The sequence below is a fragment of the Odontesthes bonariensis genome, chromosome 3 (assembly GCF_027942865.1).
Source record: "Odontesthes bonariensis isolate fOdoBon6 chromosome 3, fOdoBon6.hap1, whole genome shotgun sequence".
Taxonomy (NCBI): Eukaryota; Metazoa; Chordata; class Actinopteri; order Atheriniformes; family Atherinopsidae; genus Odontesthes; species Odontesthes bonariensis.
In genome coordinates this window covers 33,388,181-33,460,269 of record NC_134508.1, presented here as the reverse complement: position 1 = coordinate 33,460,269, position 72,089 = coordinate 33,388,181, and the positions used below count along the sequence as shown (strand labels likewise).

The 72,089-nt window shown below is 41.6% G+C and overlaps 1 pseudogene; it reads left to right on the top strand.

Annotated features, from left to right (window-relative positions):
* Positions 1-15,164: 15,164 nt before the first annotated feature.
* LOC142376953 (dynein axonemal heavy chain 8-like) lies at positions 15,165-68,847 on the top strand (annotated as a pseudogene).
* The last annotated feature ends 3,242 nt before the right edge of the window (positions 68,848-72,089 follow it).

Sequence of the window (72,089 nt, the reverse complement as noted above, 5' to 3'; positions counted from 1 at the left end):
GACACCCAGATCAAACACCTGGAAGAGGTGCAGTCGTCCATCTGTGCAGAAACATTTCCGTTGTGCAGTATATCCATGGATTTTTACATCTCTGTGGGCCTTTTTTTTTTTTCAGGTTTGGCTTGTTCTTGAGAAGTTTAAAGAGAAGGTTAAGGAGATTACACTTGGTGCCGGCCGTGACTACATGTTGGAGTATCAGTCCAGAAGCAGCGAGATCCAAGTGTTGCTGTTTCACTCACCTCCAAAAGATGACGAGGAACCTCGTCAGGGGCTAAACTGCTTCTCCTGCCGGTTCATCCAGTGAGGACATTTCTTACTTCTTGTTGATTTTATGTGCTTTCTGTCTCAAGCTGTGGAAAAGGTCAATAAGAATGCTGTCATTTACACATTTTCTAAAACCCTGTGTATGGAGAACAGTACAAAGACAAAATATAAAAGTGAGAAACAGTTGAAAAAAAAAATGGGATGCAAGTGATATCTGAAACATTCCCAACTTATCTGTCCGGTGGCTCCAGGTCTTCTCCAGCTTTTGAAAGCAATAAAAATGTGATTAATTCAGATTAAAAATATTACTTAGAATAATCAAAGTGATCTGCCTTCAGGATAGAAGAATTCAATGAACCAGGATTTGAAGTTGTTCTGCCTCAAAGGCTCCACAGAATGACCAGCAAGTCTTTGTCTTCTATTATCCATCCATCGTCTTCCTCAACCTTATCAGAGGTCACAGAGCCAACAGGTCCAGCAGGGAAACCCAGAAATCCCTCTCCCCAGCAACCCTCTCCAGCTCCTCCTTTGGATCCCGAGGTGTTCCCAGGTCCGATGGAATATATAATCCCTCCAGTGAGTTCTGGTTCTGACCCGGGGCCTCCTCCCAGGAGGCATCCTAACCAGATGAACCACCTCAGCTGACTCCTTTCTATGTGGAGGAGCAGCGACTCGACTCCGAGCTCCCTCCGGATGGTGGAGCTCCTCCCCCTGGAGGGTGGGCGATTCTGAAACTTCTCCAGCTGTGGCAGAGACTCATCCCCGACCCAGAACCAGGAGCTCAGATCTGGAGGAGCCGACTTTCATCCCGACATTGTCATGGCTTGAAGAAGCCATGACCATGTCACTGATCCCACAAACAGGATCGGTGACGAAGGGCAGGCCTGGTGGAGAAAACCAGCTCCGCTTTGTACCAAGAACATGGACACAGATCTTACTTTGGTTATAAATGGACCGAATAGCTCGCAGAAAGGACTCCGGTACCCTGCAGCACCCCCCACTATTCCAAAGTTATTTTCAGTTTTATGCTTGTCGGTGGCAAAAGTCCATTAAAAACATTTCAGTGTACATTTCGGTGCACATGGTTTAAACCTGCATCCATAAATTAAGTTCAGATTCTATCATACAAAGAAAATAGATCTCTAGTTTTATCATCTGAAATGTTATATTATACTATTTTTAACTGGCTAAATAATTTGCAAATGATTGAACTTGTTTTTAATTGACCTTTTACTCAGTGTGGTACTGTACCCCCCCGGTCAGTTATCACTCCGCCCACTCTTTGTCTCTTACCTGCCCAGCTTCATTCATTTGGTCGACTATTTGCTGGTCTACACTTGGCATTACCTGGTGGTGAACGCAGCCGAAAAGCTTCTGACTGTAATCCAGGAGCAGGTGGCTCGGACGCCCGGCCATGCCGTCAGTCAGAGCTGGAGCCGCAACGCTAAGGCTGCTGGAGCTCAAACCGACACCAAGGTAGGACACTCACAGCAGATCAGCCTGTGGAGCAGAAGCAGAGCCGCGTTGACTTTGGTTTTTGCTGGTGTGTCTCTTCAGTGTGCGGCGTCGCAGGACCCAAACGTCCGTCCTCTGTTGGTGTGTGAGCCGATGCTGGACTCAAACGGTCTGACTTTCAAACCCTCCGAGGAAGACTGGCAGGTTTGTTTAGATTTCAGTTGTTAGTTTGGAGTTTCCTTTTCCTCTTCAGAACCTTACACCTGAATGATTTCTGCAGGAGGCTGTCGCAGAGGTCATCGAGCAGTTTGAGAAGACGGTGATGTCAGTTAAACCGCTCGGAGCAGATCCTGATTTCGATCTGCTGACCATGACCGACGAGTGTAAGGTAAAAACCCAACAGCCTGATGGGTGTAGTCAGGATAACTGTCCTAAATGTTCATGTTGATATGTCATTAATATCACAGTATGCCTACATTTAATGCAGTTTTATGTTGAATTATAGGGGCTGAAGAACAAATACGAAGAAGGTCCCTGTTTGCAGATGATCCTCCAGACAGATACTCACTTTCAAAGTGTCAAGCAAAGCATCAGGGTGGGTTTTAACTTCCTGTTCACTTGTTTAGCTTGTACTCTGTCTGGACTGACCTTTGTTCCCTCCCCTTCAGGATTTAGTCCAGCAGGCCTTTAAGGCGGCAAAGGTGTACTGTCACACGTTTGAGTCTTTTCTAATGTCCTCCAAAGAGAAGAAGAGTCTGAATGTGGGTGTGATGGGGCAGCAGGATCGAGGTAATCTGCAGCACATAAGCACCACTTCTGTTTTCTATCACATAAACATGACATTTAACAGCACAAAGAATCTGGGGCGTTTCAAACCAACACAAATAAGTCAGAAAGAAAACCAAAAATTCAGTTTGTTTGACTAAATTTATACAGTTTAAATGACACCACATCTACATTTAGTCACTTAGCTTTTATCCAAAGTGACGTACAAATGGGGAATAACAAGCTTCAGTGTGTATTCTTCAGTATAAGGAAGTGTTGGTCAGGCGTGTTCGGCTGTTAGAGGTGAGAGGAGAGGAGGTGTTCTCTGAAGAGATGTTCTTAAAGGTAGAGAAGGAGAAAAGAAGAGCTCATCCATCATGGCACCTGGGTTTCTTGTGGCCTTCGCTTAGAAGGAAGTTGAAGAGGCAGTTTTTCTGTTGGATTGAACGATTGGCTTGGATCTCAAACAGCTCAGTCTTTGAGAGGTTGAGTTGAAGGTGAATTTCCTTCCTCCATGTGGGTAAATCAGATAAATGAGCACAGAAACAGTGGGATCACAGTGGGATAGGAACAGTTTGGTATCATCTGCAGAGCAGTGATGCAAGAAGGAGGGTGGATCCAGGTGTTTGTCCCTGAGGTATGACCGGTGCCATGCCTGGTTTCCCCATCTCAGAGAGTACAGGTGGCAGGATCTACTGTGTCAAAGCAGTGGCAATTCTACTGATTTATACATGGGGTGGCAGGCATATATTGTAGGGTGTCAAATTTTTTAGGAAGCCCATCTTACTTTGTACTTTATATGAACCCATATACAACAGTTTTTTCAACATCCAAGTGTGATAAATTCAATATTTGATATATCCCCCCCCGGTGGAAAATGTTGAGGTTCTCTCCGGGTACTCCGGCTTCCTCCCACTGTCCAAAAAATCATGCATGTTAGGTTGATTGGCATCTCTAAATTGTCCTTAGGAGTGAGTGTGAGCGTGTATGGTTGTTTGTCTCGTTTGTCTCTATGTGGCCCTGCGATGGACTGGCGGCCTGTCCAGGGTGTACCCCGCCTCTCGCCCATTGACTGCTGGGATAGGCTCCAGCCCCCCCGCGACCCGATCGATGGATTCAGCGGTATAGATAGTGGATGGAAAATGTTGAACGTTGTTAATTCAATCGAATCAATCTGAGGCACTTTGAAAGCAAAATCAAGCCATAGGAATGATTTAGAAATTTGAGGACTTCCCAGCACTTTACAAAATTCCAGCATTATCCTAGAAGTAAAGCCCTCCCTCAAAGGCCTGCCTGCCAAAGTATTTTGTGAGTGTATGTGTACAGAATAGGTTAGACAGGTTTGTGAGAACAATTTCTTTATTTTTCCCCCATTAACAATAACAATAATAAAACATGTATATCAACTGATTGCTATACAGTATCAAATTTACAGAAGCTGTATGCGACGATTGCTGTGCTGTGCAGCAAATCTCTTAACAAACTTCAAGTTCAAGATGTCAAAGGCTAGCCAGCAGCTAGCTAGTTATCAACGTTTTTCAGTTAGGTAGCGCCAGCTATCTAGTTACCGAACTGGCTTGAAAAGCTATCTTGTGGCTAACCGTGACATGAGGTAAAACGTAGCTAGCGGTTATCCAGAGATTTTTTTTGGTGCAAATCCGTTCGTAACTTTACGAACGTTTCATGAATGAGACTCAAACTGGCTTGAAAATAATAATAATAATACTTTTATTTTGTACAGCGCCTTCCATCTATGAGGAATTATAAACGTTTGGAAACCATATTAAACTTGTTGCATGTTATCCACCTGTGAACAGGCTCCATCTGACAGCTTGAGTCCTGACTCCACGTCAAGGCAAAGAGATTCTGCGATATGGATGCAACCATTCGTGATGGGGGGGAGGGGGGTGGACCAACGTGTTTCTTTTTCAAATTTAACATTCTGCAGTTTGACACCGATTTCGGATTGTTTTGCATTTGATTTGATCTTAAAACGATATTAATAGTAATTATCCAATAAATCATCAGTTGGTATTTTTTGACTGGGGTGGCAGGTGGGGTGGCAGACCCCTTTTCAGTGGTGGCAGCTGCCACCCCGTGCCACCCTGGTAGTTTCGCGCGTGTGTCAAAGGCAGCTCTACCTGCTTAAAGAAAGCTTGAGTGAAGGTTTACAGAAAGACTTCACAGAAGCAGAGTTACCTTTTGATCGGTTTACGTATCAGTGTATGCAAGCTGTACATTAGGAGTTATGTTTAAGGGGATCATTCTGTTTATTCTGACTTGGCCTCACAGGTTTGGTCTCCTTTGAGAAAATGCTGGAATCTTATAACAGTCAACACAAGCAGGCGTTAGACATCAAAGAGAAGAGACATTTCGGTTTGCTGCTGCTGAACAACACACAGCTCAAAGACCAGATTGTGACTTCTTCCATCTGTTCTCTGCAGGTCAGGACGAGCTTTTCAATTCTTAGATCATAGAAATAGTCTGCTCCCTATCAGACCTCACGATTCGGTAATACAACCTGCGATGAAACCAAATGGCCAATCTGTGCAGAAATCAGCGTTATCCTCTTCCACTTCAGGCCATCAACGAGGAGGCCAGAAAGAAACGAGATGTCATTCTCGCCGAGATTCGAGAAGCCAATTCGAAGCTGGAGTTACGGCCCTCTACCACTGCTGAGATGGCCGGCTCTCTCATATACCTGGATGAGATAGAAGACAGGGTGAGGCGTGCGCTTATTGTTAACAGGAGTAAATAACCAATTACAGTCAAAGGTGACAGCAAATGTTGTATTTGATGTCATCCTCTGTCCCTCCCAGACTTTGGACATCGGAAAGGAGGTGGAGTCAGTTTGTAAAATGTACAATCTGATCAGAATGTACTCACTTCCCATGCCCCTCGACGACCACGTGGAGTTTGCCTCAGTGGAGCCCTACATGGACGACTTCCTTGGCAACATCGCCTGTGCAGCAGTAGAGAGAAACTCCAGCATGAGCAAGTTCTGCAGATCCCTGAGCACAGACATGAAGGAACTACAGCACAAGGTCAACGAAATCAGAGTCCGGTCACAGGTATCTGGAGATTATCTCTGTTTCAGTGATGGATATCTTACAAGCTATCCTTATACTCCACATACTCCTCTTTTTTCGTGCTCCTGATGTGTTCGTGTGCATGTACGCTGCTTCTACTTTATTTTTTTTTACGTGTAGGTTTCAGATATCCTCAACATCAACGCAGATTCCTCCCAAGTGCGTCTCCGACTGCAGGAAGTCCAGATTTCCATCGAAGATCTTCAGGCTCAGGCGTCTTCCTACAATTCCTTCCAGCAGAAACTGAAGGTGCCGCAGTTGTTTTCCGGTGCAGAGCAGAAACGGCAGTGATATTCAGCAGTTAGGGTTCACAAACTTCAGCCTGGCCACTCCCACATTTTACAACCTCCAGCATCTTTCTGAGTCGCTGCTAACTCAGAAATCACAAACCCTTTTTCCAGAAAAGTTTATTTAACAGAAACAAGAAAAAAAAAAGATTCTCAGAGTCTTCACTGACCAGCTTCTTTGTATTTAGGAAACAGAACCAAATGTAGAATCTGAAGCAGCAACACTCAGTTAAAGCTGTTCCAGAGTCATGTTTCCTATCTTGCTCCATCAGCTTCCTTTAATGACACTTTTTAATGCTTTGGGAACTGAGGATACTGATTGTTGCAGTTTTTCAGAGGAATCTGGGTCCATTCCTGCTGAATCCCAGATTTCAGCTGCTCAACGGAGTTCATCTGGTTCAGATGCCTCCTAGTCGCCTCCCTTTGGAGGTTTTTTCAGGCCCCGGGGCAGACCCAGAACTCACTGGAGGGATTATATATCCCATCTGGGCTGGGAACACCTCGGGATCCTCCAGATTGGTGAGGGATGTTAGAGTATTAGTTCTCTTTCTCCACTTAACTCACACCCCTAAACCTTGTGCCTCCAACATGGGTGAAAGGTAATTGTGTTTCAGTGTCATTTAGGACAAGTTTTAAAACTAACTGCCTCCAGTTACGAGCAACACAAAGGACCAAAGCCTAACTGAGTACTGAGCCCAAAGTAACCACTGCTAACAGGAAACTCTAAAACCAGAGGCCATGAAGGCATTTACACGGTGAACCACTGCCGCCCCGGATCAGAGTTTCTGAGCAGTTACTCTGATAAACATTCGAACTCCAATCAGTCAGGATGGCAGCTGGGAGGGAGGAGCAGGCGGGGTGATGGTCTAAACCTGGTTCATCACAGCTCTGTTCTTCCTCTGTTCTGGCGAATAAAGATGGAGGCCACTGAGTTTCGCTCACTGAAGGACTTGGCTGCAGAGTTCAGGTTGACGCAGCTCCTGTGGGACTCCCTGGAGGAATGGGACTCTTTACGGGCCAGATGGCAGCAGGTGAGGCGCACACCTGATGTCAGACTGATCACTCATACAAGGAAGTGTGGGTTCTAAGCTCCACGGTGTCCTTTAATGTTCCCCCGCCTCCAGACCACACTCAGACAGCTGGAGCCAGACCAGCTCAGCTCACAGGTCAGCAAATACAGCGACCGCATCTGTCAGCTGGAGACGGGCCTGCCGCCCAACAGTTTGGTGCCAGCTCTGAAGGACAAAGTGGAAGTCATGAAGCAGAAGGTGAGCGGGACAAAGTTCTGTGTTCTGCTGTGCAAAAATATGACCTAAATGATAGGGGTGGGACAATATGCTTTGGTCACGATTCGATTTTATCACGATTCTTGATAATTGCCATTCTACAAGTATTGCGATTCGATATAATCAGTAGGGGTGGGAATCGCCAGAGACACCACGATACCAAATATCACGATATATAGACAAATTTTCAGCTGCAAAGGATACCAACATAATTAATCTTGATCAACATGCTTATCTGTTAAAAAAAAGTTTTCAGTCAATTCACCTTACTTCAAATATTTACTCCAATAAAATGGACTGCTCATGAGTCACTCGGGAGCCGCGGGTTGGCCACCCCTGCACTATTCCATCACGTGGTTACGTCAGTTTTGAGTTTGTGGCTCGGAAGCTGCAACATTTTCTGCTTTCATTCCAAAGCGGCAGCGATGCGCAGCACTCTCGCCATAAGCCTGGCTACTGTTGGCAGCTTTAATTCCTGCTGTGATGCGAGATTAAGTTGACATGGACGTATCCCGACACAGCGACACAGATATTAGAAGCGCTGTCTGTTACAACAACCAAGTGTTTGTCTGCAATCCCCCGTTCTTCTGCTGCATTTCGCAGGAGGTCTGCGATGTTGGCCCCGGTGTGGCTTTCATGTACCGCTCGCGTTTGGAGTAGGCTACATAAGACTGCAGTTCCCAGTCCTCTGTGATGTGGTGCAATGTTACAGTCATGTACGAGTCCACTGACCTCGACGTCAAAGCGTCACTAGTTAATGCAACCCTTCCTGCTGTTCTCAAGGATTCTTCGACTTCAAGCTTAGTTCCTCGGTAGAGTTTAGGCACAGCCGTCTCGGCAAAGAAATGGCGAGACGTAATCACATACCTGGGCTCAAGCGTCTTTAACATGTTGCAAAACCCGGCATTTTCCACCACGCTGAATGGACGGATGTCTTTCAGCATGAAGTAAACAATGGACTGAGTTAACTTCCTTGCACGCTCACAATGTGAAGGTAGCTTTGCCAATCTCAGTGTCCAGTGTCGGTTGATTTATTTTTTTTTTTAATTATTGTGTTTTTGCAAGCGCTGGTTTCGTTTGGCCCCCCTCACCTGCCAGTGCTGCTGGGTGGTAACAGAGAGGTGAACTCTTATGTTAGTTGTGTTCCCGGAGTATTTCACTTTCGCACTAGAGTCCCTGCAGATTGCATGTGTCATGTCAATGTCTTTCTTTCCCTCTTTGTTCAAAAGTCCAAAATAAGTCCAGACATTTGACTTAAATTTTGATGGCGCATTTATCAGTTCTCCTCCCGACATGTTGCTGTGCTGTGATCACCTATGACCTAGTTCACGTGCCAGCCAGATTTTACGAGAGCCGCGCTTCGCTGTGTTGAGCGCACCAGACAGTGAACGGTTAGCACCATTTAGTGGACTAAAGAAGCAATTGATTTTATTTTGGTGCATAATACAAAGTTTATTTTTTAGGTGTATGTGACCAAAATATCGATATTTGGTGTTTCTGAATCGATACAATATCGCCACGCCAAATGTCGCGATGTGTCACTGTATCGATATTTTCCCCCACCCCTACTAAATGATGTTTTATCCTTCAGCTGCCTGTGATCAGAGACCTGTGTTACCTGTGTGTGAATCTGGAAGACTGGGAGACCCTGGAGGGATTTTTGGGCTTCTCACTGAGTGTTGAGGAACTCACTGTGGCTGCTTTGGAAGAGCTCAACATCTTCTCCCACGAAAAGGACATACAAGAGGTAACACACATGTTTACACTACAAGATTGTGCTCCAATTCTGCTCCGATTCTGCTCTGATTCTGGTCCTGAAGAGCAAAACACAAAGACGACAGAGAAAATGGAACGTTTCACTTCTTTCTTTTGACTGGATCATTCAGTCAGGATCATTTCCTGTTTCTGGTGTGTCCTGATCTCACAATCACTAAGTTGGACATGCAACCATTTCACTGTTTTTGGGGGGATTTAGACCACCTTGAACCGGGTCCAGATGAAAAACGACACTCTTTAGACTGGACTGGATCAGTTCTGGAATAGGTGTTAGATATCTAGGACCCAAAAACAAAGGTGAAAAATAATTTTAGAGCTGCCTGGTACAGGTTGAAAGCACCTCGGTCCGGCCCCAGAGCGCATGTGACACCATTAGCTCTAAATATTTAAGATGTTGGCTGAGAGTTAAATCAAGAAGGGGGATGTAGAGAAGAGAAATGAGTGAATAAAAGCCTGCGCGATGCAGAAAACAGGCCTTTACTCCTCGTGGAAAACCTTTTTCCTGAATAAACTGCATCGATATTTGCTAAAGGTTTGGTTTGCATTACAAAATAAAGCATTTTGTGGGGGGGGGGTTCAGTTCTGCTGGTGGTCTGCCAACATTATGCTGCACGTGTACACACATAAATAAATGTGATGTAATGTTTTCAGGCCAAAGCTGTGACTGTGAGAGAGGCCAGATGTGCGAGTAGCACCCAGACACAGGAGGAGACGGCAGAGGAGATGCTGTGATGTTCAGGCTCCTCCTGTAGAGAAGATGGAGGCTTGTGCCATCAAACAGAGGTTCACCTCAACCACTCACGCTTTATTTATTGCTTTAACTTCTCCGACACTGTCCTGTGAAAGTGTTACTTTTATTTATTCATTTTCACAATTACCATTAAAGGAGATGAACTGGATGACTTTCACCATTTTATGCATTATTGTTGTTATTAAGTGTACGCTCCCTGTTCAGGTTTAGCATGTGGAGATAACTGACAGTAAATATCAGGTTCGTGTTGATGGATGTGTCCTTCATGTTGACAGAAAAAAGAGGCAGTGGCATTTTGTGCAATTGTTAAAGCTGAAATTGTACAAATGAGCTGAAAGATGTTGATGAGTTGTTTCTGTTGAATATAAAACTGTCACATGACACACAAAGTTGTGTTATACCATGGGTGTCAAACTCTGGCCCGCAGTGTAATTATATTTGGCCCGCGAGGCAATCCCAAATGACTACTAGAGCTGACCACCCAGTGTTATAGACAAAACCCGAAAGTAAAGCAGCACCGCGATTACTGCGTGCCTTGCGTGTTGGTCCCATTAGCGGCAGCCCTGCAGGATGCTTTCATTGAAAAACCATTAGAGGGCACCGGCAACTGTCAGACTGTCACACTCTGCTGGCACGCAGTAATGGCGGCAGGCAAGATGGCGGGCCCATAGAGTTCTCGTCGGATTTTTGTATACAGCGCATTAGCCGCTAATACTACAAATCCCATAATGCTCTGCTGTTGTTTTGGCGCGTCAATCAGGACAAGACCCAGAAACTTTCACCGTGCTACCCCTTCCCAAAAATGTCGAAAAGAAAGGCAGAAAACCGGTGGGAGGAAGAATATCTGTTTACATATATAAAAGACAGACCTGTCTGTCTTGTTTGTGGAGTCAGCGTGGCTATAACTAAGGAGTACAACATTAGACGACACTATGAAACGAAACACGGTGATAAGTACAAGGACCTTGACATGACTCAAAGGAGACAGAAAGTAGAGGAGATAAAAAGAAGTTTGGTTTCACAACAGATTATGTTAAAAAGAAAAAGCTACATCACAAAGTGAGGCTGCTCATTTGTTTTCCACCAAAGAAGGGGGTCTCCATCCCGTGGTATTGGCTTCTCTTCTGAGTACCGGCGCATTTCAATAAAGGCATCAGTTCCAGGTGTGCGATGTTCCTGGAATGCAAGGACTTGGGAGTCAAATTCTGCCCATATCCCACCTATTGCTGCAGGTGAGCTTGAGGTAGTTGCAGGAGCAGCCACTGAGACAGAGCCGGTGGCAGAGCTTGTACTTGGTTCAGGAGCTGACACTGAGGTCCGGTTCACTGACTGCATTTCAGTGATCAGTCGTTTTTTCACAGCTTCAACATTTGCCATGTCACGGAACCCGAGGTTTTTAAATCTTGTGTCCAGGAATGTGCTGACAGCAAGACCATAAAAGGTTTCAATGGCTCTGAGACGGTGCTGGCATCGTGATCAGAGCTCAGCAGCTAGCTTGATACCTTGGCTCTCATGAGTTGCAGTTGACCTCCGAAGTAATGGAACCAGGGGTATCCCTTTTGAAACTGAGGCATGTTTCTCTGTCGATATCTCTTTTGTGACCTCTTCGAATGGTCTCAGGGCATCAATGGAGAGACTAGCCATGGACCAATCTTCCTCACTCGAGCACAGTGAGCGTTTTCCACAAAGACAAAGTGCTGTAGTAACAGCTTCCTTTTGCTCAAGTAGTCTCTCAAACATGTAAAAGACAGAGTTCCACCATGTTTCAGCTGACTGGATCAGTTTGTGTTCTGGTAACTTTGGTTGTTTCTGAATTTCTTTGAGCCTCTCTGCTGCTCTTGTGCTGTGGTGAAAGAAAGCTACAATAGCTACAATTTGTCTCCCATTAAATTTTTCCTACTTGGAATCTTGTAGCGATGATCGAGTGTCTTTACAAAATTCCTAAAACCCTCATCTTCAACCACAGGTGTATATCCTTAACAATCATTTCAGCAAGAGTCCTTGTGATATCCATAGCTCTTTGGGAATCCTCTAGATAAATGAAACAAAAAATGATTGAGTCATAACCTCATAACCTGTAACAATGAGCTTAGCCTAAACATAGGAATACTACTGTTCCTTTGACAGTCAACTGGTTTTCCTCATCATAGAAATGTTTTTTAGAATTTAAAATCCATAAGCCGGCAGATATGCTGTGATGTTTACTCTGCGGGTGCTGTTTGGCGTCTCTTAGGAAACTCAGAAGGAGGACTGAAGGGATGCCCATCGTCTTCCAACTGACTGACCCGGCTCTGCAGTGTGCTGATCCGCAGGCAGGACCCTCCGACTCTGCCAACTGCTGAACCAAATTCAGTCAGCTGTATACATCCAGAGTCAAAATAAAGCTTTCATTCACTGCAAACTGCTGATTCTGCTCTACTTCTTACTGAAACTTCCCAGGTTGCATTGCCACATTTTATAGTCTTTATGAAAGCATGAATGGTTTACCCACAAGGTGGAAAACAACCACCACAAGCCGGTCGGACGCTAACTGCTGATTGTAAAAGTGGCCTCCTAATAATGCCACATCGATGAAGCTGAAACGGTGTTCAAATGAAAGTTGGCAGGTGGCTTTTTGGTGAAGCAGCGAGTGCTGCAGCGTGTCGGCGCCACGTGGACACAGAACATTCAGTCAACATTAGTCTGTGGTTCTCCAAAGATTTACAAGAACCACTAATGAATGTTTGGAGAATGCGTGCAGAGGCTTTTGGGAAAATAAAAACTCCACCATGTTCTGAGGACTGACCACTGAAAATGCAGAAGGCTGTACCACATTCAAAGGAACAATCCTTCAGCATCCTGAGGTCCTCATGAAATATCTGGGATACACTACAGGAGACCTGTTAGTTCACTCCTCTGTTCAAGTGGGTCACTTTAGGAAAGCGGAGGGACCCACTCCACTCCACTCTGCCCATCTCCTCCTCAGGGTCTGCCTCTTTTGACATCTGTGGTCAAATGATAAAGTCGCTCGTTTATCTTCTTTCTGGTTATGCAGAAAAAACAACGCAATTCCAAGTAAATAGTTGAAAACTTGACATTGTTGTCAATTTTTACAAAGATCATTTATCTTTGCATATAAATCTTAAGCCTCGTTTCCACTATGCAGTACGCTACGGTTCGGCTCGCTTTGGGGTCAGCTTGCGTTCCCACCGTACAAAGGGGACCCTCAGGGGTGGGCGGAGTGCGTGCCGAAGCGTAAATAGCAAATAACAGCAAATAACACATAACATCCATAATTTGGAACCACTTCCAAGCTTCTTCAGCTTAAAGCTGCAGTCTGCAGGATTTCTTGTTGTCATACGTAAAGTCCTACTTTTTGGCATTTTAAGAGTTTACATGATCTATCAGAACGCTTAAAGTTGAAAACAGTGACCTCCGTGGTCGCAAGATGCAAGAAATGCTTATTTTTTAACCGAAAAATAAAAAGTTATTCAACTTCCTGTCCCGCCCCATCAAAACACATGAGAACTCGTGCAGGCCTAAGTGCACGCCAGATGCGCGTACACGACTCCTCATTCATCAGCTCACCTGTCATTTGCGATCATGGAAGACACAGTAAGTAGACTAGCCCGTAATGAAGTTCAATAGTCTAGATAAATAAGCGTGGGGACGAGCCTACCTTGTATCGCGCGTGCACAATCGGTGATTGACAGGCAGCAGACCCCCGCTCGTAACCTGACTGGTTACCTTGGCTACCTGGAACCTGTGTGCTAGGTACCCCAAGCAGAAGGGTTAAAAAAAAACAAAACCTGCTGCGTCCTGTGAGCCGAGTTCCGGCCTCGTTTTGGCGTTGACGAAGGTAGTCCGGCTAGTTTGCTGGGGTTACAAAAATAAAGCGTCTTGTTTCTCAAAACAATATGCGTTCAAAAGAGTAATACATTTGCATCACAAAATGGTTATCCAGAAAAAGTCAGACCTCACAATCGCTTGGCGCTATTTTTGCCTCCCTTCATAGCGACAGCTGCACCTGTTTACTGCTCGGAAGCAGGGGACTGCTCGGTCTGCTTTTCGGTTTACACAGCCTGTAGTGATACGAAGGGAGAGAGAAATAGCGCCATGCGATTGTGAGGTCTGATTTTTTTTATGGCTACCGATTTTGTGATGCAAATGTATTACTCTTTTGAACAGATATTGTTTTGAGAAGCAAGACGCTTTATTTTTGTGACCCCAGCCAACTATCCGGACTACCTTCGTCAACGCCAAAACGAGGCTGGAACTCGGCTCACAGGACGCAGCAGGGAGTAAGAAAATGTTCATAAATGATGTTGCTAATATGGGATGTCATACAGCTTCATGTCAAAAGAGGCGAACTATCCCTTTAAGACTTTGAAAGTCATGTAGTGTGACCAAAGCTTAACATTAAATGCCAACCTGACAGAATTTAAGCAGCAGTTTGTTTTTGTTTTGTCAGACTCAGTGGGATCACTGTAAGCGACCTGTAAACTGTATTTGGATTGGATGTCTTCATTCATCTACCTACAAGTCATTATAAGAGATGTAGACAGAGCTTAGTAGCACAATTCAGTCATTTGTACCGAATGGGAGAGGCAACTCTCAAACCTTGCTCATCTCATTCAGTTTTGCTTCACCCTAAATCCTTAAAGGCTGCCTTTTAAAGGAAACACGCTTAAAAGATGGAATTAGGGTTAAGTTGCACTTAGATAAGATTAGATTAACATCATTACAAAAATATTTCCCTTTGACTTCCTTTTCTTTATGCAATGCGGAGTCCAGTGCCTTCACCACCAAGGGACAGTGAGGCCAGATGTCAGGAGACAGAGAGCAGCACTCAAGAGAAAATCAGGGCCAGGCAGGGGACCCGAGACGATTGTTTCCTTATAATGTGGCACAAGTTGTGTAAGATATTGTTTGGGCTTCATAGAAATACAGCAGTGTAGATGTTGGTCTATTTACATTATGAACTTCTGATATAAGTCTCTCTCTCTCTCTTTCTGGGCTTTCTGCTGAATTTTCTGTTGTCCCTGTTTATCTTCGTTTGCTCAGCCCTGTTCATCTGGAGGAAGATGAGAATCTTGAAGAGGCAATTCAGTGTTGTCTACTAGAAGACTGTGCTGTTAATATTCTAAAGTAAGAGTTACAAGTATTTTTTTACTACAGTAAAACTCTTGTTTACACCAGCGTAAACATCGCAAACAACATGGAACAATTCCTCATGCACTGAAGGTGATAGTGGAGTAAATGCAGAGGTAGCCAAAGGTCTGTTTATCTTTGTCATTGTCTTTTTTTTAATATAGGTCATCTGAAATGCCGAGCAAAGAAGAAGTTGCAGGCCTTCTACAAGCTCACAGTGAGAGAGTTATAACATCGGAAACAAGACAGATCTATATCAGTCGAGCCAATGCTTGGCCAACAGCCCAACGTGTGTTTAAGAGAACCTGTTTTGCACAAAGCTGTGACATGATGCTTTATGTCACATTTGCAAGCCATGAACATGACGCTGAGGAAGATGCTGCCGACCTTGGAGGTCCCAGGCGAGAGTTTTTCCGATTACTGGTGAAGCCTATCTTCCAAGACAGTGGAGCTTTTGAAGGTTTTTTCTAAATATATTGGTTTGAAAATGCCAGAGTACACGATACAGAATGCGGTGTTAATTTATTTAATCTTTCAGGCACACCAAATGGATGCACACCAAGACTGAACATTCTCCACTTGCAAAATGGACTGTATGGAACCATTGGCAGGATGAAGTCTACAGTAATAATAACTGTAGGGGCTGAAGCACCTGCATTCCTGTCCCCGAGTGTCGTGGACTACATTGTGTCTGGGGACATCCTTCAACCTAAAAAGGTAATGGGCAATATTCTGACCTGAAGACTATTGTAGCAAGCCTTTGCTTTTTTTGACTATTCCACAGCAGTACAGTTACTTTTATTTTGGTAGAATGCATTATCAAAATAATTTTGGTTTCATATTACCCAATAAATAACTAAAAATGACTTTCTTGCCATTGGTAGGTAACTAAGTGTAAGTGAAATGCTACATAGTACTTCTGTAAATGTTGATTAAATGCAGTCATTTGAGAAAATAAGATTTTTGGGGGGGCTTTTTATGCCTTTAATGATAGGACAGTTGGAGAGAGACAGGAAGCAGAGAGAGGGGGAAGACATGCAGCAAACGACTGTCCGGTGCGGGACTCGAACCGGGGCCCACTGCAGCAAGGACTGTAGCCTCTGTACATGGGGCGGCTGCTTAACCCACTACACCACTGACCACCCTGAGAAAATAAGATTTTAAAGATCTGATCTGTAATATTTAGGTTCAACAGGCAACCTTGCAGGATGATTTGGAGAAAGCAGTCAGCAGCTGTGACTAATGGCGATATAAGGTGAGGGTCTTCCACTTGTTGTCACCATGGCCAACAGAGATTTGTTTGTGAAAAATGCAGTTCTATACCATACTGTTGTGCAACGGCAGAGCTGTCTTGATCAACTCATTGATGGCTTGTCCCACTATGGAGTAAGATTCACCTCACAGTTCTGTATCATATTTGCTCCGTGCTGTGGTAAAATTACTAAGAATTGCCATATCCCCATTTAAAGGTAGGGTAGGAGATCCTGGATTTTGAGTCCAGCGAAGCTGCATTTTGAAAATACACCGGTAAAAAGTCCCAACCCTTTTCTTCACTTTTCCCCCGAAGGCACGCCTCTAGAGTACATGAACGCGCACGAGCACGAAGGTGCACGAGCGCTGTTCTGCCAGCAAGCATCGATCGTTGCCGTATTAGTACTTAGTTTATGCTAACTATACGTTTAATAATGCTAGGTGCTAGCCAAGCTGGCTCTAGTTTAGCTTCCTGCCAAGCTTCTGGACGTTCACGGAGCAGGGTACGCGCACAGGGAGAAGGAACGGTCCGTTCACAATGATTGGATACTGTTTTTCCTAGATTGTACGTTCTAGAGGCCACTAAAACTTTTCATATTTGTGTCAAAACTTTTAATTAATTGGTTGCAATGGGGGTGTGAAGAGTATTTCAAGCAATATGTAAAAAAATGTTCCAGAAAAAGATCCCCTACCCCGCCTTTAACCATAACTACTCATTTTTATGGCCTTTCATTTATGGTGTTGAATTTCCTTCTAGGTTTTATCACTCCTGAGAGAGAACCCCAGCTTGCATGTGCTGCTTGACATACCAGGAAAGGTCAAAGGTCGAGCAGCTGATTTTGTAGCTGGTATTCACAAACCAAGCTACTCTGTACTGGGGAGCAACGGAAGAGTTAGGGAGGAGTTGATGATGGGAACATTTAGGGAGTTTCTCCAATGTCTTGAAAGTAAGTTTGTATTTTTAATTCAGTATATTATACAATAAGGAAATCCAGGAAACGTACAGATTTATTTTATTCTTTACAACTCATGAAGCTGTGCCTATCTAATGTTTATGTACCATGTAACAAGAATACAGTTGTTATGATAGCTTGTAAGAATAACATTGCTTTTTCACCAAAATACCTCTACAGTAAACCATTAGTTATTCAATTAGTCATTGATTCAGTCTTTCTTAAACCTGAGTATTTCCGAGTCTCCAAGTCAACACTGGTTTCCCTTTGCTTTCAGATCAGGGGTCTTCAACGTTTTTCAGGCCAGGGACCCCCAAACTGATGGAGAGTTGGAGCAGGGACCCCCCTACTATTAATATGGCATACAATTGTGTTTTATATTTAACGGGGCCTAGTGCCGTTTATAAATATAGCTACTCTGTTATTGTACATTCAATACTAAGCTATTCAAATAATACACAGGTTAATATATTCAAGTCTTTATTTTAAACATGTGCAAGGCACAGGGTTGCCGTGCCACTGCCATTTATAAACAAACATCTTGCATACAACACTGAGCTATTCAAATAATCCACAGATTTTAACTTTAAACATGCATGTAGATGGGGCAATGAATCCTCAAAGCATCTGTGAATGGCACACGTGTGCACAAAATTTGTGAGAAAAAATTGTTTGAAAAAAAAAAAATTTTTTTTTTTTTTTTTTAAATGTTAAAAATTGTCTAATCAACCAAAGATTTCGCGACCCCCCTGCAGTACCTCCGCGGACCCCCTGTTGAAGACCTCTGTTTTAGATAAAGAGCTGAGAGACACATATGGGGACAGGACTCTAACCGAGGAGGAGGAGGCATTCCTGAAGGGCGGGACCTTACCCAGCAACTTAAATTTATTGGAGTAACGGAGTTCCCTTAACCAATGATAATGTTTAGAAATGACGTTGGTTATGCGCCGAGGTTCATGCTTACTCTCGCGAGGCTCTAGCTCGCGAATCACGCTTCCCACATCCGCTTTCATTATACCGGTACCATTTGATAAATCAAACTTTTCCCAAAGCCAGTTGGAAGGAGAGCTACGACATCCTTGCCACTAACAAAATTGACGAGGCATTCCTCTTGCTCTCGTTTTAATTGTGTAATGATCTCCAGAGTTGAGACAACTTCATGGATAGCTTCTAGCGTTCTTCCGTCGCCATGTTTATTTCCGCTGCGGTTGAACTACAATTATATGGACTACAATGGACTCCCCGCGTGAGTTCTGCGTCACCACTCGCAACTGTTTGCTGATTGGCAAAACACTGAGCGAACCGAGGTAGGGGGATTTGGCCAGACTATGTGCGGAGCCAAAATCTTTGGGCGGAAGTACGTAGGATGGCGTCGCCAGGCTAGGTGGCAGCACATGTCCTGCAACATCTCCCTTTTCTTAATTAAAGCAATGGCATATGAACTGAGACCTGAAACAAAGGCCTACTGAGTACTCAAGAAAGTTACTTGTTTTATCATGCCAAAACCTATCACTGTTGTACATTATACCGGCAGCGACAACAACATAAACATTTGGCAACATAATACAACTGGTTTTATACTGGCAGCAGCAACTTCATAAACAAACATAAACATTTGGCAACAACCAGAATACATATTTTTCTTTCCCTTCAGAGATCCAGTCTTTTAGGTGGCCTGGTAATCCGACCATAGCGTGAGGTGACTGGAGGCCCTGTTGGTGTGGAGGTTGTATCAGCAGCTGGGCTATCAGCATGCTGAGGTGGGGTAGCACACGGCGTAGCACTGAGCTCTGGCCAGTGAATCTCATTGTGAAAAAAGTATTCATACCATTTTCCTTCAGCAAAACCTGAAAATGGGTCCCACAGACCCAAGCCAGGGATAAGCAAAGCAATATTTCACCAACACACACAACACTGTATAGAAAAGGAGCACCAGCACCACACACACACTATTGTATGTTCTATTAGTTAGTAAAAGAAGGAATCGAAAACAGTCAACCTGCTGGGTGAATTTATCTAATCTGTTATCGGTACCACGTACAACTCAGAATACAAGTCTGTTGTTGAGAGCGTCATTTCCTCTTGCATCATCTGTTGGGGCAGCAGCATCAGAACCAGGGACCTAAAAAGACTCAACAACCTGATAAGGAAGGCTGGTTCTGTTCTGGGGACGACTGTGGAACCTCTGGAGACAATAATGCAAAGAAGGATTTTGCATAAAATCAAGAGAATTATGGACAACCCTGAACATCCTCTCCATGAGACTGTTATCAGAAAACAGAGTCTCTTCAGTCAAAGGCTTCTTCAGTTTGGATGCAAAACGGACCGCTACAGGAAATCTTTCCTGCCCACAGCCATCAGCATCTATAATAACTCTTTGATTTAATTGAGCTACATCAACATTTAATTTCCCTCTGGGATAAATAAAGTATTTTTGAATTGAATTGAATTGAATAAAGTGCATTGCAGTAATCTAGCCGAGATGTAATAAAGGCGTTGATTACTGTTTCAAAGTGCGTATGTGCAAAGAAGGGCTTCACCTAAGACCAGATACACTGAGACTAAGATACAAAAAAAGCTGGACTTCACTATTGCACCAATTTGCCGGTCCAATTTAAAATCACTGTCCATCTTAAAACCCAAGTTTGCGACTGTTGGCTTCCTGTATTGCACCAAGGGGCCCAAGTCAACAGGAGGGGATTTGCAAGAGCCACTGGGACCAAACACCATCACTTCTGAAACAGGAAGGAATGCCGTTGGACCATCCTACAGGATGTGACGGACCACAGTTTCTGTTGAGCATGAAAAATATAGTTTATTATTTTTGACTGGACCACAGGAGTTGGTCCTAAATAGGTGGACTTTGAGCCTCCAGCTGCTGTGCAGACGGGTGAAATGGATCGGTCATGTCAGCTTCAGGGCCTCCTTTTGAGAAGTTTTGGTTTGTAAATGTTTGTCCAGCAGACCCGAGCACGACACATTCAGCAACAATGTCCATTGGGTTTTACGTTTACATCCCCCATCTGAGCTGGGGGACTGATGTAGAATCATTTGACGGGGGCAGAATGTCAGTTGTACCATTTCCCATTGCAGACACAAGCCACATATTTGTGTGATTTTATTTGATCAATTTATTTATACGCCATTTATTCTTCACAGCTACTGTTGCTGATAATGCAATATTCTGCCCGTACAGTCTGTTTGGTTCCCAAGCACCTACGTAATTGTTTTCTGGTGATGATGCACGCCTCCTCCTCATTATATCCACTCAGGAGAGTCAGATCAGGCCAAGTGATTTCTCCAAGAATAAAAAGCAACAACAGGCTGGCTGAAGATGCACTTAGACTTTCCTCAAAGCTGCTGGGGTTAAATGCTGGGGCCCTTGTCCACTTGAAAGCATGACAAGCTGTTCTTATGGAATAGCCAGCCCTTTCAAACCCTTTAATTACGTTCACATCTTTTCATAGCTGACACCTGATCTCAGGTGGTAAGCTGTTATTCAAATGAATTGTTCTGCGCTATTTATCAGCATTCTGAAAAGGCTGATTTGTTTATTTCACAAGAGCAGGAGAGCCGCACACTTTCCACATGTTATGTTGAGAAGTGATCATTTACATACGAGGTGGCTCCAGTGCTCTCTCATCTGTACCCTCTTCATACTCACTTTCCTTTTGACCTACTATCCACTGGATACAATAACGATCAGCTTAACTGCCTCGTGTGTTTCTTCAGCCTTAATGTTTGTTCTCATATATTTTCTTATGTGTGCAGCAAAGCAGTGAAAGCTTTGGTTGGCATAATGATCACCAGATGTGAACACAAACTACTTTGTAAAGCTGCCCATCCCCTTTGGCATCTTTATTTTGTTGTGTTACAACTTTGACATGTGTCTGTTTTTTGGATTTTTATGTCATAAAAGTGAAAAATAACTGCATGTATGGGTTGTTTTTTAAGGCCTTCAATTATGATCCGTTGCTGAAACTTGCATATTATGTCCATTTTTATTCAATCAAAGTGTCTGAAAATCCCGGTATGTTTAAAGCTGTTGTGAGAAGCCCCACCACTGAGCAACATCAACTTGTGTTTCATTTTGTTAACAAGCATCACGTCGGTACGTGTGCAAAAAGATCCCGTTTGATATGTTGTGTCAGAATCATTGATCCAACTTTTAGTCTAGAGTGTTAATCTCATTAGAAATTATAAACATGTCAGTCCACATCCATCTGAACTTATAAGCAGACTCTTTTTGTCAGGGACTGACGGCACATTTTTATACTGAATTTGATCAAAGAGCCACCTGCTGGAGGAAAAGTAAGAGCAGATGTTTAACATTATTTTCCATATGATGGATGGGAAGCTGTTGTTTGAGTATCATCCACACAGGTAAAAGTAAAGCAAAATCATTGTCATTAAGACTTTGGCTGTGGAGTCATGCTGCTTATTGCATTAAAAGTGAAAAAACACGTCGCTGAAGGTGTAAAATCAGTTGAACGACCAGTTGAACCCCATGGCTTTCGTATGCATCACGGGGAACAATGTCTGCTTTAATGTCTTTTACTAAGTTGTTTTGCAGGAGATGTGCACGTAAAATAATTTTTCCCTTATAGAATCCATCATATTGGGCACCTCAGTCTTAGTAAAAAATGGAAACGTACAGATCAAGCAACTTTGAAGCTTTTCTTGCAACCACAGGCCTCCCCTGTTATTCTTTCAGCGTGTTGCACTTCTGAAGACTGCTGGGATCACTGCTGGCATTAAAGCTGCAGTCTGCAACTCTTTTTCAAGCATAATGCCTGGAACTGTCCGGGGATTCTGAAAGTAGTACATTAAATACCCCAATACAAAAAAAAATGAGTTCTCTAGGTCCCCTATATGTCCCGCTAGGTCCCTCCAAAGCCAGCAGGTTTGTTTACAAAATTGCAGACCGGACCGGTAAAAGGTAACCAATCAGGTTTACGAGCTGGGCTCTGCTGCCTGTCAATCACCGATTGTGCACGCGCGATACAAGGTAGGCTCGTCCCCACGCTTATTTATCTGGACTATTGAACTTCATTACGGGCTAGTCTACTTACTGTGTCTTCCATGATCGCAAATGACAGGTGAGTTGATGAATGAGGAGTCGTGTAGGCGCATCTGGCGTGCACGTCTACGTGCACGAGTTCTCATGTGTTTTGAAGGGGCGGGACAGAAAGTTGAATAACTTTTTATTTTTCGGTTAAAAAATAAGCATTTCTTGCATTTTGCGACTACGGAGGTCACCGTTTTCAACTTCAAGCGTTCTGATAGATCATGTAAACTCTTAAAATGCCAAAAAGTAGGACTTTACGTATGACAACAACAAATCCTGCAGACTGCAGCTTTAATGTAAAGTTATTCAATTCAATTCAATTCAATTTTTTTCTGTGTGAGTACACCTGAGATTGATGCCGGAGAGACTGCTTTGATTGAAACATGGTGGAAGTCCGCAAGCTTTCCAGAACTATTTAACTGTGGTATTTATAGATCAGAAGAAGAATCTATCATTCCTCTGCTGGTGCTGCAGTCTCTCCAGTCTCTCAATCTCCATGCTTTTTGGTTCAACTCATCTTTAGCAGCATTTTGTCTCTTATGGGCTTAGCTCTGTCTGAATGAGGCTAACAGAAAGAAGCCACGGGCATCTCAGAGGTCAAGTAAAAGTGTTTTGCATCTTAACAGCATGGGGCTAATGTGCTGGAATTGTGCACACACGCGGCACACTTAACCTGGAAAGTAGCCAGAGTCTCTTTGTGCTGGTTTACTCAGCTGTGGAAGGCAAGGTCCGACCGAGTCAGATGACTCAATTACGGATACCCGACCAATCTCGCCTCGGGATCAGGGGGAATCGGGGAGGGGTATCTCTGTCTGAAAGGCTCTAACAAAGGCCCTGCCCTGCTTACTCTGTTCGGACAAGGCCCATCGACAATCTGCAGGGGGGATAATCCCAGCAGCACTAAAGAGTTCTCTAAGGAAATGATGCTCACTTTAGGGTTTAACAGGTTATCTCAACATTACATCTTCATGCAGGTTACGCGTATCGATGTTTCAAAAGTTGTTGTAGAACATATCTGAAGGAGGCTGACTAAAGTATGTCACTTGATTAAAGTTTTACTGGTTAAAACCCATTTTAACCAGTTTGAACTCTGACCAAAAAAATGAATGAGTCTGGCTGGCAGATCCTTCATCCACCCTGTGGGATTGAATGTAGGCCTTCTTCACCAAATAATAGGGGGCACTCATAGTTTGACCCACCCAGTTAATGTGTTTAACCCCTTAGGGCAGTACATGACTGGCTGTTTAAAAGGGCTCATGTTTAGTGAATTTTCAAGGCTCATTTAATTTTGTGTTGATAGTTTGTATGTTACTGTTTTGTCATTTAGAATTTAAGATCATTCTTAATGAGTTGATGACGATGAAAAGATGAGTGACCTCAGGAAATACAGAGAAGCAGTGGGTAGCCTAATCTATCTTAGTTCATGCACTAGACCAGATTTGAGTTGTGTCGTAAGTAAACTTTCACAATATTTCAGTGCGCCAACAGAAGAGCAGTGGACGACTGTAAAACATGTACTGAAATATCTGAAAGGCACAATTGACAAGATGCTGTGTTACAGGAAATGTGATGATGGGTTACAGTTGGTGGCTTATAGTGACTCGGATTTAGCCTGATTAACATAGACTTTCAAATCTCTTCGAGATTCTGGTCTGACCAAGACCATAACGAATACGATTCGAAATGGCCTGGTCAACCCGCCTCCCTCGGGTTGCTACTGGTTGTGGCCAGAAAAGGCTGTGCCTAAGCTTAAGTCAATTACACCACTCTTTCCTCTGACGTATGATTTAACTACCAGCGGGGCTAACTGGTAGATTAAACTCTTACCAAAGCCAGTAGGGAGCAAGGCGAAAACGTCTTTCCTGTCAAGAAATGATTCAAGGGCTGTTCTTTGCTCGATTTTTAACGAGAATCTCCCGTCGAACACTTTTCTTACAGCATCTACAGCAGTGTCAAAAGCTTGACGCTGCTCCATGTTGATATTGAATGAAGCGCTTCCGTGTACAATCCATGGGTTGAGTGGCAGTTCAATCACGTCACTACCTTGAACACGCCTCTACCCTGGGCCGTTGGCGCTGCTCAAAGTCGATTGCTTCCCGACAAAGTGGGTGGAGTTCCCATTTTTTCGGGAACTCGAATCCACCTGAATGAGCAGTTTGCCTGAGTAAGTGTAGCAGAGCCGAAGGTGTTGCGTCACTGCGAGGGCGGAGCCTGGGTAACTCGGATTGGGCAGGAGATGCAACTGACCGACGTAGTACATCTGGTTATTGTGTTAGCCTATGTAAGAATGGTCCTCTGATTTCTTGGAAGACCAAAAAGCAGCCAACTGTAGCACTGTCGACATGTGAGGCTGAGTACATGGCGTTAGCTGTCACTACACAAGAATGTTTGTACCTGTCTCAAATGCTTAAACATCTTGACTCTCATTATGATGTACCTGTAATTTATGAAGATGACCGGGGGCAATTGCATTGGCAAAGAATCCCTTTAGCCGACAGAGATGCAAACACATTGACATCAAATATCATTTTGTAAGATCTACTGTAAAAAATGGTGATGTGTTTTTGGAGTATTGCCCAACAGATCAAATGGTTGCTGACCAAATGACAAAACCAGCTACAAAAGGGAAGCTTCTTGCCTTTTCTAGGTTTCTATTTAGGTGATTGCCGAACCAAAATGTGATTTTGCTCTTTGCAATGTTTTTGTTTTTCTTGTTGTAAATGTGAGAACAAGTGGGGGTGTTGATTGATGCTTGTTGAGGGCCTTAACTATCTGAGTGTGCTCTCAATTGACAACCTTGATTGAGGCCAGGTCATGTGACTTTACTTACTAACTCTCTCTGTTCATTTTCACCCAAACCTGTGTTGGTGCCTGTTCATTTTGGTCTTTGTCTCCAGATAGCAGTTCAGTTTGTAACACAGGGTCTGCATGTGTTCAAGCAAACTTTTATTTCTTTTACTCGCAATGTTTTTAATGTAGGAATCCTAAGACAAGGCCCCTCCTCGCCTTGTAAGGCCAACAAACATGACAAATGTTAGGAGTGACTAAAACTGGAGTGGTGTGAGGAGAGCTCTTGGCTCTTGTCATCCTGTTTTTATAACCTCAGCTTGGTCAAGTCATTTTTAACACCCAACCTTAATCACATCATTTTCAGTACCAAGAAGTTTGTAATGTGTAAAAAGGAGATGAAACAGTGGGGGAAAATGCAAGGAAAGACTGAAATTTCTCAATTTCTCAATGAGCACATTGTCCTTACATATGTGATGCAACAGTCCATATGTCACAATTACACCAAGGCTGTGACAATGCGTTGACAGTTATTTTCATGTGCTGTAGCACATAAAGAAAAAGCAGCAAAATTTGTCTGTTGACACAATAAATGGATTATATTTATTTGAAGATTTCACACCTTGTCATGATACCAAATTGCGAGTAGTGACATGAATATAGACAAATTAAACTAATAACATTCAATATAGTGTGAAACATCCATCCATCCATTTTCTATACCGCTGAATCCGTCGGTCGGGTCGCGGGGGGGCTGGAGCCTATCCCAGCGGTCAATGGGCGAGAGGCGGGGTACACCCTGGACAGGCCGCCAGTCCATCACAGTGCCACACAGAGACAAATGAGACAAACAACCATACACGCTCACACTCACTCCTAAGGACAATTTTAGAGACACCAATTAACCTAACATGCATGTTTTTGGACAGTGGGAGGAAGCCGGAGTACCCGGAGAGAACCCACGCTTACACGGGGAGAACATGCAAACTCCACACAGAAAGGCCCCAGCTGGGAGTTGAACCTGGAACCTTCTTGCTGTGAGGCAACGGTGCTAACCACCACACCTGTGAAACATCCTTTATGGCTAAATGAAAACAGCCCCCACCCTTTAGTAACGTTTGCTTTGACGTGGGACTTCCTAAAATGTCCCTTTGTTACTGATCTAATCCACGGTTCAACAGTAAACATAGAACTTCAGCAAAGAGTTTTTCACAAGGGCCCTTCATGCCTGCGCGTTTTTCAGATATTTTAATTCCCAAACAATTCTGAGCACACATGCAGTGCACGCAAGCAATTGATTATTGAATAACCAGAGTAATAAAAAGACAACTAAACTGTCATGGGAAGCTGTGTCTTTCATCACTTTATGACAGCTCTGTTTAAACATTTGCGCAAAGTTAGAAGAGCCATTTTAGACAATGTTGATTACCTGTTAACTCAACCTCTGTAACCTATTGTCTGTTTGCTTCCTCAGACACTGAAATTTCTATAAACTGCATGTCAGGCTTTCTAAGCTATTCATATCTGAGCAATTTAAAACCTGAGGGGTTTTCTGGAAAATATAAACATATCAACAAGAGTATTTTATTCCAAATCATCTCAAGAAATGAGAAAAGCCTAAATTAAGAAAGAGAAAATTACATTTAGGAGGTAATATCTTAAGCTTTCACTGTAAATGGATAAGAACTCATATTTATCAGAGGCAAAAGCATGCATGTAGTATACTGCATCATGTCCGAATGGTTTTTGATGTACTTCTAAACTCTGAAGACAATAATGACAAATTATGGACACCAAACTAATCTCAATGAACTACCCAAACAAAGTTAAACATTTCAGATATAAACTTGAACATCAGTGTTGGCACAGATCTTTTACAACAAAATGTTGTATTTGGTGGCAGGAGTCTCAATGTTTGTCACAGTATGCTTGTGTTCTTGTGTTTTTATTCTATAAAATGATATACATAATGTGTTCTATTTACAACCAGGATCTACATAAGACATGAAAAAAGTGTTAAACATAGTGCTCAACATTTACTAAAGTGAGAAAAAGCAAGTTTTTGATATGATTTCAAACAGTTTTAGACATGAAAAGGTTCTGCATTCTCTGTGTTAGTTAAAGCTACATAGAATTTTTTTGTTTAGTCTGATCTGGTAAAAGACATTCAAAATGTACTTGTCTGTTGTTTTTGTTTAAGATATTTCTCTCCGTAAAATATCTGGTCAAAAGAAAGAAAGAAAGTCATGCAGGAGTGTGAATAGCTTGGTTTGAATTGATTTGTGATAGTGAATCACCTTTAAAGCTTCCACTGATCTGCACACTGTGCATCTTTAGTGAAGAAAAATGATACTTTATGGAAAAGAAAAGCATATTATCACATCTGGCCCATGATTCTGTGCAAGCATCGCTTGGAGGCTGTGTTCCAGATCAGCAGGGCAGTGTTTGAGTTCAATGTTACCTTTGCTTCAACATTAATCTCACACATTAGAGTGACTGGCTGTCAGCCCGTGACATGTCTTTCATGGATTAACAGTGTTACTGGAACGATTCTTTGTTCCTACTAATGCTGTGAGCAAAGTATCGAGGGAGCTATCAAACAGCAGATAATTAACTCAGGGGCCGACCGAGTTAGTAATAGAATGATGAATTATTCAGTATTTGTAGGCTCTCTCTCCTCATATTGCAGGCAACACAATAGTCACTGAGAGTCATACTCACTGAAAATTAGAAATTCATGTTTGTATACTGCACTGTATAAATACACTCAGCAGAATGACTCAACTATTTGAATAGATGTGCCCAAGCAAACAAGCAAGTTCTGTGTTAGGTTTTGTTAAGTTTGTCTTTGTTTTATGCTTATTTGTTTTTGTTTTCATGTTCTTCTTGTCTTCCAGAGTCAGTTCCTTGTATATCTCAGTCTTGCTTTTCTGCTCTCTGCTCCCCCCTCCTGGCCATAGATTCCAACAACAGTTACACACAACCTTTTGTGACACTGAATCAACTTAGTAAATCCTCAAGTGAATGAAACAACACACAAAGCTTTAATATGGGCTATCTTTCAATGTACACTGAGTGCAAGTGCACCATCATTTTTATCAAGACCGAAAGCTCATTAAAGATTGATTTTAGAATTATTTTTCACATCAAAATAACTTTCAGTTTGAGGTTGCTGGTTGTGTGGATGGGAATATGACCAAAAGACACGAGGCTGTGTGCCCTTGAACAGCCTTAAGAGTATGAAGGCTCTGGGAACGCTGCTTTGAGGGTGCTGATTCTTATGTCTATTTTGAAACAAGACTACAAAGTTGTTGTTGATTTTTCTGCAGAGCAGTTGCGCTAAACCATAGAGTCTATCCATTCAAGAATAAGGGACAGGCTATGTGGGATTTGATAATACCTCTTAAAACTTGGCCTGTCACAGGCCTGTGTAAGGAGAAGGTCAAATTGTGACGGAAGACATTTTGCCGAGTTTGGTACCTAGAAATATGTATCTCTTTGTCCTCAAAGGCTATGCACTAGTTGCCCCCCCCCCCCCCCCCCCCCGTCCAATAAATACACACACTTTACACCAGGGGTCGGCAATTAAGTTTGGACCTGGGCCAATTTTTTTCTGACAATGGTATTACGGGCCATGGCCATGTTTTTCTATTGTGGATTTACATAAATGCATTTCATTTTTTTTAATTTAAAACATTTTTTTCTTCTATACACTGTTATTAGGCTGAATGTTGCATCTCCTGGCATCTCTCATGAAACAGGCGATAAAACATGAGGTTTGAAAAATATCTTTCAAAAATCATATTTCAAAAATTCCATCTTGCGGGCCAGATATAATTGATGGCGGGCCACTAATTGCCTACCCCTGCTTTACACTGACAATGGAAGGACTTCAGCCAGAGGGTTCTTCAGGTTCACAGCCATAATGACAGATACTAGAGGTCATTCTTGTCTACAACTTTAACTTAAAACAACCCTTTATTCATTCTTTATCATCACATTTATCTATTTATTGTTTTGACTGTGACAATAAAAATTTCATCAGCTGACATTCAAATAAATGTTTTTGTCCCATTACTGTACACCACACTGCGTGTGGTAGCTCTTGACAATCAAAACAAAACTTTACTGTGAACAAAATTTGGGTAATGGCTCAGGAAAAAAAAAAATCTTGGACATATACTTGTAATTCTTAAGCAACCCATTAAAAACAGAGTGTGAGAGCTAATTATTAAAACGTTAGCTCATCCAACAGTCCTACGTCATCCACGCGCCAACGGTCGTGACATCTCAACGTTTAAAAGGAAGTTAAAAAAAACAAAACCAAAAAAACGGTTAAATAAACGTTTGGAATCAGTAGCAGTTCTCAACGGCTGGAGAAAAATATTTCCATGGTCCAATAATTCAGAAACTCAGAAACGACACAAGAAGAAAAGCTGAACATTGGAAGCTACAAATACGTCGGATGATAAAGTTTCGGTAAGAGCAGAATATCAAACTTGAAAAAGTGAATGAACAAACAACATAAACTGAGACGTAACGGTTGAGCTAACATACCTTATCAGCTAGAAAGAAAAATAATTAGCGTTTATTCATGCTCAAATTGATCAGGAACCTCACCAAAGTAAGTTTAAATAATATAGAAACACAATAAAAACATTTTTTTGTAATTACCTGCTCCTTTGAATTTGAAGGAATTACTTTTAAAAATGTTTGAAACATGGATCAGATGTTGCACATCCAGCGCTTAGGAACTGAGGAGACTGTTGATGTCACTGTATGCATTTTATTTACTGAATTACAGGAAAAAGTTGATAAATCAACAACATTAGTGGCTAATAGTGTTTTCTCAGAGGGAATAAAGGGAACCGTTGAGTATTACGGCTTAAGGGGTGATTCTCCCTTCCAGACATCGTTATGATGGACACACCCAATCCAAAAGCAAACAAGTGTGTGTCTCAGGTAAGTTTCAGTTGTTTCTTTTCAGAATTAAAGCAGCCCATTTGATTCAGCTTATTCGTTGAGAGACAGCTCTAGTTACGTAGAGCAAATACACTTCTACACTATTTCCGACTCTTGTCTTCCTTCAGGCCAAACATAAGCAGGCAAGAGAAGAGAGGAAAAAGCTGCTCACCCCTGCACACAAGTACATGATTGACATCCTGGCTGACCGGCTGTCTTTGGCACCAACAGAGGTGGAGGAATTTGTTTTGGATTCTCCTTCAGTAAGTTCCTCCTCAGTGTGACTCCAAACTGGTACTAATGCTATCAAAAGCAGAAATATCTCACCAACACAAATCAGAAGTCAGGTGATCAGCTGAGGTTTTGTGGGATTGATTCATAACGCGTTATTTTTGTGGCTTTTTCTTCAGTTTGGTGTGATGCTTTCTAAACGTTTCGTTCCAAGGTTATGTTTTGTTTTTGGTTGTTTTATACTTGCATCGTAATATGATGCAATGATTAATAATGTTTTTGTGTTCTTCCTTTTTTCTTGCTGACTAGCTGCTCGCTTTTGATCATTTCTTCGCCTCGGGGGGCAGCAAAACCATTTCGTTTGTGTATCAGGAGTCCGAAGTCCCAGGAATAGGTATGAAGAAATCTGGAAAGTCTTCAATTGGAAAGACTGTCCATGCTTATTTTAATTGAAATTTTTTCCGTTTGACAGCTGTTATGCCGGGTTTTATATACTAGTATTTTTTTTGAAGTAAAATAGGAAAAACGTCCTATTTTCGAAAAACTGAAATACCGATAGATGATACAATTTTAGGGAAAGTCTTCTAATCAAATTTGATTGATTATCTTGCATGATAAAGACCCAGATATTCCACACAACATTATGAACTGGAATGTTTTTTCATCTCTTACAAAACCATTTGGATTTGATTTCAGAATGTGGGCGCGTATATCCTGGACCAAGCAAAGGGGGCAAAGCAATGAGGCTGTTTTTAGCCAATTTAGCAAAAACGTGCCTCACAGGGATCTGCTGCTCCTTCACACGGACCAGAGTGGACATTCCTGTGAACCCAGAAAACATACACGAGGTAAGGTCAAAGGTGGCGTGTCTCAGTAATTGTTAAGTATTTATTCTTGTGTTATGTGTCATATCAAAAGATGTAATCACTTTATAGAAAAGCTTTTGTTTCAGCTTATTCTTTATCACTACTCTATACAAACTTGATGATTAAAGTGTTACCCTTGCTTCTGGAAACTTTATTGAACAAGACAAAAGATAAAAATGGCACAGCTACGTCTTAGCTTAGCATCTTCCTTAAACCTCCGGGTTCCCTCCCTGAGCAGCTCACCTCATGGCAGTGTGTGTAGCAACGTATTACATCACAATAATAACATTGTTACAGCTGTCACGTCCAGTTATTGTCATACAAAGAGAATCTCTAATAAAAAAGTTAATTCACTAATAAACACTGTTTATACACAAGCCATTTAGGATGGCGAAGTGATCTTTGATAATGCACAATGTTCTTAAAGGGGAACTCCGGGGCATTTGAAGCGTGTTTCCATTGCTAGAGGTTGTCAAATAATGATAGTATGACACAGAGAGGTGCGTATCTGCGCTCCCTGTGTGGAGATTGCTCTGTCCGCACAGCATGTCATGCGAGGCTAATACGTGGTGGCTAAGGGGCAAGCGCTAACCCTTCCACGTAAAACAACAACTTGCACACTGCAGAAACGTCACACCACTTTATAACCCATCCGACAATAAAGTCACAAGCCTTACCATCAAAACCATATGCATGGTTCTCACATTACTGGCATGGGGAGGTTACAAAACAACTGTATAAACAGCATGTAACTCACCGGCTGGTTGTAGGCTCGCGCATGTGAAAGCCCAGAAGAGTCGATGGAGGATAATCCCATATACAAAACAATTATATTCTCTAGAAAAACTGCGTTCAAGTATTTAAAACATTACAACAATACATGCCCAGTAATATTGTTGTAATGTTTTAAATACTTGAACGCAGTGTCGGATGGGTTATAAAGAGGTGTGACGTTTCTGCAGTGTGCAAGTTGTTGTTTTACGTGGAAGGGTTAGCGCTTGCCCCTTAGCCACCACGTATTAGCCTCGCATGACATGCTGTGCGGACAGAGCAATCTCCACACAGGGAGCGCAGATACGCACCTCTCTGTGTCATACTAGCATTATTTGACAACCTCTAGCAATGGAAACACGCTTCAAATGCCCCGGAGTTCCCCTTTAAAGTTATTCATTTGTTGGTCTTTTTAACCTAAGGATTAAAACCAAACATATTTTACTTTACTAAGGTTATGTTAGGAGTTTAATGCATTATTAGCAGTTAGCTAATGTTATGTGCTCCACAACGTTATTTGATGACTATGTTAAACTAACGCGAGCAGTAAAACCTCCACAGACAAACACCCCACCGTACAAAAAATGGCTGTTTACTGAGGAGCCTTTGATCTACGGAAACACCGTTTACAGAGTAACGACTCACCGACATGGTGTGCTGTGTTGGCTTCAAACTTGTTTCTCGTCTTGAGCGTGGGAGGGGGCTTCTTATGTAAAAAGATGGCGGACTTTGATGTGGACGGTCTACTTGTTTTTACAAATGCATGCATCTCCTTGTGATTCTTCTTTTTTGTTGCCCTCCTCTTCTCTACCTTTTTCCTGGATAAGATCTGTGAAGCGCTGAGAATATATTAAGTCTAGTTGAGTGTATACATGCAGGATGGATTCGACTCCCAACTGCATTATCTGCGTATATTAGTCTGGCTTTGAGAAGTTTGATTTCATTCCCTTGGACTGACACGTTTACATTCATTTTTAGTCTGCTCTGGTTTTTCCTGTTGCCCAGATGTGAGGTGTGAGCTGCTGTGCGTTTTGGCCGTTGGTTTATAATCTGAACGTTTCTTTTTTCAACCTCTGTGGGGTCAATTCATATGAATTTACAGAGCTGATTGCTTGTTACTTTTTCAAATGAAGTGGTTTATGTTCTTTACGTGATTTACAGAAATCACGCTCTCTATATTTGTGTGCTCTGCTATCTCAACCAGATGCATTATCAGGTACCAAAGTTTGGCACAGCTGATGTAATGTCAGTCAGTAGTTCGAAGCAAGAGCACATTTTCATGAGAACCCTAACATCTCAAACCAAATCATGTTTCTCCCTCACAGTTGAAATGTTTTCTGCTTCGGATTTCATTAAGTGATGGGTTGTCTTTTCTTGATGCCTTGCAGGAAATCTTTTTCTCAATGATTGATGCCAGGGATGGCCTCCTGAAAGGAATAAGGGATTCCTACGATGCACTGCTTCCAGCCCTTACTACAGGACAGAACTGGGGAGCTGTAGACAAGTCTAGACATGGAGCAAAACTTAAAAAGAACTTCTTCTATTCCTTTAAACATTTTTTGAACTCTTTAGATGGTAAGAATGTTTCACATTTATTGCCAACTGAATGTGAATAAGTTATTGGAGGGTGGCTCTTTAGAAAGATTGTAACTTTAAGCTCCATCTCTCGGGCAAATCTTACTCAACTGATTTAAAACCATCTTATGTTGAAGTACACAATAACAAGCAATACTGTAACCAAAAGATGGTTTGTAACCAGTACTGATGATTTTGTACTTTGTCTTATTTATACTTCAGATATCCAGAGGAGCAATGAGAGCGTCGTTCATCTGAAAACAGTCACAGATATTGACTTGTCTAAACTGGCCTGTCTGGATGATATGAAAGCTGCGGCTGCCAACTTTGACATGGTGCAACGGCTGGAAGAAATTCTGATGCAATGGTGCAAACAAATCGAGCAGGTTGGTAGATTTCAGAGATTATATTTGATCCAACAACCTTAATTTGTGCTGTTAAATGCTAAAAATGAATTTGCGATGACTGTGATGGGCACAAAGCTCATTGGTTAGAGATGGTGACATCAGGCCAAGATGGATCAGATAGTTATGGAAGATTGGGAATATGATAGGATTGCTCAGACAGCAAAGCTTAATGGTGATGTTGGTGATGTATCCATTGTCATCAGGTCCTGATGGAGAGTGATTTGTTGAGGAAAGAGGATGATTCTGCCGGACCACTGAGTGAGTTAGAACACTGGAAACGAATGTCTTTACAGTACAACTCTATCATCGATCACATCAAAAGCCCAGAGTGTAAGGCGGTGGTGATGGTGCTCCATCTCAACCATTCCAAAATAATGAAGGTACTGACACAAGTGTTCAATGTACACAGAGTAATACCAAAGCTATTGAACATTTTCACTTTGTATCAGTTTTAGTGTATGTAGTTAAGGTTTGCTGCATGTAAAGAGAAATTAAAAACAGTCTGTGATACATAAATCATGACAAATGCCTGAAAATTGCAATGTAGAAGATATCGACGTTGGATAGCTTGCAATGATCATGGATTCAGTGTTCACTGCATGTAGGTGATCTTCACAGATGTATGAAAAAAATAGTTTTTGGAAATGATTATTTGTTAACACAGTACAGTATGTAGCCGTTCTGCATTAAGATGATGCTGAGTAGGCACTGTTTCATTTCACTGGAAAGTGTTGGTGTCACATCTGAGCCTAGTCCTGAATTATTTCATGTATTCTGATAAAATCCTATGCTAAGATCATTTGTGAATGACTAGATTTATTAAATCAATCAATGGATTCCTATTAACGCAGTCTTGTACCCGTGCAGGTGTGGCGGGATCTCGACACGAGGATAACATATCGTGTCAATGAGGCAAAAGACAATTTCAAATTCTTGTCAACACTTGAGAAAGTCTTACATCCTCTGTACAACAGTGACCCCGTATGTACATTTAACAGTTTGATTCTAATGAATAGTTTGTGTTTGGTAACACTGAATTAATATGTCCTTATTACATTGTTTTGTACTATCCAGGCAGCCATTATTTAGACAACTTATATACATTTTTTTTAACAAAGAATTAGTAAAAAGTTTGCAAGTTTGGCAAACTTAAGTGTAGAAATAGATGATAATTCATCTTCATTGATCCTCCTAAATCATGAAATGTGATTTCAGGTTTCCATGACAGAAAATGTGCCGAAGGTCATCAGTGCCATTCACATGATTTACCGTGTTTCACTATATTACAATACAAGCGAAAAGATGTCTGCGCTGCTTGTCAAAGTAAGTGAAGTGTGTTCAGTTTCTGAAATATTTAAGTTGTCACCGGAAAACGTAACTTTCATGAGAAGACGCAGTGCAAGGATCCAGCTCCCTTTGTAAAACTGTAGCCACACAACTGACCACTTTTCCAGATCACAAATCAGATGGTCACAGCATGCAGATCCTACATTACTGACGATGGCAGTTGTCTTATATGGGATCAAGATGCTGAAAAACTCATCAGAAAAATGCAGGTGACTGAAGCTGATATTACTAAACATTTGGGTTATTATTACCAAGGCTTAAGATTACACATTTTGACATCAGTAGACTGTAGCTGTCATCATGTTTCTTTTATCTTTGGCAGGTCTGTACATGCTTATATCAGGAGTATCAGACCTGTTTCCAGAAAAAAAAGGTACAAGTAATGGAAGAAACTGGGAAAACATTCCTTGAGGTTTCAGAGATGCAGATTTTTTGCAAGTTTGAGAGCTTCTGCAAGCAACTTGAAAAGGTGTTGTCTTTGTTCATTCTCTTAAATCTCCATCCCACTTCTATCATAAGGCCTTGCAATGTGACGACGAATATTGTCTTTTGTAGATCAAGAAAATAATCACAGTGTTCAAGACATTTGAATCTCTTGAAAAGTCAAACATTGAAGGCATTGAGAAATCAGCCAGACAATTCCACACTGTGTCCATGAATCTGAAAAGGAAGAAGTATGACATGTTGTCCCCGAGGACGACTGAATTTGAAACTGATTTTGTGAAGTTCATGGCTCAAATGAGCCACATTGAGGTAAGTGTAATCTACAGCTTGTACCCAAATGTTGGTTCAAGCTCATTTTTTCAGGAAGCCTCAACCAGATGAAGATCTTTAGTGAAAGTTGGGAACAGGTTCATACGTGCAACATCACAGCAACACTCATTTACTCCAAACAGCCGTTGCATTCACACATGGCCACACTTAAAAGAATTACACGTTTAGGAACAGAAAGAAGGACTAGTAAGATTGTAGAATCTCTGAGGAATGAGGATCTACTGCTTGTATCGACACAGCTTGAAGCTGAAAAAAGAAAATAATATTGACGTTGTATTCTCAGAGTATCCCCACAATCTTGTCCTTTTCCACAGAGTCAGCTCCAGGCATTTATGTGTTCGTACTTCTCAAACATCATCTCATCTCAGCAAGCTCTTTGCCTGCTACAGCGGTCAGTACAATTTGCAGAATTTGGAAGTATGACATGAAGACTCTATTCTAACTGTGGCATTAAAAGGAAAAAATATAAGCAATCTATGAAATTTGTTTTGATAGTTTTCAGAAGCTGAACCTTCCCTGTCTTGCAACTCACATTTCCAACATTTTGGGTGTTATTCTTCAGCACTTTGCTTCAGAGGTGGAGTTTGTGAAAAAGGTATTCAGTTTGCTTGGGCTTAGATACCAAACAATAAACCTTATTAAACGTATTAAGCTGAAAGAAATCTTCAGATGAGTGAAACATTTTGAATTGAAAATGGAAGAAAACTGTTAATGATTTTAGTATGTTTTGTAAACTTCATTTGCAGGTCTTTGACAATCAGAAGGATGACATTCCATTATCCAGAAATATGCCACCAGTGGCTGGCAGGATTGGTTGGGTCAGACACCTCTATAAAAAGATAGAGGAGCCGATATTGTACATGAAAGTGAGACACAGTTTCTATCAGCAAAACAACTTTACAGTTATACTTCACAGTGACATTTTAACGACGATCAAATCTCCCTTCCTTTGCAGGAAAACTCGGACATCCTATGTAGTCCCGTGGGACAAGATGTGGTCAGAATGTACAATGGGACTGCAGCTATGTTGGTCGAGTTTGAGCTTCTTCAACACGAAACGTGGATGGAGAAAGTTTCCAAACTAGATCACGGTTGGTTCTCTTGTTCTGATGTCATAATTTGACACTAATGGCAGAAAACAGCCCCTGTCGATTCCATTATTGCACACTGTTAAAACGAGCTTTCTCTGTTCCGTATAACAGTCTTGAACATTACCCTGCTGGTTCGCCACCCAAATACTGGAAAATTAGTCGTCAACTTTGACCCTAAAATAACCGAAGTCATTCGGGAGGCTAAGTGTTTGTTGAAAATGGGGCATAAGGTTCCAACGCAGGCTTCGCTTCTTATCAAGATGGAAAGCAAAATAAATGCCCATCACCTCAGACTAAAGGTAAACCGGGATTTACATTTTTTTTACGGGATTGTTTAACTTAAGAGAATTTGACCTGTATGCCTTTTTATAGACCATTCTGGAAGATTTTGAATCCACTTGTGAGAGCATACCCGCAGACTTCAACAGTTTGATGGCTTCAAAAATAAAAAACGTAAGCTTTTCATACCGTGTGTACGGCAGGTGGTCCGTCTTCTTTAGTGGGAAATTGTTACTTGATGAATGTGAACCCTGCTGTAGGCAGTGGGAAGGGGTTTTGCCGATTTGAGAAATGTCTCGAGCAGACGTGTCCTGAAGAGCTTTTGATTGTAATTCTACATCCTTAAAATGTCCAGGTGGAATCTGCACTTCGACACGGTTCGGTGCTGCTGACCTGGTCTTCCCTCCTCCTGGACAAGTTCTTTCAAAATGTTGAAACTGCTCTGTCTGAGCTCCAAAATCTTGTAAAAAAGGTTTGTTGATGAATAAAAATTCTACTGATACTGAAAAGTATCAACATCAGGTTAAATGTCACATTGTTCAGATATGTTTGGGTTGGTGTGACAGCTCTCTTGGACAAAAGCCACGCTTCTAGATGCCACTTTCTTTTTCAGGTGCAGGATATTTGTAAGATACAAATTGATGATGTCCTCAAAGACATGTCTGAGACTGTTCTGATAGAGCTCCCAGAAGGCCGTGCATCTTTGCTGCAGCAGCTGGTTGACCACAATAAGGCATGACCATCTTATTTTTATTCTCCATATCCATTAAGGGAAGTTAAAGTGTTTTTCATCCATTACGTGAGTTTGAAACAATCATTACTTTGTCAAAGAGCAAAGGCTCGATGTCGTGGTTTGAGTAAACTTTTGAGTTTTCCAATGAACTCTGAATTCTGTTTCATTGAAACGCTCGTAGTGCAACTATTCCTCTTTTGTTTTTCAGAACCGTTGTAAGGAGTGGGCAAAGACACTGGATTACAAATGCAGTTATGTTAAAGGAGCTGTTATGGAGTTGGGTAATGTGTTAAGTGCTATTTATGAACCAAAAGGCACCAAGATTGTGGAGGAACCTGTTCAAGGTGTGTAGCACAAATGTAAATGACTTTTCTTTTCGTATAATTAGCATCTCAGCTTTTTTTATACATATATATATAAATTTCAGGGAGGAGTGTGACCTTCTCAAGAGAGAGCAAGAGGCTTTTAGAGGGTCCATTGAAAGATAAACAGATCAAGTTCGAAAAGGTATGATTGGATACCAACTGCAAAACATGTCTTTTCTATAAACTGTTGTGTGCCAACACAGGCATTAATGCCTCAAATAAAAAATCCTCATTTCAGGAGTTTAAGAAGCTTTATGAACTCTTCAGTACAAAGGTATTCGATGCACTTGTCAAAAGCACCAAGTTATCCCTGGAGATCCTTAAAAGGAGAATTTGTGGCACCAAGTGAGTATTTCTGGGTTTAAATAAGAAGAACAGTATCACAAAGAAAGGAAATAACCTCTGAAAGAGTAAAATCAATAAATGTGTATTTTAGCACTTACCAGAGGGCAAAGATTAAGCCGAAGGTGGTCCCACTGATTCAGTCTGAAGCCCAACTGGACAAACCCAATATGGTGAGTTATTGTTTTCTTTCTACTCATGGTTGGATGATTTTCATTCGCTACAATGGTTTATGGTCAGGGGAAATACATTATCTTTAATTCTTTGCCTGTCTCGTCAAGCACTACAATGTTGCTACTATGTCTGATATTTGTCCTCAGGTAATGATTCCCAATGTAGATGAGATCCAACAGGCCATAAATCAACTTATTGACTGTGTGTTGGAGGTTAGCAAGGGTGTTGCTTGGCAGAAGGAGTACAGTCAAGATGACACACAGAACAAAGGTTACTAACTGTCAGCATGCACATACATGACAGCAGACACCTGATAAAACAAGTCCGCAAATGGGGATCTCCCATAAATTGTCATTTGATCAGTTATAATTAGGATTATTTCATTTAAACTTTCATGTATTATATTAGTTTTAATATCATACATTTTTTAAGTTGTTAGATACGAGCATGCAGAAGTCTGTGAAGATGTTTCAAGTGCACTGACTTGTGTGTGTAAACAGGAGCGAGGGGCCTTGGCTGCAATTAGTTATTGTGACGACATTATCACGAGATCATGAGTTTATTCTACTTTTATCTGAGGATAACAAAACTACTTTCCATGGGATAACAAGGTCAATTGCTATAGTTTCCACCAGAAAATGACCGTATAAAGATGCAGCTTATCAGCAGTCAACAAGCAACCTAAATCCCCCAAAAAGCTGTTATCCTGCGTAAAATGTAACTTTTAACAATACAATGGCTGCACAAATACTGCTTTAAAAATGAAATCCCACAACAGACATTGTCAAAATAGCTTACTGTTTTCATCTGACAATCAGGTGTCTGATAAGTAAAACAATCATTTGAACAGGATTGGTTTTGTTCATGAAATTGTCAAGATCAACGTTTGGTTAAAACTGTGTTTAAATTAATTTATTTTCCCTTTTTTTTTGTCCTATTTTCATCACAAAAGGCAACAATTTCTTCCAGAGTGTTTTTGAACACAGGGACATTAAAAAAGTTGTGGTCGATCTGAAAACTGCAATCAGCTCCCAGAAGGAACAAGCAAGTGACGTTTTGAAGCATTTCGATCCTTTCAGGGTGATTTGGAATGTGGACAGGAACCTCAAAGTCCAGGTTTGTTTTCCCTAGAAGACATGTTGGCTGTTTTTTCCCCTATAATGATAACGGTTTAATTGTCTTCATTTTTTTTTTTTTACAGGAATTTATGGGTAGCAATCCATCCCTGATTCAGATTAAATCTGAAATCCAGTACTACGACTCAGTTGAGCAAGACATTGATGCTATCAAGCCTGAGATTGTTTTTGGGTCTACTGAACTTTCAACAGGTAAGCTGTTGTTTTTTTTTTTCTTTTTTACTTCTATGCTGCCTTGCGAAAGTATTCGGTCCCTTGAACTTTTCAACCTTTTGCCACATTTCAGGCTTCACACAAAGATAGAAAATGTATTTTTTTTGTGAAGAAAACAACAAGTGGGACACAATCGTGAAGTGGAATGAAACTAATTTCAATGTGTCAAACGTTTTTAACAAATAAAAAACTGCACCGCCTTTAGCTGCAATTACAGCTGCAAGTTGCTTGGGGTATGTCTCTATCAGTTTTGCACATTGAGAGACTGAAATTCTTGCCCATTCTTCCTTGCAAAACAGCTCGAACTCAGTGAGGTTGGATGGAGAGCGTTTGTGAACAGCAGTCTTCAGCTCTTTCCACAGATTCTCGATTGGATTCAGGTCTGGACTTTGACTTGGCCATTCCAACACCTAGATACGTTTATTTGTGAACCATTCCATTGTAGATTTGGCTTTATGTTTTGGATCATTGTCTTGTTGGAAGATAAATCTCCGTCCCAGTCTCAGGTCTCTTGCAAACTCCAACAGGTTTTCTTCCAGAATGGTCCTGTATTTGGCCCCATCCATCTTCCCATCAATTTTGACCATCCTCCCTGTCCCTGCTGACAAAAAGCCGGCCCAAACCATGATGCTGCCACCACCATGTTTGACAGTGGGGATGGTGTGTTCAGGGTGATGAGCTGTGTTGCTTTTACGCCAAACATATCGTTTTGCATTGTGGCCAAACAGTTGGATTTTGGTTTCATCTGACCAGAGCACCTTCTTCCACATGTTTGGTGTGTCTCCCAGGTGGCTTGTGGCAAACTTTAAACAACACTTTTTATGGATATCTTTGTGAAATGGCTTTCTTCTTACCACTCTTCCATAAAGGCCAGATTTGTGCAGTGTACGTGTGATTGTTGTCCTATGGACAGACTCTCCCACCTCAGCTGTAGATCTCTGCAGTTCATCCAGAGTGATCATGGGCCTCTTGGCTGCATCTCTGATCAGTCTTCTCCTTGTTCCAGATGAAAGTTTAGAGGGACGGCCGGGTCTTGGTAGATTTGCAGTGGTCTGATACTCCTTTCATTTCAGTATGATTGCTTGCACAGTGCTCCTTGGGAAGCTTGGGAAATCTTTTTGTTAGGGATGGCTCGTTTGACACGGACGCTTCGGCGCTCGTTTCATCTTCGTGAAGCAAAGTGGTTCGGCACAATGTTCCGGGGCGTGTATGAAATGGCGCTAATCACGTGATTGATGACGTCCGAAGCGCCGAATGCATTGTTTGGTGGAACCACGGTTCAGAGGTCTCTCATCGTTTGAACACTTGGGCGCGCTATTCTCTATAAAAGGAGAATGAATCCCAAACTGGTTTCCCAACCAGTTCTGTTGCCCTGTCAGAATTGAATTCAATTCATTGCTCTTTTCCATGGCTTCTGGCAAGAAACGTTTTGTGGCTTGGGATCACTTCACCTTGGTTTCTCCTAATAAGGTGATACTATTGTATAGGGGTAGGCGGTATGCACGGTATCATACCTTATGCGGTATTTTTCACCAACGGTAGAGATTTTTTTGCCATACCTTATACCGCAATAGCTCATGAGTCCTGTAGATGGCAGTAATGCAAAGTTTTGAACATCCGCTTGGATATGCCGTGCGACAGTAATCGCAAGACAAGGTAACACGAGTAATTTGTTTTACCACCTGCGGGGTAACCATGCTCCGGAATATGAAACGAGTCAAAGCCGGTGTTCTGTCGATTTCTCCTACTTGTCGAGATTTGCTACTTTGTGGTTTTGCGCATGCGCCGAGCCGATTTTCTAAGTTTCGTTTTCACGCCCATAATGTTTTGCTACCCTGCGTCTCAGCTGGTGTGTAACGGTAACATCCTCAAAATCCTGATTATTTTCTCTTTTGGAAGACATGGAAAGTAATAAAACACTCATCGTATTAACAAGCAGTTTAACATGCACAAATGGGGTGTCTGAAACATGACGCATATTTGAGCATGTTGAATAAGTGGAAGGCGCCTATGAAAGTTCCGTTATCCAAGAGGCAGCGGCTTTTCTCTCACAGAGTTTATTCGAGGAAATGTACCTTTTCTTGTTTTTTAAATATAAATATAACGTATATATTTTTTATATTTCCTGTGTTTTCTGTTTTGCACAATAAATTTAATTTAATATTGCTGCAAACATCCTGATTGAAAGGGTTTATTTGGTGCTATGGTAACCACTGAGAAACTGTTCTGTTGTAATTTATATACAAAAGTACCATACCGCGATATATACCGTATACCGTCAGTGGCTCAAATTTTACCGGGGTATACATTTTAGGCCATACCGCCCACCCCTACTATTGTACAATATACTATTGTGTGATGTAAGATGTTTGCTAGTTTTTGTTTTTCAAGTGTAAATATAAGCTTTATTATTATTATGGGTATGCATGCTAATATAGTTCTCTTCTTAAAATAAGGGGGCAGCACATTTAAGAATCTAAGTTATGTAGGACAATACATTCATTTTGGACTTGTTTATTTAGCACATATCACAAACAAAGCGCTTGCGGCCATTATTACACAGCTGTGTCCCGTGTACCAAACGCCTCTCTGTCTGTGTTCTGACAGAAAGGTGTGTTAATTACGCAAAGTGTTTCTGAATTATTTAAAACAACTAAAGTGTACTATTATTCTTAGCTATGGATGATGTCTTTAACTAGACATCATGTAGATGGTGGGTTGACGCAGTCACTTAACTGATAGCTCAGTGATTAGCTTAGTGGCTTTTGCATCCAAAGGTTATGAGTTTGAATCCAGCATTTTACAAGTTTGCCCTGCGTTTATTTTCTTGATATGCAGAATTTTATTTTTGTAGTGTCAAGGAAGCAAAAGCTTGATTCTGTGTGGGTGGATATGATTGTTATGGATGTGCAACCATTTTCTATTGTGGAAGATAAAGGTTTCAAGGTACGGTGGCTAGTAGTTCTAGTAGAACTACTAGCCACTTTCAATGTAACACAAGCACTTGTCATATAAAATCACAATTTTCTTTCTTTTACGCTTTTTATTTTGTACATATTAAAGTATAACAAGGACAATGAGGCTGGTTGAAGCAGATGATACTTGCGGTGCACCACCAGATTCCACTGTTCTGTGTGGTTTCAAAGCCCCGAAACTTTGGTTCATTTCCTGGCACAATCAGATGAACTCTGTGGAAGCTTCATGAGGCTTCACCGGCCATCCCTACTTTTTGTATCCAAATCCGGCTTTAAACTTCTCCACAACAGTATCTCGGACCTGCCTGGTGTGTTCCTTGGTGTTCATGATGCTCTCTGCGCTTTGAACAGAACCCTGAGACTATCACAGAGCAGCTGCATTTCTACGGAGACTTGATTACACACAGGTGGATTCTGTTTATCATCATCAGTCATTTGGGACAACATTGGATCATTCAGAGATCCTCACTGAACTTCTGGAGAGAGGCCCCGTTTACACAATAGGAAGACGCAGATATTTTCCTGCAGTTTGGCCTCTCATTTACACCAAAACCCCGTTTTTATCACAGAAAACGATTATTTCTAAAACCTCCGGCCAAAGTGGAGATGTCTGATAACGCCGGTTATGTGTTGCCGTGTCAACTGGGAGAAACGGCGTTCTAGGTTCTTAAACGTCACATTATGCGCCAGAAAATGCTTAACGTCATGCGAGCGCCTTATGTTTACAGTTTGTTTGGCTACTGATCAGGATTATCATGGATGATGTTAAAGTTCTACTAATTTTTACGTTTGTGCAAACGATTCTGGCCTTATTGCATTTGCCACCCCAAACCTGCTCGCACAGTTCAAAATAGAGGAGCATCACTTTTCCGTGGCTCTCCTGCGTCCAGTATCCACTGACTGTCTATATTTCCCTCTTATTGCCTTCAGTTTTGTTGTGATATTTGCTCGCGTTACCTCCTCCTTCACATGAGGAAAGTCCTCGATTCTGAGGATTTTGATTGGCTTGCATGGCTTTATTCGCGCTTTTATGCGGGTTGATGTAAATGACAAGTTTTTTGAAAACGATGTTGTGTGCACGATGTTATTATTGAAAACGGAGGGGGGGAAATATTCGTTTCTCTAAATACCCGGCTATGTGTAACTGTGGCCTGAGTTTGCTGCACTGAAAGTAAAGGGGCCGAATAATATTGCACGCCCCACTTTTCAGTTATTTATTTGTTAAAAAAGTTTGACACATCCAATAAATTTCATTCCACTTCACGATTGTGTCCCACTTGTTGTTGATTCTTCACAAAAAAATAAAATGTTATATCTTTATGTTTGAAGCCTGAAATGTGGCAAAAGGTTGAAATGTTCAAGGGGGCCGAATACTTTCACAAGGCACTGTATCTACGGCCTGGTAAGGATCAGAGGATTTATCCATTATGATCTGTTAAACCTTAAAACTGAAGGAGGGTGTACAATCTTTTTCAGGGTAAATGCTGATTGGAAAACCCATGATATTGGTTGTACCGTCACATGTTAGCCTTTGCTAGTTTTTTTTTTTAATTTGGTCTTTTAAAGGAGTGATTCAAGCTTTACATGGGAAATTCTTTCTCTTTCCTTTTTTTAGGTTTATTAAAGAAGGCATTGATGGCTGAGACCAAAGCCTGGAAGAAACTGATCTGCAGATACTTGAAGGAGGATTACAAGAAGAAAATGATTAACATCAGTTTACACATCAACAAATACCTTGTACAAGTATCGCATTCTGTTTCTAATCTGGAAGATGTGCGTCATGCCATGGGCACCCTGTCAAAGCTTCGAGATGCTGAAATTCAGACTGATATGACATTAATTTCTATTGAGGTATGACTAGGACGGTCATTCGTTTTTTTAGACATATACAGTACCTTAAGCAGAGCTCCCTCTTTGACCTTTACAGTTGCAAACATTGCAGACTGATAAGAAACATGAAATAATGTTGTTTACAGGAAGCCTTTGAAATATTGACCAAAAATGAAGCAGAAGTGACCAAAAGAGAAGCAGAAGGAGTGTACAATCTGAGGCATCTCTTCACACAACTTCAGTCTAAAGCTGTTAGTACTATCAAGACATTCAGGCTTTTTTCTTTAAATGATTTTTTTCATGATGTGTTCCTCTGTAACAAAGCTTCGATAATGAATTTTGAACTCGGATTTTCTCAGAGATCAGTGCAAGATGAGCTGGTTTGCATGCAGCCCAAGTTCAAACGAAACCTTGTGGAATGTGTTGCTGTTTTCGAGAAGGATGTTTACTCTTTTAAGGAAGAATACGACTCTGTAAGTAATCTGTGAATGACCTTGTTTCTATGGGTGTTTGGAAAAATGTAGACGTTCTTATCAGCTCATATGATCCTGCATTTCAGGAAGGCCCAATGGTTGAAGGAATTCCTCCACAAGTAGCCAGCAGGCAGCTGCAAGCCTTTCAGGTACCATTACTGCTCACTCTCACCGTTCTATATTCCAGTTAATGTTTTACGCTTAAAACATGTGAGGAAGAAGAAGAAAAGCCTTTAGCTTTATTTTGAGTGGAAGATAATCTATTTTGATAGAGACTTATAAAGACAAATTGAAAAGAAATTCAAATCAAAAGACTACAAACTACATGAAACAGCAGTACAAAAATGTGAAATTACATTTAATTTGAATTTTGGTTTTGGTTTTATAAACATGGCAGTTTTCTTCTCGTTTGCTGAATCTAATTTTATTGCCAAAAAATGTTCTTTTTACTCAGGCTAGATTTGATGAACTGTGGAGAAATTTCACCACATATACTTCTGGGGAGCAACTTCTCGGCTTACCTGTTACGGAGAATAACTTTCTACACCAGAAGAAGTTTGTTACTATCCTGACAAAGCTTTCTATCAGAGCCATCAATGAAAATTCCATTAATATTAACTAACAAAGATTGTAATATCTTTTAAGGATTTTTCCTTTTTTTTTTTTAGAAAAGAGCTTGAGCTGCTTCGGAAACTCTACGGCCTGTATGATACAGTGATGAGTAAGATCAGTGGGTACTATAAAATCCTGTGGACAGACGTGGACATTGAAAAGATCAATGCAGAACTTGTGGAATTTCAGAATAGGTGGAGTATTTCTGAGCCATTACAACCTGCTTTGTGCCAGCATTGTATTTTTGATTTCTTTTGTATTCCTGTGATAGATATATTGTTTATCATCTCTATTTGTAGGTGCCGGAAGCTGCCCAAAGCACTAAAGGACTGGCAAGCCTTCCTTGACCTAAAGAGGACCATTGATGATTTCAATGAGTCGTGCCCGCTGCTGGAATTGATGGCAAACAAATCCATGATGCGGAGACACTGGGACCGGATTGGAGACTTAACTGGACACCAATTTGAGGTGGAGTCCAAAACCTTTATGCTGAAGAACATCATGGAAGCCCCTTTGCTGAAGTACAAGGATGATATTGAGGTTCGCTGGAAGTTTGAATACATTTAATTCCACAGTTCTAGCAACAATATTTCTTCTTTTTGTATGTGTCTAACCTCCTTAGCCTGGCTTTCTTCATTCATAGGACATCTCCATATCTGCTGTAAAAGAGAAGGATATTGAGGCCAAATTGTCACAGGTAAAAGACTTGTGGTCTGGTCAGACCCTTAGTTTGATGACATTCAAGGATAGAGGAGAACTAATGCTGAAGGGGGCAGAGACAGCAGAGATTCTTACCATCCTGGAGGATAGCTTGATGGTACTGGGCTCACTGCTAAGCAACAGGTAATACAAGTTAACAACAGCTTCAGATTTACATTCCACTGATTAAATCAGTTCCTAAGGAGCCTTGAACTCCGGAACAATATAATGAAAGTCTGTTAAACTAAAGTGAATGTACGCACTTAGTTAAAGAGGAAGAAGTAGAAATAAACTTATCTTGTTCTTAACAGATTTGACATTTACCAACAGCATTTTACAACACCTTTAAAGTTTTAAGTAGCTTGTGTCCTTATCTGCTTTGTACAGGTACAGTGCATACTACAAAACAGAGATCCAGGATTGGCTCTCCAATCTTTCAACATCATCGGAAGTCATTGAACAGTGGGTTATTGTGCAAAACTTGTGGATCTACTTGGAAGCTGTGTTTGTTGGGGGTGACATCGCCAAAGACCTCCCACAGGTGCAGTTCATGCTTTCTATCCTGGGGAAAACTACACCTTAGAATGCTTCCTTAAGTAAAATTCAAACTGCCCTTTTTTTTTCTATTACAGGAGGCAAAACGCTTTCAAGATATCGACAAGTCCTGGATTAAGGTCATGCAGCGTGCTCAGAAGGTGCCAAAAGTGGTGGACTGCTGTGTGGGTGACCCAATGTTAGGGCATCACCTACCCGAGCTTCAGAAACAGCTAGAGCTCTGTCAGAAATCTCTTGCAGGGTAATTCTTTACGAACAACATTAGTCCAAATACTTTAGATTGACTCAAAAAATAAGATGTGCAGAATTAAATAGATTGTTGTTATACCAGTGCAGTGGGTGTTGATGTTACGTATTTCTAATTTAACAGTTACCTTGAGAAGAAGAGGCTCCTTTTTCCAAGATTCTTCTTTGTATCCGATCCATCTCTTTTGGAAATCCTTGGACAAGCCAGCGACTCTCATACAATTCAGGTTAGAATGAGTTTGAACATTGTTGTCACTATGAATATATGGATATACATATACCTATATATAGATATATATCATTTTTAAATTCATTTATTTATGTATTCAGTTATTGTTTTAATTAATATAAATTACAGCCATACATCTGAATGTTTGCATGATGTCTTAAAATGAAAATTCAAATAATCACTATGACCTCTTTAAGTTTTACTTGGATTACTTTCAAGTTGACATTTTATCACTTGACAAAAGTCAATTTTGATACAATTGTGTTTCAGTCTCATCTCCTTGGAGTGTTTGACAATGTCAACGAAGCAGAGTTTCATCCAACGGAATATAACAAGATTTTGGCCGTTCTCTCACAGGAAGGGGAGAAATTACCGGTATGTCGTGTGCTTTTAAAGAGTTTAACTGATTCATTTTGGTTTTCTCAACATGTAAAAATATTCCATTGTACAGCCCCAATTCCTAAAAGGTTTGACCACTGTTTAATGTATAATTAAAAACGGAATGCAGTGATTTACAAATCTCATGGATGGTCCCACTCCTTCTTTGTCCGGAGGACGCAGCGTCTGTGATTTCTAAAAAGAATTTTAAATTTTGATTTGTCTAATGACAAAACAATTCTACACTTTTCCTCAGTTCACTCTAAATGAACCATGGTCCAGAGAAGATGGCAGCGTTTCTGGATGGCATTCACATAGGTTTCTTCTTTGCATGATAGAGCTTCTTACTTGCATTTGTGCATGGCAAGGCAAGCTGTTCTCACAGACAGTGGTTTCTGGAAGTGTTCCTGAGCACATGTAGTGATTTCCATGACAAAATTATTGTAAAAAGTTTGTAATACAGAGCTGCCTGAGGGCCCAACGACGACAGAGATTCTACATAGATAGATTCTATCAATCTTTGAATGATATTTTGTACTGTAGACCAGTACAAGCTCTGCAGTTGCCTGATAACGAGCTGATCATTTCAATCAGGTGTGTTGGAGCAGGAAACCTCTAAAACATGCGGGGCAGTGGTCCCCGAGGACCAGGTTTGAAAAACACTGCAGTAGACAATGAAATATTGTGCTACTTTGAGGAACAGTGTTCTGAAATTGCTCCAACATTTGTTGACATAGTTTTTTTGCAGGTTGCTGACCCCCTGCTCCCTGCTACTTTAAGGGGCTTTTCCAATACCCAGTCATATCCAGCTGCTACACGTTCCTCCAGCTGTTTCCTTTTAGTAGCACTTGCTTTTCCAGCCTATTGCAGATCCCTTCCCAACTTATTTGAGACATTTTGCTACCATCAAGTTCAAAATATTTCATTAAACAGTAAAATGTCTCACTTTCAACATTTTATGTTTTCTTTGACCTAATTTCAACAGAGTGTCCCGACTATATTGAAATTGGGGCTGTAAATCCCTTTTACAGTTTGTGTAAATGGAAAAAAAAAAAAAAAAGATTTCTAATCTTTGGTAGTTTAATCTGTAACATTGCTTGGGTGTATCAATTCTTCGGTTTTTAGAAGTCTTTGATAATTGCAGTTTGATAAACGTGTATTTCTGCTTTCAGCTGGACAAATGTGTCATGGCGCAGGGAGCTGTGGAGCTCTGGCTTGGAGAGCTGTTGCTGCAACAGCAAGCCTCCTTACACTCCATCATCAGAGCTTCAGATCTAGAGATAAACGATGAAGACTTTGACCTTCTCACTTTCCTTGACAAATATCAAGCACAGGTGAGTAGACAACATTGTGGCCGCTTGGAAATACATTTAGCAGGTTGATTTCTAATGCAAGCCAGTATCTATCAGGTCGCCATGGCTTGCACCTCCAGCAGGTTGTACTGTGTGATATTTGCTTTTGTTATAGATTTTCTCCACAGCTTCAGTCTTGTACTAAATCTATGACACAACTTTCCTCCTTTGTGGAAAAAAGTTTTTTAAATAACAAGTGTGAATATCTTTGGAGTTTTGTACGGAAGCCCAGAGCGGACGTGGTACGTATAAACTTTTGTTTGATGGTTTTCGATCATTTCCAGAAAACAATAATCGTTTTCTCCAGATAACGAGATAATTATCTCGTTATCTGGAGAAAACCATCAAAAAAAAAGTTTATACGTACCACGTCCGCTCTGGGCTTCCGTAGTTTTGAGAGATACGATGGTATCATAATTGATTTCTATATTCATAGAGTTCCCAAGATTCATTTTATTCTGCCTTGTGTGTTTTAAGGTGGGCTTGTTAGGAATCCAGATGCTTTGGACAAGAGATTCTGAAGAGGCCCTAAGAATCGCTGCCGATAAGAAGGAGATCATGCCTCTTACGAAAAAGAGGTTTCACAACCTACTCAGCATGCTCATTAAACAAACCACCTATGACCTGAGCAAATTTGACAGAGTCAAATATGAAACACTTGTCACAATTCATGTGCACCAGAGTGACATTTTTAATGACCTGGTAAGGTTTTTTTCTTCAGTAAATGTCTGTTCTTTTCTTTCTGTAAAACACTTGAGTTAAGCTCCGCTTTGTTTGCAGGTAAAGAAGCGTGTGAAATGTATCAGCGACTTTGAATGGCTGAAGCAGAGCAGATTTTACTTCAAGGAGGATCTGGACAAAGTCATTGTATCCATAACTAATGTCGACTTCATCTATCAGAACGAGTTCTTAGGCTGTACTGATCGGCTGGTCATCACCCCTCTGACTGACAGGCAAGAAAAGAGAAAATTGATTTTTATAAGCAACTTGCTGTAATAAGTCAACTTTGCTTGTAGGTTTTAATTCCTATGTTGCATTCAAGAACAGTTTTTTTTTTCTACAAAGGTGTTATATCACACTGGCCCAGGCTCTGGGCATGAGTATGGGAGGAGCTCCTGCTGGGCCAGCCGGCACCGGTAAGACTGAAACCACCAAAGACATGGGTCGTTGCCTTGGCAAGTACGTTGTGGTCTTCAACTGCTCGGACCAAATGGACTTCAGAGGACTCGGCAGGATATATAAAGGTACATTAGGCAATGAAACAAGTCATCGAGCAGTGGTGTACAGTTTCATTTATGTGATGTCCTATTGTGTTTTTATTTTCCAGGCCTTGCACAGTCAGGGTCCTGGGGCTGCTTCGATGAGTTCAACAGAATCGACCTGCCAGTGCTTTCCGTTGCTGCTCAGCAGATCTCAATTGTTCTGACATCACGAAAGAAACACAGAAGCACTTTCATTTTTACGGACGGAGACTGCGTGAACTTGAATCCAGAGTTCGGCCTGTTTATCACCATGGTAAGACATGGAAACACACAGTCCTATTAAAAGAAACTCCTTGAAACTAGATGGAAAACATTAGATATACAGTATATACAAAGATATGTCATGCCTCTGTATCTAGAATCCAGGATATGCAGGCCGTCAGGAACTTCCTGAAAATCTAAAAGTGCAGTTCAGGACAGTGTCCATGATGGTGCCAGACAGGCAGGTGGGTCAAGGCTTCTTTCTGTGGAGAGAAACGTTTTTCTTTTTGCTGTGGTCCTAACACATCCCTCTACACTTTTGTCTCCGACAGATTATAATGAGAGTCAAACTAGCCAGTTGTGGATTCAATGAGAATGTTAACTTAGCACAGAAATTCTTTGTTCTTTACAAACTTTGTGAGGAGCAACTCACAAAACAGGTGAGAATCTTGTTAGCATTTCATAAGTCCTATTTTGTTTGGTTATTGAACTACTGACATATAACCTCTGCTATTTGACAGGTCCACTATGACTTTGGACTAAGGAACATCCTGTCTGTGTTGAGAACACTTGGGGCGTGTAAAAGAGCTCGACCTGATGACACTGAGTCCAGCACTGTCATGAGAGTGCTTCGTGACATGAATCTGTCCAAACTGGTATCACACAAACTTAGTTCTTACCAACAGCTGTGATATATTGAATTGTATTGAATTGTGGGTGTGAAAGTATACTCTGTACACTGGATACAGTGCTGTGAATAAAAAAATCCATCTGTGTGTTTCAGGTGGATGAGGATGAGCCCCTCTTCCTTAGTCTTATCAATGACCTGTTCCCTGGTATCCAGCAGGACAACAGCACATATACTGAACTTCAAGCTGCTGTTGCTAATCAAGTTGAGCTTGCCGGTCTCGTTAACCACCCACCGTGGAACCTCAAGCTTGTTCAGGTGCCTTAAAATTGTTGTTTAGCATAATTATTATAAAGTTAGCTTTTGGAAAGTACTTTTCTTACTGGTATATCACTGTTGCTGTCTGGGTCAGCTTTATGAGTCTTCTCGAGTGCGCCATGGGCTGATGACTTTAGGCCCAAGTGGGGCCGGGAAGACCTCGGTTATCAACGTTCTTATGAGATCACTGAGTGAATGTGGAACCCCACACAGAGAGATGCGCATGAACCCCAAAGCAATCACTGCTCCGCAGATGTTTGGTCGTCTGGATGCAGCAACTAATGATTGGACTGATGGAATCTTTTCCACACTGTGGCGGAGGTCACTCAAAGCTAAGAAGGGTAATTCCAACATTTTGTCAACATCTAAGCTAAGAAAGTGTTTGTGATTAATACAGATGAGATCCTAAGAAAAAATATAAAACTGTCCAAATGAAAACGGTATTGTATTAAATAATATCTAAGCAATACATAGTATTGTACTTTAGACATTTTTATCATATTACATTCAGTATAACACAATATAAAGGTTGTTGCAATTTTAATGTGATGCTAAATACTGCATCTGCACGATATTACTGCCCAGCTTCAACAAGACAATGAAAATGTCAGCTCAGAAGCTGAGCACTTTTCTTAAGCTATAGATGCCAGTTCATGCATATTTAGAGCTAAAATATGAGACGTCACATGAGACAGCCAGTATGGTTTACTGCACAGTGCGTTGTAACCAAAACACAACAAAACAAAATGGTGACCCGCCGAGCTGCCTTGGTCGTAAGCACCTCGTCCCTGACATGTAAACCCACCTTTCAGATTGACACCACCGCATACGGAACTACACTTAGCCTTGTCTGGTCCGAGGGTAGCAGCTGGGGCAAATCCCAGGCTCCTGTTCCTACGGGACCCCAAAACAGGCCCCTTTTAAGTTCTGGGAATGACAGTGGAGATGCTGTTGTCCTTGGCACACACTGGCTCGCCCACTTTTGATCCAGTAGTGGGACAGCGGCTCATTAGTGACTGACAAAGTGCCAGAGGCTGCCGGAGAACTCAAACATTTAATTGCTTCGACGGGTTTACTCTTCAGGGGAAGTCATCTGGATTGTGCTGGATGGTCCCGTTGATGCAATATGGATCGAGAACCTCAACTCAGTCCTGGATGATAACAAAACACTGACCCTGGCTAATGGTGACCGCATCGTCATGTCACCATCCTGCAAGTTGGTGTTTGAGGTGCACAACATGGATAATGCCTCCCCTGCTACTGTGTCCCGTGTGGGAATGGTTTTTATAAGCTCCTCAGCTCTCAGCTGGCTACCCATCCTCCAGGTACTTTTGTGATATCTAAGTGTTGAAGACTTTTTTTTTCCTGAAAAAGAACAATGCTTTGTAAGCAGTGCTTAGATAGAACTTGGCTTTTGTATTGCAGGGATGGGCCAAGAAGCGCCCTGCTAGAGAGGCAGAGAGCATCATCGGTTTATATGAAAAGACATTTGAGGATGTTTACATGTATATGAGGCAAAACCTTAAACCCAAAATGGAGCTTTTGGAGTGTAACTACATAATACAGGTGTGTATTTAAAAAAAAAAAAAGACTGAGAATAAAAACAGAATCAGATGATGCCTCGAAGCCTGAATTGTTTGACTATGTTCCTTCTTCAGTCCGTCAATCTGCTGGAGGGCCTCCTCCCAACCAAGGAGACAGAGGGCTTTGCTGGAAGCAAGCACCTTGAGCGCCTCTTTGTCTTTTGCCTGATGTGGAGTCTGGGAGCTCTTTTAGAATTAGAGGACAGAGACAAGCTGGAGGTCTTCATGAGAGGTCATGAAAGCGAAATTGATGTGCCTCAAACCAAGCCGGGAGAGACTATATTTGAGTACATGGTCAACACAAACGGTACAGTTATTTGACACGTAAAAGAGCATCAATTTGATGTTTTTTTTGTATAGTTTAAAGTGAACAAGCATTTGAATGTGGTGGCATGGTGGTTAAGTTAGCACTTCACAGCAAAAAGGGTATTATTGCGGGGTTTGTGTGCCCTCCCTGTATCTGCATGGCTTACACTGTAGTTGCGAGTGTCTGATTGTCCGTCTCTGTATTAGTCTTGTGTTGGACGCTCTAGCGTCCCTGCCTTCTTAACCAATAGCAGCTGTTAAAGGCTTCAGCCTCCTGCTACCCTCAACAGGGTTTACAGAATCTGGTCTCATTCCAGAGGCATCAGATTCGGAGATTTTGTTAAGACCCCTTCGCACTGCATATACCCACCTGAGAGTAATCTTTAGTATCAGTTATACGTCGTTAATTGTTGTGAAATAAGATGTATTAGAAATATTTGCTTTAGATGTCTGATACTGCCTCGAGTGGTGCGCCACAGCACAGACATGAAAGGACCCATTGTGCATACGTTCAGCACATCGCCAGCTTTGACAACGATGGGATGAGAATGGGTTTATATGTGACTAAAAAGAATGGCGACTTTTGTTTTAGGTGAATGGTGTCACTGGAACAATCTTGTGGAGGAATATGTCTATCCAACTGACCATGTGCCTGACTACACCTCCATTCTTGTTCCAAATGTGGATAACACAAGAACCTCTTTCTTGCTGGAGACTATTGCCAAACAACACAAGGTGATCTTGTGGTTTTTAAAAGAATATTTAGATAATGTTTATACTTAAAAATATGTTACTTTTGGTCTAAACTCTAAATGTTTTATATGTACAGGCCGTACTGCTTATTGGTGAACAAGGGACAGCGAAGACAGTGATGATCAAAGGCTATGCAAAGAAATACGATCCTGAGACGGATCTGTTCAAATCACTGAACTTCTCATCTGCCACAGAGCCCTTGATGTATCAGGTAAAAGATATTTTAAAATGTTTTTTGTGCTTGAATTTTTACAGTCCTACATTGGTTCATGTTTGCAAAAACTTTCTTCGTACACAGCGATCAGTGGAAAGTTACATTGAGAAAAGGATTGGCAGCACCTATGGACCCCCAGGAGGACGCAGGATGACCATCTTCATCGATGACATAAATATGCCTATTGTCAACGAATGGGGAGATCAGGTGTTGCTTTCTTTTTTTTTTTTAATGAACATCTGTCTGTCTATCTGTCGCTTTAATCTGATGAGTTACTTTATGTGGCTATCCAACCAGATCACAAATGAGATAGTCCGCCAGATGATGGAAATGACTGGCATGTACAATCTGGATAAACCAGGAGATTTCACCACGATTGAGGATGCACAGATTCTGGCTGCCATGATCCACCCTGGTGGGGGTAGAAATGACATCCCACAAAGACTGAAGAGACAGTTTACAGTCTTCAACTGCACTCTGCCAGCCAACACCTCCATTGATAAGATCTTTGGTAGGTTGGTCTAAAATAATCACATTTGTTCTGCTTCCATTACTGTAGTTTTCATTTTACAGTTAACGGTTTCTTCATGTTCTTTTTGTGCAGGTGTGATTGGCTCTGGATATTTCCATGAATGCAGGGCATTCCAGCCAAGCATATCAGCAATGGTTAAATGTCTAGTGTCTGCTGGGAGGATCGTTTGGCAGTGGACAAAGGTACTTACCTGGAATATGATGAGAAGTTTATAATAGGAATTGATTATAGGTATATGGTATTGATAAGTTTGTTAACTTGTTTTATGACACCACATTGAAGGTCAAAATGCTTCCAACACCATCAAAGTTCCACTACATTTTCAATTTGAGGGACTTGTCCAGGATCTGGCAGGGAATGTTAAACGTTAAGGCAGAGGAGTGTGGTGACATCTCCACCCTATTGGCTCTTTTCAAGTGTGAATGTACAAGGGTGATAGCAGACAGGTAAAATCCTTTTTTAAGTTAAAAAACAAAAAGTTGGAAGAAAGCATTACTCTAAGACTTTGCTTTGTTGCAGGTTTATTTGCTCTGAGGACAGAGATTGGTTTGAGAAGGCTGTATGTCGTGTCATCCAAGAGCACGTTGACCCAAACCTCGTTCAAGAGCTTCATTCTGAGCCGTATTTTGTGGACTTCCTCCGAGATGCACCTGAGCCAACTGGAGAGGAAGACGATGATGCCTGTTTTGATGCCCCTAAGATCTATGAACTGGTGTGAAATCTGAATTCGTACATCAGCGCTTGATAGTTTCATGGTAGTAAGTTGATGGAGGAAACTGTCACCATAATCTGTATGAACAACTTGTTTCAGGTGCCAGATTTTCAGTTCTTATCAGATAAGCTTGTGATGTATCAAGCTCAGCACAATGAGGTAGTAAGGGGCTCCACCCTGGATCTGGTTTTCTTCAAAGACGCAATGACTCATCTTGTCAAGGTGACACCTGAAGCGAGTATAGCTGATGCATTTCTTGTAGACTAGGCTAGATATAATACTGATTCTTTTTAGATTTGCTCCTCTTTAGGTCTCACGAATCATTCGCACTGACAATGGAAATGCCCTGCTTGTGGGAGTGGGAGGATCAGGAAAACAGAGTCTGACGCGCCTGGCCTCATACATAGCTGGATACAGCATCTTCCAGATCACATTAACCAAGTGAGATGAGTCATAGTTGTGAGAGCTCTGTTTGTAGGGACTTTAATCACACTGATCAAACTGTTCTTGGGGCTCTCTGAGGGTTAGAGGCGCTCCCCAAAGGACAATGAACCATCAGGGGCTTTTTTTCTGCTTGCATTCAAGTGATATAACCTGCAAACCTGTCTCAGTCGGCCCTAGGTGTCACTTTAAGTCCATTCCTCTGTTTCAAAAAAATAATAATAATACAATAATTTCTTATTATATATTGCTTATAGGCAATGTTTTAAATAGGTTTGTTTGTTTTAGTTTTTTTTACTTCCCTTTGATAGTAGTGGTTCCAGTGGTGTGTTCATACCTTCAACCAGTCACTGTACACTTACCTCATCTGGACCTATCACGTCACCTTCATGTCTCCGTTATGCTGGGAAAGCTCCCGCTCCAAAGTAGAAATTAAAGACGCCACAGAAGGAGTTCTATAAACTGTGAGCTCCTACTATAGACGTTCTTCCAGGGTCTCGGGTGATTGGTCAAGCACATGAATACAGTACTAAGATCAGCCCTAATTAACTGCAATTAATTTTATCCTTAAAAGTAGGAAACAAATAAAAAGTTCAATTCGATAAACGTACCTATTAAAGGCGGGGTAGGGGATCTTTTTCTGGAACATTTTTTTACATATTGCTTGAAATACTCTTCACACCCCCATTGCAACCAATTAATTAAAAGTTTTGACACAAATATGAAAATTTTTAGTGGCCTCTAGAACGTACAATCTAGGAAAAACAGTATGCAATCATTGTGAACGGACCGTTCACAATGATTGGATTCTGATGCCGTCTATCACCTGCAATCTGCTTCCCCCCCCCCACCTGTGCGCGTACCCTGCTCCGTGAACGAATTACACGTCCAGAAGCTTGGCAGGAAGCTAAACTAGAGCCGGCTTGGCTAGCACCTAGCATTATTAAACGTATAGTTAGCATAAACTAAATACTAAATACTAAATACGGCAACAATCGATGCTTGCTGTCAGAACAGCGCTCGTGCACCTTCTTGCTCGTGCGCGTTCATGTACTCTAGAGGCGTGCCTTCGGGGGGAAAGTGAAGAAAAGGGTTGGGACTTTTTACCTGTGTATTTTCAAAATGCAGCTTCGCTGGACCCAAAATCCAGGATCTCCTACCCTACCTTTAAAATACAAGAATGAGTGTCCTATGAAGCCATGAGCTGTTTGTAGTTGCATTTGCACTGAAAGTGAAATGCTGGGCCTTCTTTCCAATTATGTGGTGTTTATTTTTCCTTACTTAGAACATACAACATGAGTAATTTCATGGATGACCTGAAACTGTTGTATAACACAGCGGGGGCTGAGGGCAAAGGCATCACCTTCGTCTTTACAGACAACGAAATCAAGGATGAGGCTTTCCTCGAGTACCTCAACAATATTCTCTCTTCTGGAGAGGTGAGATCTCATAAAGGTATAAAGGCGTATCTGAATATCTGCTGATTGTGTAACTGAACACTGGAATCTTCAGTCTAATTGAAACGGACTGGAATTGGTCCTGTATGACTGAAACAAAGAGGTGGGGCAGAATGTAACGTCTCAAAGGAAAAGCTTCGCTGGTCCTGACCATGTTGTAATCGTTTCAGGTCTCCAATCTTTTTGCAAAAGATGAGATGCAAGAGATCACCCAGAACCTGATCCCAGTTATGAAAAAGGAGTTTCCTCGAATTCCACCAACTTTTGACAATCTTTATGACTACTTTATATCTCGGTTTAGGAAGAATTTACACGTTGTTCTGTGCTTCTCACCGGTAAGTTGAAACTTTGTATATTTTCTGTTTATACCCAAAAGCAACCGCCCAAACTTTTGCTACTTTTATTCCAAATCTCTTTTTATTCACAGCATGTTTAGATGCTCAACAGTGACATTATATAGACACTTACACCCATAACTACCTCCATAAATGAACCTTTTCATTGGAGTTTTACTCTACTCTTGTTTAAAGGTGGGGCAGAAGTTTCGCTCCAGATGTCTGAAGTTTCCGGGCTTGATTTCCGGCTGCACAATGGACTGGTTCACCCCTTGGCCCAATGAGGCTCTGGTTGCTGTGTCCACCTATTTCTTATCTAAGTTTCACATGGTTTGTCCAGCTGATGTGAAGACTTTAGTGATGACCACCATGGGAACTTATCATCACAAAGTATCTGAAACATGTGAAAGTTACTTTGAAAGGTATCACATTTACACAAATCCAATTTGTTCAGAAACATACGCTATCAAACACAGTCCTAACGCTGTATGTTGTTCATCTCTCAGGTTTCGAAGACGAGCTCACGTCACCCCTAAATCTTACCTTTCTTTTATAAATGGTTACAAAACATTATATGCCGAAAAGCACAACTATATCAACACTTTGGCGGAGCGCATGAATGTTGGTAAGGAATTTGAACAGGAAGGCAGTTGTGTCTTTATAAAGATTGTGTACTTTATGGAGGATTTTGTATGGTCTACTCCTGTAAAAGATTACACCAGATGTTACTGATTTCCAGGGTTGGACAAACTGATGGAGGCCAGTAAGTCGGTGGCTCAATTATCAAAAGATCTTGAAGTAAAGGAAAAAGAGCTCGCTATTGCATCTGCCAAAGCTGACGAGGTAAATCAGATACGTCCAAGCTCCTGTGACCTGCAGATAAGATTGATGATGGATGGATGTTTATGAGCAACTTTCCTCCAATCAGTACTTCCACAGTAATGTAAAACCATAAAATTAAGAACAATTTGAGTTCTGTACATAGTGAGGTAGCAGAATCAGTTTATTCATAGGTTCATTGTGGAAATTAGCTTCTGGTTTGATGTGAATAGCTGACAGAGGTTTTGTCATTTCTGAAAAGCTGTTTGAAAGCTCAACACCATGGACACACGCGTATGATGCATTTGAAGGCATGAGATGTTTATTTTTGCATTCACCAAGGTGCTGGCAGAGGTGACAGTCAGTGCTAAAGCTGCAACCATTGTGAAGAATGAGGTCCAAGTTGTGAAGGACAGAGCCCAGAAAATTGTGGATGGAATAGAGTATGAGAAAGCTATAGCTGAGGAAAAGCTGGAGGCTGCCAGGCCAGCTTTAGAAGAAGCTACAGCTGCACTGAATGTGAGATATCTCTGACTTATTTGAAGATATTTACACCGTGCATTCTACGATATGTTACATGATATACTTAAAAACTCCACAGACCATCAAGCCAGCTGACATTGCCACAGTGAGAAAATTGGCCAAGCCTCCACACCTGGTCATGAGGATCATGGACTGCTGTCTGATTTTATTTAACAAAAAGTTAGACCCTGTTACATGTGATCCAGAACGAAGCTGTCTTAAACCATCATGGTCAGAAGCACTGAAGGTAACAAATTTCCTTTTTCTAAAAATTCAGTTGTTGCAAATGATAAATATATGAATTCCACTCATATATTAAAGGAGACACATTGTGCCCTGAGGTCTTAAATGTGTCATGTTTGGTTGAAATACTACAGAGATATAACACAGCAGCTCTTTTCAAGCCCACATTTGCAGGCCTTTTTTTCAGTATTAGTTTTAGGAGGTGGAGTGAGCCAGCGGACTCAACTCTGCTCCTCTCTTCTGCAGGGTGTGCCTTTTTTGAGATTTGTTCTACAGCTTTGATGCTTCCATGCAAATGTAAATTTGGACACAATTCACACCTAAAAACCCTTAAAGTGCATTAATATGTGAGAAGGTACAGTAGGTAGCCTGAAAGCTCATGAAATGAAAGAAGGCCTGTAAGAAGTTGGATTATTATCAAATTGATTTCTTAAGTAAACTTAACTAAACAAAAAGCAAGAACAAATTAGTCTTGACATCTGGCTTTTGGGTTAAAGCGAATGCAGCACGATTTAAAGTTGAAGATGGATGGGGATGAAAAGATGGCAGCTGGATAATTCTGCTCTGAGTGCAAAACTGAGCGGCGTGTTCTTCCTCACAAATGGCATTTGCATGAATTCATTTGTTTTGTCCTTTTCAGCTTATGAGTGGCTCTGGTTTCTTGACAAGCCTCCAGCAGTTCCCAAAGGACAGCATTAACGAGGAAACTGTGGAACTACTGCAGCCTTACTTTGACATGGAGGATTACACCATGGAAAATGCCAAGAAAGTGTGTGGTAGTGTAGCTGGTCTGCTCGCATGGACTCGTGCTATGGCCTCATTCTTTGCCATCAACAAAGAAGTGTTGCCACTCAAGGTAAAGTTAAAGTTCATCATGTTGGCGACTGTTTTTTTTTTTTTCTTTTTCATTTTAGATTTGTCGTAGGCGGCTATTCTTCTCCAATAATGCCATTTAAAACTCTCTATTCTCAGCCTGTTTGAATCCATTTTAGGTAAATAGGTGATTAAACCTCATTTTTAGCCCAAAGCCTTTTTATGCTACAGTATAACTGCATTGTTTGTTTCCAGGCCAACCTTGCCATTCAAGAGAACCGTCTAACTGTGGCTAATAACGAGCTGTGCGCGGCAGAGACTCAGCTGGCTGAAAAGCAAGCAGAGTTTGACAAAGTCAAGGCCAAATGCGACGCTGCAATGAAAGAGAAACAGGTGTGACGCACCCTTTTGAAAAATGTCACGACTGCGTTGACTTAAATCTAGAGATTGTAGCTGACACAGGCGTCTTGTCTTTCAGGAATTGGTGGATGATGCTGAGATGTGTAGGAATAAAATGCAGGCTGCATCTGCACTTATTGACGGACTTAGTGGAGAGAAAGCTCGCTGGATCGAGCAACGCAAAGAATTTAAGTCACAAATAAACAGGCAGGTTACAAAGGAAATGCAATTGAATATCAAAATGTTATATTCCAAGGGGGGTTAGTCTTTAAAGAGGTTCATTACTAGAATTCAGGATTGGTTCTTCAAGGACAGATTTAAAAGGTTTTGATAATGGCTTTTATATGAGTCCAGCTGCTTCTGCCTTTGTTTTCAGACTTGTGGGTGACGTACTCCAGCTCACCGGCTTCTTGTCGTACTGCGGTCCATTCAACCAGAGTTTCCGTGATATGTTGTTGAAGGACATCTGGGAGGCGGAGCTCCGGAAGCACAAAATCCCTTTTACAGAAAATCTCAACATCATTTCTGCCCTGGTGGATGCTCCCAATGTGAGAACAATGCCAGCCTATTTTTATTTGATACTAGTCCTGTGAAAAGTAAAAAAAAATCATTTGAACCATTGACTATCATTTTTAATATTTAAGATAAGTGAGTGGAACCTTCAGGGACTCCCGGGAGATGACTTGTCAGTTCAGAATGGCATCATCGTCACAAAAGCAACAAGATATCCCCTCCTCATCGATCCACAGACTCAGGGAAAAGCTTGGATTAAGAAAAAGGAAGAGGCCAACGAACTTCAAGTATATAGCCAAATGATTTTCACTTGTGTCATTTTTACCCTAATTACACGCTTAAGTAAAGCATGTCGTAGAAGTAAACTGATTTCATGTTCAGGTCACGTCCCTCAACCACAAATTCTTTCGCACACATTTGGAAGATTGTATTTCCATGGGACGCCCAATGCTCATTGAGGATATATTTGAGGAGCTCGACCCTGCCCTGGACAACGTGCTCGAGAAAAACTTTATCAAATCTGGGACCAGTTTCAAGGTATTTTTAACCTTCATGTCCATTCAAATTTACCAATACAACTTTAAAATGTGTACACTCTTAAAATTGTCTTCAATGTTTTTTTATAGGTCAAAGTAGGAGACAAAGAGGTAAACGTAATGGATGGGTTCCAGCTCTATATAACTACCAAACTGCCTAATCCAGCATACACTCCAGAGGTCAGCGCAAAAACATCCATTATTGATTTCACTGTAAACATGAAGGGCCTGGAGAACCAGCTGCTCGGCCGAGTCATCCTCAAAGAAAAATACGTGAGTGTGCCATTTGTTCCAGAAACGCAGCTTGCTTTCCCCATTTGGTTTAAAAATATAACTTTATCTGTGATTGTTTTAGATAACTGTTTTTCCAGTGTAAGAATATGATATTGACTGGCTCTTGGTTTTTTTTCACTCATCTCAACAGGAGCTAGAAGCAGAAAGATTGAAACTAATTGAGGATGTAACTGCTAATAAAAGAAAGATGCAGGAGTTGGAAGACAATTTGCTGTACAAACTCAGCAGCACTAAAGGTCCTATAGTTACTGTTGTAGACTAATGCCAGTTTCTCCAGTCATACCTGTTCTTTTTCCTAAAGTGAAAGTGTGTCTGTTTGTCTGGTTAAAGGTTCTTTGGTTGACGATGACTCCATGATTGGCATTCTGACCACGACTAAGCAAACTGCTGCGGAAGTTAGTGCAAAGCTCAGTGTTGCAGCTGAAGCAGAAGTAAAGATCAATGTCGCTCAAGAAGAATACCATCCAGTTGCCTCTCGAGGAAGCACATTGTACTTCCTCATCACGGAGATGAGCATGGTCAATATCATGTACCAGACCTCCTTGGGTCAGTTCCTCAAAATCTTTGATCTGTCACTCGCAAGGTATGGCTTTATCGTGATTTAAGAAGTATGTCTGCACAGTCTTATCATAAGATGTTTGAGATTAAAGCTCGGAAACTATTCCAACCATTACTTCCTCTAATGACCAACAAATTTGTCTGGAAAGAACAATAGGTTGACAAAGATGTTTCTTTAACCACGCTGTGGTGTGGTCGTGTTCTTCAAATATGCTTTGTTCTCTGTGTCTTTGCCTCCCTCGTTTTTTTATGCTGATTTTTTGTTTTTAATTAATGCGCTTTTGCAGGTCTGAGAAGGCCTCCAAAACTCAGAAGCGGATTGCAAATATTATTGAATATCTGACGTTTGAGGTTTTCCGATACACAGTCAGAAGCCTTTATGAAAACCACAAGTTCATCTTCACACTCCTGCTGGCCCTCAAGATTGACTTACAGAATAACAGAATACAACACAACAAATTTCAGATTCTTATTAAAGGTAAGGTGTGCATCATTCCCAGGAAAAGTTGAATTGCCTTTTGGACTTGACATCTCTGAACATAATTGATGAAACAATAGGTGGCGCAGCTCTTGACCTGAAGACCTGTCCATCAAAGCCATTCAGCTGGATCCTGGATATGGTGTGGCTGAACTTGGTAGAACTCAGCAAGCTGCCACAGTTCACTAACATTATAAACCAGGTAAGCCATAGATCCACGAATGATCTGGACATCTGAATTCTTCATCTGCTTGTAGTGTCATCAGTTTTGGTATTGACATGGTTTGTAGGTGTCCCAAAATGGGAAAAACTGGAAAGCATGGCTCAATCTTGATGCCCCAGAGGAAGGCGTCACTCCAGATGGATACAACTCTCTTGATGTTTTCCATAAGCTTTTGCTGATAAGGTTGGGTCCTCCTACTTGAATGTTGATTACATGTTTGAATACACCATATTATAAAATGCAATCACCTCACAAGCTTTTTTTCTCACAGGTCTTGGTGCCCTGATCGCACCTTGTCTCAGGCCAGAAAGTATGTGGGAGACTCTTTGGGCATGAGATTCGTTGAGCCTGTCCTCTTGAACCTTCACAGCACCTGGCAGGAAAGTGATCCTCGCACCCCCCTCATTTGCTTCCTTTCTATGGGCTCAGATCCCACCGAACAAATCGAAGCACTTGCCAAGAAACTTAATCTCGGTGAGTTTGCCCTGTCCTGCCCCATTTTTTATTTTATTTTACTGAACTTTTTTATTTTCTTTTGAAGATGTAATGCCAAAATCTCCTGACGTCTGATTGTGTTTACATTCAGACCAGTTCCCAACTTGCGACGCTATCTACTTTTGATTCAGTTAGAACGGTATGAAACCCAAATTTTGTGATTGATGTCCCTGTGACCGTGGTAACCAACTGTATCCTGGATGTTGGTTGCTGTGTGCTCTTTGCAGTGGCACCTTGGGTGTTCACTGGGCAATCCAGCTCATGTATTTGTTTTCCTGAGCATAAATTCATTTGATTGTGGCTGTTAAAATTCCACTAATTGAAAGGTCTGTGGTTTGATCCGTGGCCCTTAATTGCCCGTAATGTTTCATCCTTGTGTAAGTGTGTGTGTTATGTTGTGTTAGAAAGATAATTATGTTTTGTATGTACAGTATAGTTAAAGGCCTGTGGCTTGTACTGCAAAGTCCTGAGTGGTGGATTAGACCAGGGGGGGAAAGCACTATTTAAATGCACTCTATATGTTCATGTCTATGTAAATACTCCCACTGTTTCGGTTTACAGAATGCAGAGCAATATCTATGGGACAAGGACAAGAGGTGCATGCAAGGAAGCTGGTCAAGACATCAATGACAGAGGTGCTTTTAGAAGTTACTGAAGAAGTATAATGCATGAGTTAAGCCTTTCCAACTGAGGCAGTTCCAGGATTGGTACCAGTTCTTTGACCAAGAACTCCTCAATTCAGGGTCTGGAGGGAACCTGTGAACTCTGAGACCAGCTAACAGTTTGACCGCCATTAAAAAGATAAATAAATGAATACTGAGCAAGGGGAACATTTAGACGTAAAATCGATATAGCATCGAAAAGCTAATGATGTCATCTTTCATCTGATGTTTTAGATAGTGTTAATATTGCCAGTTGTGGTTTGCAAATGGCCATACACACAGAATTGACCATGTCTGAGTGGGATTTGTAATGGAAATCAGAGTTTATAAATAGCATTGCAGCCAGGGCTTAGAAATGCCAGCTGGCAGTATTAAAACATTACATACCATTTATAAGCCTAGATGCAAACTGCATTTGTGAAAGCACCCCTCATAGGGCGGTAATCATAAATGCTGACTGTGTTGTTGGAACGAACGTATATGACCACAAGGCTCAGGAGTGGCTCTCGTGCATGTGGACAAGCAAATGGTTTCATAGAAAGTTCACAAAGTAAAGCAGCTTCCAGCAGGTGACGGCATCTGGTGAATGCTTTCATGTGGGAGTGTATTGGATTGTCCTGATGTGCAAGCTAGAGTGTTGCTTCTTGCTTTCAACAGCAATGGCTGACTGTTTGACCTGATCCGTGGCTTTTGTGTCTGGATGTGTACAGGGAGGTTGGGTCCTTCTGCAGAACTGTCACCTGGGGTTGCAGTTTATGGATGAGCTGCTAGAAACTATCACAGTTACAGAGAGCATGCATGACACGTTCAGGGTGTGGATCACCACAGAGCCACACGATCTGTTCTCCATCACACTCCTACAGGTGAGACTTGACAACATCGTCATAAAAAGGAAGGTGTTAAAAGTTTTTGTACACGCACAGACTGTCTCTCACTCTTTACCTTTTAAGTCTTCCATCAAGTTCACCAACGACCCCCCCCAGGGAATACGTGCTGGTTTGAAACGAACATTTGCAGGAATTTCACAGAACCAGTTGGAAGTCAGCAACCTGCCCATGTGGAAGCCTTTGCTGTACGGTGTGGCCTTTTTACACACTGCTGTGCAGGTACTGCGCATTCTAAGTTCACGCGTGTCATAGTGGAACTTTATTTAAAGGAAATATTAAAAAAGAATACATGCTTTGCTCCTGGCACAGGTTATATGAGAAACAGAGTGAACTAACCATATTTAGAAGTACCGTAACCTTGACAATGGCACTACTTAATTTGGTAGCCTTTTTTTTCTTATTAATTTCATAATTGATAATGAAATCAATTGTGCCATTTTAATAATGCATTAGGCAAATTTTCCACCTCATTACCATATTGAGAATGTGTTGGCTTTAGTTTATTTTATAGCCTTTTGAAGTTTGAGTGGTTTGTATTTTCCAGTGTAGCACAAATCAACTCGTGTCTGTGACTTTTTTCCTCCAGTAGAAGGAAGGCTGTTCGTCATAATAACACAGGGATTTTCTGATTTTACATGGTAACCTTTTCTTTTTTTTTGCTTTGTAAGGAACGACGTAAATTTGGACCCTTAGGTTGGAACATACCTTACGAGTTCAATTCGGCCGATTTCTCTGCAAGTGTTGAATTTGTTGAAAGACACTTGGATGATTGCGGCCCCAAGAAGGTGAGCGTTTTGCAGCCCTGGTTTAATATTTGTATGTCATCCTCCCTCCCTCACTCACTACTTTGTGTCCCCCCCCACAGGATGTGTCATGGATAACCTTGCGATACATGCTCGCTGAGGTGCAATATGGAGGAAGGGTCACAGATGACTATGACAAACGCCTGTTGAAGTGTTTTGCTCGTGTAATAATCCCAGTTTTTTTGTTGATTCGTGTGTTACAACTCCCGGTGTTTTATGTTGCATTGTATTACATTTGATACGACACGTGAAGCTCAATGTTCTTAATTATAGGTGTGGTTCAGTAAGAAGATGTTTGACCCAACATTTTGCTTTTACACGGGCTACAAAATTGCGGTGTGTAAGACAATAGAAGAGTACATGGATAACATTCAGAGTTTACCCACTGAGGATTCACCCCAAGCACTGGGGCTGCACGCTAATGCTGATATCACGTAAGGAGAGTGTCGTCATGATGAGGCATTAAAGCTGCGGTCGGCAACTTTTTTTTAGTCATATTAGCTTGAACTGTCATGGGATTCTGGAAGGAGAATATTAAATAGGCTGTTTAGGAAAAATAACGAAATCTGTAGCTCCCTCTGAAGCCTGTAATCATGCTTGCAAAAACCGAGCGCTCCCGGCTGTTTTTAACCAATCAAGTTAGGGTGGAGGAATCCTACCTGTCAATCACAGCTTGTGCACACGCTGCTGAGCATGAGTCTGCCCCAGCTTGTGTGCGCTCACACTGGTGTGAACTCACGTGCACAACCTCGTCCACAGAGGGGGAGGGGTTTGGGGGGCGATTCGGAGCTTGTTAGAGGTTGGGGGAGGGACCTGAGAGTGTATCAGTTCGAATTTTCCGACTTTAGACTCGGAATTTTGAAAACCTGCCGACTGCAGCTTTAAAAGCGGTCTTGTTGTATTTACTGTACTTAGAGTCTCTGAGGTTATTGCATTTCTCTTCTATAATGAATGTTGACCAGATACCAGACAAACACATCTGCTGAGGTGTTAGACACAATCACAAATATTCAGCCCAAGGAAAGTGGAGGGGGATCTGGAGAGACTCGGGAGTCCATCGTCCACAAAATGGCAGAGGACATGTTGGACAAACTGCCCGCTAATTACATTCCACATGAGGTCAGTTGGTAGGATCATTAGGCTTTTTACAGGCCAAAGTACACGTTCTCTTAATCTAAACTCTGTAACTTTGATGGGTTCAGGTCAGAGCCAGACTGTTGACAATGGGAGCTCTTAACCCAATGAACATCTTCCTACGTCAGGAAGTGGATCGAATGCAAAGGATCATCTCTGTGGTGCGCTCGAGTCTGACTGACCTGAAGCTGGCCATTGATGGCACAATAATAATGAGTGATGTAAGATTTCTGATTCCTCAGCACATCGCTTCATATTTGCTTCTTAAGATACGCACTTCTCTGTATGTTTGTTACTCAGTTTTTTCATCAACGATTGTCTGTTAGAGTTAGATTAGATTTTCAGGAGGCTTTAAAATGCTTTCAAACTCCTGGTATGTACTTTGTTCCTAGAACCTTCGTGATGCTCTGGACAATATTTTTGACGCTCGTGTGCCCAGCCTGTGGAGGAAGATCTCCTGGGAGTCTTCCACTCTGGGCTTTTGGTACACCGAGCTTATCCAGAGAAACAAACAGTTCTACAGTTGGGTGTTTCAAGGAAGGCCCAAAGCGTTTTGGATGACGGGTTTCTTTAACCCTCAGGGTGAGTTTGTGGTTTTGATGGAATGAGGCCTTTTACAATGTCAAACACTGAGTTGGCTGCATTACTGGTTAAGACCTTGAAGTTTTGAGCATGATGGAGCTGACACGTCTTAAAGACTTCCAGCAGCTAAAGTTACACGTTATTAGACCTAATGTTTACTTGAATGTTTGCAGGTTTTTTAACAGCCATGAGACAAGAAGTAACCAGGGCGAACAAAGGCTGGGCTCTGGACACAGTCACACTGAACAACAATGTCCTGAAGAAGTCAATGGAGGAGATCACAGCCTCGCCAACGGTGAGTGGGTGTTTTCTGCTCACTGGAAATGTGAAAGGAATTTAACCGTGTGCTATTTTGTTATTGAATGCCTTTCCTCTACAGGAAGGGGTTTATGTCTATGGTTTGTTCCTGGAAGGGGCTGGTTGGAACCGAAAGAACATCACTCTCATCGAGTCCTCACCCAAAGTACTCTTCACACCCATGCCTGTCATCCACATGTTTGCCATCAAATCCAATGCTCCTGTGGATCCGAAGCTGTACGCCTGCCCCATCTACAAGAAACCAAGGCGCACAGACCTCAATTACATCACAGCAGTGGTGCTACCTACTGTCCAGTCACCAGACCACTGGATCTTACGTGGGGTTGCTCTGCTCTGTGACATCAAATAATAAACAACTGTATTACTTTTTAATGTTGTCCAAAAAACGAATAAAGGTTTTTTCTGCAGATTAGGTGAATTACTTGTTGACTATGTATGTGAGACTCATCTATGGAGCCATTGATCAACTACTTAAGTGATAAAAATATTACATTAGTTTGCTTTGAGGGCTTACCACTTATCACAAGGACGTTAATGAGCCAGTGAGTAAGTAAAAGCTCTGGTGGCTCCAGCAGCTCTTTTCTTACCATGGAGATCATATATGATGTCTATGGTCTCACCTCGCCCTTCTTCTTCTTCTTCTATTTTGTTGGCGGTTGGCAAACAACTTTTGGAAGCATTACCGCCACCTATTGAAATGGAGTGTGAGTCTGGGCGAAAACTATCTCAGCTAAATATAAAAAAATAAGAATAAATAAATAATTAAAAAAAGGTATTATATCCTTCTAATCAGTCATGTGGCTTCTAGATAGTGAAAAAGGTACTTAAAGCACATCTCACTTGAGTTCTTCTGTAGTATTGTTTTAATGTTTAATTGCACACTTTCTGACTCTAGTCCTAGGATGAGGTGCTGCCTCTCCTGGTCAAACCTGACACGTTGCTCTATTACATGCTCCACGGTCTCAGTAGCACCACATACACTACACTTTCCATCAGCATGCTTTTTAAAAACAAATAGCGTACTGTTCAGACCAGAACGCCCAAACCTCATCCTAGATATGATGTCCTCCTCTTTGGTGGGTCTTGCTGTTGGTCTAGCATGACCAACCACCCCTTGGATGGCAAAGTACTTTCTCCCAGTAGCTGCACCACTCCACTCACTCTGCCAGATCTCCCTGGACTTTGTCTTGACAAGTGACTTTATCTCTGACTTGCTATAAGCTACTTCTAAGGTAACCTCAGGGGTCATACATGCTTTCTTTGCGTACTTATCCGCCAACTCGTTCCCTCGTAACCCAACGTGTGCTGGTACCCATAGGAAGCTGATATCGGTGCCTGAGTTTATGAGTCCATTTACCATCTGTGCAATTTCTAAAACAATATCCTGTCTGGACTCCGACATGGTACTCTGAATACTCATCAGGGCAGAAGCAGAATCTGAGGCAATTAGCACTCATACTCACACATTCCTTGGTCTATTCCCCTCTATCCAGGTCAAAGCAGCGAGGATGGCTACTAGTTCTGCGGTGTATACAGCAAGATCATTGTTTAGCCTTTCTTTTTTGCACATCTTAAGCTCTGGTACTACAAATGCCACACCCACTTTCCCGTCAGGTGACTTTGAAGCGTCTGTAAAACACACAAGTTTATCCTTGTACTGAGCTCTGATATGGCACTCAACCATTTCTTTGCTGAACTCCTCTTGCTTCTTCAACTCTAGAAGTGCTAAATCTATTACAGGTTCCTTTAACAGCCATGGTGGTACAACTGAATATGTGACAGCTGCACACAGAGTAAGTGCCTGCAGGCCTCTGCCTTATGAGGAACCACCCACCCAAAGCTTCTACCTGGTTTATCTTTGTCCTGGCAGTGAGTTCACACAGATAGACTGCTGTGGCCTTCCCTTTGCCCTCTGAGGTTAGCCCAATAGACTAAGGCCAGCTGATCTCTCCTTATATGCAGTGGCATTTCCCCCACCTCTACCTGTATAGCATTAACAGGAGTCGACTTCATTGCTCCACAACGCGTTCTTACGGCTTTATGCTGAATAACATCCAGTTTTGCCAGGAGCGTCTTAGATGCAGATCTGTAAGCCACACGACACATCCATATTCAAATACAGACCTAATAAGGCTGATGTATATCGTTCTCAAGGCTGACCTGTTGGCTCCCCAGTCCACCCCTTTCAGACAGCACATGGCATTCAGTACCTTTTTACATTTCTCAATCATTTTTTGCATGCGAACAGACCAAGTTAATCTCTTATCTAACCACAGGCCTAGATATTTAAAACAGTTTACTCTCTCTAGTTCTGCGCCTGATAACTTCAGCTTCAAACCCATGGGAATGTTCTTTCTAGTAAAAAACAAGGTTTTAGTTTTGTCAATAGATATTCTAAATCCCCATTCAAGGGCCCACGCTTGGACATGGTCTACTGCCTGCTGCATTTTACGCACAATAAAATCCACATTTCTGCCCCTTATCCACATTGCACCATCATCTGCAAACAAAGCAACATGGACAGATTCCTGCACCTCTTTAAAGACATCATTAATCATGATCAGGAACAATATCGGGCTGATAATGCTTCCTTGCGGAGTGCCGTTTTCCACTGTATATTCACTGCTGAACTCTTCATTAATTTTGACCGTGATACTCCTGCCTGATAGGAAATCCTTGACCCACTGAAACATTCTACCCTTGATACCCATTTGCCTGAGTTTAATTAGGAGTCCCTCTCTCCAGACCATACCATAGGCCTTCTCTATATCAAAGAATACTGTCAGTACTGTCTCCTTATCAACTTGGGCTTTCCTTATTGAGTCTTCTAAGGCCACTACTGGGTCCATGGTGCCCCTTCTCTGCCTAAATCCACTCTGGTAGCTGTACAAAATATTTCTCGTTTCTAACCAGTAAACCAACCTATCATTCACCATTCTTGCCATTATTTTACCCAGCTGTGAGGTCAGCGCTATAGGTCTATAGTTTGATGGCATCTTTACATCTTTCCCAGGCTTCCTAATAGGGATTATTACAGGGATTATTATTACAGTCAATTTCTCCAACATAATGTAGCATATCTCATCCCTTCCTGGGGTGGACCTACCCACTTTCTTTAACGCCCTATTCAATTCACTCAGGTTAAAGGGCGTATTTAGAGCATTCTGCTCCCCCATCTCCTCCTCTAACATATGCCTGTAGCTATCTATTGTGATTTCTCTTCCTCTTGCCTCACTGGGAGTAAGATTCCCTGAGCTGTGTACCTGTACAAGTGTTTTAGCAATGGCCTCTTCCACTTATTCAACATGCTCAAATATGCGTCATGTTTCAGACACCCCATTTGTGCATGTTAAACTGCTTGTTAATACGATGAGAGTTTTATTACTTTCCATGTCTTCCAAAAGAGAAAATAATCAGGATTTTGAGGATGTTACCGTTACACACCAGCTGAGACGCAGGGTAGCAAAACATTATGGGCGTGAAAACAAAACTTAGAAAATCGGCTCGGCGCATGCGCAAAACCACAAAGTAGCAAATCTCGACAAGTAGGAGAAATCGACAGAACACCGGCTTTGACTCGTTTCATATTCC